The 60,948-nt window shown below is 42.6% G+C and overlaps 2 protein-coding genes across 6 annotated transcripts; one reads left to right on the top strand and one right to left on the bottom strand.

The window, feature by feature from the left end:
* Positions 1-11,102: 11,102 nt before the first annotated feature.
* NSDHL (NAD(P) dependent 3-beta-hydroxysteroid dehydrogenase NSDHL) lies at positions 11,103-38,505 on the bottom strand. Of its 5 annotated transcripts, XM_081277148.1 has the most exons (10): positions 38,369-38,455; positions 36,523-36,567; positions 33,078-33,157; positions 31,069-31,185; positions 28,996-29,154; positions 21,282-21,428; positions 18,810-18,938; positions 16,257-16,399; positions 14,237-14,339; positions 11,103-12,521 (listed from the first exon to the last, which is right to left on the bottom strand). In XM_081277148.1, exons 4-10 carry the CDS (start codon positions 31,138-31,140, stop codon positions 12,189-12,191), a joined length of 1,086 nt encoding a protein of 361 aa, XP_081133274.1. In that variant the 5' UTR covers positions 31,141-31,185; positions 33,078-33,157; positions 36,523-36,567; positions 38,369-38,455; the 3' UTR covers positions 11,103-12,188. The 5 variants fall into 5 exon arrangements, with proteins under 5 accessions (XP_081133274.1, XP_081133275.1, XP_081133272.1 ...); XM_081277149.1 differs by lacking the exon at positions 36,523-36,567 and having other exon boundaries at positions 31,069-31,210; positions 38,369-38,503; XM_081277146.1 differs by lacking the exon at positions 36,523-36,567 and having other exon boundaries at positions 38,369-38,503.
* A 111-nt stretch (positions 38,506-38,616) lies between these two features.
* CETN2 (centrin 2) lies at positions 38,617-43,400 on the top strand. The gene is made up of 5 exons (XM_081277152.1): positions 38,617-38,755; positions 39,751-39,909; positions 40,198-40,326; positions 42,557-42,694; positions 43,133-43,400. The coding sequence occupies exons 1-5, from the start codon at positions 38,654-38,656 to the stop codon at positions 43,220-43,222; spliced, it is 618 nt and encodes a 205-aa protein (XP_081133278.1). The 5' UTR covers positions 38,617-38,653; the 3' UTR covers positions 43,223-43,400.
* Positions 43,401-60,948: the final 17,548 nt, after the last annotated feature.

Here is a 60,948-nt window from a genome sequence, read left to right as displayed (position 1 = left end):
TCTTAAATCCTTCCAGCTTATTGGTTGAGGCCTACACAGATGCTTTAGGACAATGTTCTCACTTAGAGTCAATTGATGCTTGACTTTAATCACATCTACCCCCAAACCTTCTTGGCAACACTTAGATTAAGACTTGATTGAATAACTAGGGTCTGAATACTTTTTCTTTTCTTTTCTTTTTTTTCTTTCTTTTTTTTTTTTTTTTTTTTGGTACTGGGAATTTAACTCAGGGGCACTGTACCACTGAGCTATATCTCCAGCCATTTCTATTTTTTATTTTGAGACAGGGTATCACTAAGTTGCCCAGGCTGGGCTGGTGCTTGTGATCCTCCTGAGTTGCTCGGGTTACAGGTGTGCACCACTACACCTAGCCTAGCCTTGAAAGTGTTTTGACTCACACTTCTGACCCTAAATGCATAGGTGTTTTCCTCCACCCACAACTGATTTCTCCAATTCTCCAGACACCAACTGGGTGTTCTCCGATTCAGTTCTAATACCAGCTAGTCAGAAGTAGCACTGAACCTGTAGGAATGCCTCCACTTCAAATGTCAGTTGCAAGTCCCTGGTTGTCACCTGTACTTCTGACAAACTAGTTCCCAAACTACCTTCTCAGGTTCAAGAATATGGCATAATGGCTTACAGAACTCAGGAAAACAGTTTACTTATTTTCACTGTTTCTTATAAATGATATAATTCAGAAATGGCCAAAAGAAAGGGACGCACAAGGCAAGGTATAGGGAAGGGGTGCAGAGCTTCCAGGAGCTTTCTGGGCATGCTATAGTTTGGATCTTGAGTGTCCTCCCAAGGCCCACATGTTGGAAGCTTAGTACCCAGCGTGGCACTATTGAGAGGTGGTAGACTCTCTAGAAGGTGGGACCTATTTGGAGGTCTTTGGGTAATTGGGGTTTGCCCTTGAAAGGGACTGGGGTCCCTGGACTCCTCTTTTCTCTCTTTCACTTCCCAGTCATGAGGTGAGCAACTGTGCTCCACCACACATTTCCATCCCAATGTGCTTCCTCACCACAGGCCCAAAGCAATGGAGGTGCTTTTACATGACTATGTTCTCTTTGGGAGAGGCCATTGATCTGGACAGTTATATATGATTTCTTCAGTGTGTGTTGTGCTTCAGTAGAAAGTTACAAAAATATAAGAGTTTCCACCAAACTCTGAGGTTTTGGGGTTTTCTTTTTCTTTCATAATCTGAAGTGTGAAAAAGAATTGGAGGGTGACTTTCTTTTCTTTGATATTAAATAATTTTTTTAAAGAGAGAGTGAGAGAGGAGAGAGAGAGAGAGAGAGAGAGAATGAGAGAATTTTTTTAATATTTATTTTTTAGTTCTCGGCGGACACAACATCTTTGTTGGTATGTGGTGCTGAGGATCGAACCCGGGCCGCACGCGTGCCAGGCGAGCACGCTACCGCTTGAGCCACATCCCCAGCCCTGAATAATTTTTTTATATTGCTGATGATGTTCAAACCTATCTATCTGCTGGGATACACAGGTGAGGTTTTCAATAGGCAGTGCCAAGAACAGATCTGACTGGTGCACAGTGCTGACTCTGTCTGCTACCACATGCCCACTGGCTATCCACTGAAGACCCCAGAATGGTAGAGACAGTTCCAGCCCTGCCCCTCCTTACCCTGCACTATGGGTATGGTCTGAGTCTCTCCCGATTCTGACTTCTGGCTTCCAGCAGGCTGCTGCCTCCTGACCTTGCAAGCAGCTACTTGCCTAGTTCAAGAAATGCTTGCCCAATGGGGTCCTGAACATAAAGAGCAGAGGAATTGTTTTCCTTTTTTTCTACAGGATATGGGCTGCACAGGCATTTGAGGTCACAGGGACTCATTTTGAGGAATATTTGAAAGTATATGGGATTTGTGGACATTAGTTCAGAACAGCCAGGAAGACCATTTTGGTGATGTGTGGACAGTGCAAAGTATGTGGTTAACACACAGAGGCTCAATAACAAAAGCCATTTGTGATGTGCATGCTTGACTGGCCAAGTGTGCCCACAGTTGGCCATTTTCTGAGGCTTGTGGAGCTGAAGTGAGCAGAGGGCCCTCCTTGGCCATGTTCCATGGGATGGCTGGGAAAGGCACAACATGTTACCACAAGACAAGGCTCATAGACCAGCAGTCACCAGACTTTGCTTGTGGCTAGATCTGGGCACAGAATGGAGATGATGTCACTAGACCTTCAGGTTATTTCATCCAATTAACTGAGAGTTAATTAGTATTTCCAAAGTGCTTTGAAGATGAGGAACACTGGTTATTCACAGTTGGGGTGGTAGTGGCAAGGTAGAGATGCAAGGAGCACTGGTATTAGAATGAGAAGACAGAGGCAGGAGGCAATGCCTCTACCTGACTTTTGAGATTGTTAGCAGACATGTGTGAAAGAATGTATTTAGTTTGCTTGGGCTTCTGGAACAAAGTACCACAATCTGGGTGTCTTTTTTTTTATATTTATTTTTTAGTTCTCGGCAGACACAACATCTTTGTTTGTATGTGGTGCTGAGGATCGAACCCGGGCCGCACGCATGCCAGGCGAGCGCGCTACCGCTTGAGCCACATCCCCAGCCCAATCTGGGTGTCTTAAAACAATAGAAATGGATTCTGCCCTAGTTCTGGAGGCCAGAAATCTGAAATCAAGGTGTTGGGACAGCCATGAACCTTTTAAAGCCTCTGGGTATGAACCTTCTTACCTCTTCCAGCTGCTGGTAGCCCCAGATATTCCTTGGCTTGTGGCCACATTGCTCCAATCTTTGCTTCCATCTGTGTCTCCATTTCCTCTTCTTATGAGAACACCATAATATTGGATTAGGGCCAATCTTAACTTGATTATATCTTCAAAGACCCTATTTCCCAATATAGTCACATTTATTGGTACAAGGGGTTAGAACCTCAACAGATTTTTTGGGGGGAACCAAAGTAATGCATAAGAGTGCACATATGATCTCCAGTGGCCAATGAATATGTCATTCCTGGGAGATTCCCTTCCTTAATCCTTCTTTCCTCACCTGAACAGCCTGCAGTGTCCTTTGGGCCTTACGTCTTGCCCCTGCCTCTTTTCACAGTGCCTAGCCTCTGCAGAGATTCATGTTTGAAGCCCCTTTGCTTGGGCAATGAATATACGACCTGGGGCTGGGAGGCCTTAGCTTAGCCTCTGAGCTACCCCCAAATGCTAACTGCAGCCCCAAACAGGGTACTGAATTCTGCCTTTACTGGAACCTGAGGCTTAGACCCAATATCAGAGGTTCCAATCCTGATCCTGGAGGCAGTACTGGCACAAGCACTTGCTTACCTGGGCCACTGGATTCTCAGGTGGAGCCACTCATACTTCTCAGCATTATCCTATTGGTGAACTCTCTACAGGTTTTGCAATATTAGTTAGTGCCAAGATGTTCCAGTGGATGGTCTTTGATAGAAAAGACTGAAGAGATCTAAAACATTTTTCTTGAGGTCCTTGGCCTGTTGGAAGCCAAACTGGGCTCCTGTGTGATAGGTCAGGGCATTGGATAGGCAGCCCTTCAGCACTTTACCCAAGGGCTTGCCTCTCTATGCTAGCTTGATGGCTGCCCCACCCTGGATTTGTGGCAATTGAACTTGTTAGAACTTGTCTGTTCTTTGACCTCTCTTCTAACTGGAGCCTAGCCTCATAATCAGGCCCCAGTATCTTCCATGCCTCAGCAGTCTGCTCAGAACCTCCTCTGTCTCCACATAGTGACTGGGCTTCAGACTCAATTCTATCTAGCTCCACCGTCAGAGCTGGTTCTGAACTTGTGCTGAACTTCAGATAGAACCTGATGCATGACTAACTTTGCCAGACAAAAGGTAAGAGGGTCAGTATGTTCCTATCCCACTGCCCCACCAGACAAAGGAGCCCTTTTCAAGGGCTAGTCAAATAATGGCCCCTGAAAGATATCCATGTCCTAACTCCCAGAAGCTGTTACTGTTCCCTTATATGACAAAAAGGACTTTGCAGATGTGATTAAGTTAAGGATCTTGAAATGAGAAGATTATCCTGTCATCTGGGTGGCTCGGAGTATAATCACATGTGTCCTCATAAGGGAGTCAGAGGGAATTATACTTCAGAAGGAAATGTGGCTGTGGAAGCAGAGATTGGAGTGATGAGCTTTGAAGATGGAGGAAGGAACCATAAGCCAAGGAAAACAGGTGGCCATGAGAAGCTCAAAAAAGCAAAAAAAATTGATTCACCTCTCAGGGACTCCAGAAGCAACTATCCCTGATGACACATTGACTTTAGCCCAGTGAAACTGATTTTGAACTTATAACTCCAAGAACTATAAGAGAATAATTTGCATTGCTTTGAATCACTGAAATCAGTGGTATTTTGATACAGCAATCACAGGAAACAAAAGCATTCAGTGTTCCAAGCAGTGCAGAGCCAAGGGTAAAGGATAATCCTGAGAGATAAGAAGGCTGTCAGGCCAAAGATGTTGGGTTGGGGGGCACCAAACCAATGAGGTCTTGTCTGTCCATCAGCAATATTTGGGAATGAGCTGGCTAACTGAGGAGGGGCCCTCCTCCCTACAACCCTGCTTGTATCATTTTGTTCAGCATTCATCTTTGTCCTTTCCTCCAGGCCTCTCCCATTAAAACCACTCGACAAACCTGGAATGCTCACGGCATACCTTGCATTGTCTGCACTGGGACCTGAAAGGGCTTCCAAAAGGTCTAAAGAAATCTGCCCTTGAGAAAACCACCATCAAAGAAGAAAATGGAGGAAAGGAAGAAAGAAGCATATAAGTTTTATGAGCAGGACATGATGTGTCTCGGGTACAACTCAATGGCCTATTGGGGTGGTGCCGCCTCATGTTCCAGCCTATGGCTGCTCAGCACAGTTGCAATCCATTGTTATTCCTTCCCTTGCTAGATAAGGAACTTCCTGAAAACTCTTGTCTAGATTTTTCAACATTTTGCCCCCAGTCCTCAGCACAAGGCTAGTTAAAAGTTGGTGCTCAGTATGAACTAACTGTCAGCCTTCAGGAGCAACCCTTTGTTCACTATCTAGACATCTATTCCTCATCTTTAGCTTCCTCAACTTCTCTCTGCCACCTGACACTGCTGATCACCTTCTTCTTATTGACCCTGTACTCCATAGCTTTCCTTCAAACCCCAGTTTTTGGTTTACCTCTTAATTCTTTTTTATTAACTCTTTTATTCTAAAGGTCCTATCTTTTATCCTACACACCTATGGCTTCAAGTAGCAGCAATTGGCCAAAGACCTTTCAACCATCTCCTGATATCTAGACACTTCCTTCTGAAAACCCAAGGTTCCTCAAACTCATGACCAGAATGGAATTCAACCTTTTTCTTGCTGCTGCCTAAATCTTGCCCTTTTCTAGGGTCTTAGCACCAGCAAAAGGCATCACTAGCCACAGATTCCTCTAAGCGTGAATTTCTTACTTATCCTTAGCTCCTCTTTCTTCCTTAGCCCCATTTCCAATTAATTATCCAGAACCATCTCTTGAATATATATTTTCTTTACCCCCATTAGCAGTTCCCCAGGACAGATACACTTTATCATCTCTTCTCTAGACTAAGGAAGTTGATCCCTACTGGTTCCCTGCCTATGGTCCCTCTTCTTGCATTTTGCCTAGCAATCAAAACACAAATTTTACCACACCACTCTTCAGGGGGTACTCAAGTCCAAGCTCCTTGACAGGCAGCCTCATCTCCTACCATGTCTGACCACAGCCTTGTGGTGATTCCCTTAGCCTGGAAGCTGAAATGCCATCCCTCTTTTTCTTAAGCTAGCAGAATTGATCTCACTCTTTCAGGTCTGGCTCAGGGGATCACCTTATCTCTGACACCTTTCCTGCTGTGATCCCTCTTTCCTCTGTGCACTCACAGGCCTTTATTAATCATTATTTGAGAAAAATTTTTAAGTTCAGTAAAACACATGTAACATAAGTTACCATCCTAGCTATTTTTAAATGTACAATTCAGGGCTGGGGATATAGCTTGGTGGTGGAGTGATTGTCTAGCATGTGCAAGGCCCTGGGTTCCACCCCAGCACCACAAAAATTGTACAATTCATGACATTCACATTTTTGTACAACCATCATCCACCATGCATCCACAAAAGGTTTTCATCTTCACACAATTGAAACTCCATCCCCATTAAAAACTAACTCCTCCCTCCAGCCTCTGGCATGGACATTCTACCCACTGTCTCTATAGATTTGACTACTCTAGGTCCCTCATAGAAGTGGGATCATATAGGATTTGTCAGTATCATCCATGATGTAACATGTCTCAAAACCTTCTTCTCTTTTAAGTCTAGATAATATTCCACTGTATATATAAACCATTTTTGCTTTATTGTGAGTAATGCTGCTAAGAACACTGGTATAAAAATATCTCCTTAAGAGCTTGCTTTCAATTCATTTGGGTATGTACTCAGGAGTGGAATTGCTGGATCACATCAGAATTCTAAGTTTAATTCTTGGGAGGCCACACTGTTTTCCATAGCAGCCACCCCATTTTACATCCCCATCAGCAGTGCACAAAGGTTCCAATTCTCAGTGTGTGAGCTGATGTTTATTTTCACTTCCTTAATGACTCATGATGTTGAGCACCTTTCCAGTCTATAGTCATTCTTAAGTGGGAGTTGGCAAAATGTTTCTGTGAAGGGTAAGACAGTAAATATTTTAGGCTTTGTGGGCCAGATTAAATTCTGCCATTGTAGCAAAAAGGCAGCCAGAACTAGTACATAAAGTGAATGCATGTGGCTGTGTACTAAGAAAATTCTATAAAAGCAGAGGCAAGCAATATTTGAGTCCAGGCTCATAGTTTGTTCATCCCAGCTCTTAAAGCAAGGAGCATGTGGGTTATTAATGTTGGCATTCTATTTCTTCTGTGGGATTATGAAGTCTCTGAGGGCATGGGCTCTATCTTGTTCACTTCTGTAACCCTTTGAATATAACAGATGCTCAGTTTATATATATTTATCTATGTGTATATAAATTATACATATATGTACATACATGTATATACTGAGGTGTATGAGCCTATATATATATATATATATATATATATATATAGTGGGCACTTGTTATATTCAATATATATTTATATATAAATGTATATATAAACTGGCAACTGTATATTCAATATATATGTGTATATATGTGTGTGTGTGTGTGTATATATATATATATATATATATATATATATTCATTCACCAGGGATTAAACCCAGGGGTATTAAACCACTGAGCTACAACCTCAGCCTTTTTTATTTTGAAACAGGGTCTTGCTAAGTTGCTGAGGCTGGATTTGAACTTGTGATCCTCCTGCCTCAGCCTCCTGAGCTGATGGGATTATAGGTATGCACCAACGTGCCTGGTTCAGGTAATATTTTTTTAATTGATGTTACCCATTTCTCTCCATGGAGAAGAGAGCCAGTGGTGTGTGTGTCTTCTAGTACCTGCTACAGAAATCATTTCATTTCAAAAAAGTTGCTGGGAAACAGGCTGCCATTGCCCTCTTCTCTCCATTTTGCCTCTATCCAGGACACTCTAGAACATTGTCTGGTAAATTCTCAGAGCCAAAGGAGCTGATATGAAAAACCATCATGGGGCTGAGTGGGTAGGAGATAGATCTAGCAAGGGGAAAACTCCAATTTGGGTCTCCCATCATTTGGAACCTTCCATTGGAACCTTCTACAACCTTAGGCTGTAGAAGTGCATACTGGAATGGAAAATGTTAGTGTCTTCCACTATGCCTCTTTTCTTTCACAGTTCTTAACCACCTATTTGTGCTTATAGTTCCCATCACGTTAAAGCACCTCAGATTGGAATCTGGATCTGACTGCCTTCTTTTCCACAAAGGCACCTTTACTGCATTAGGCTATCTGAACCTGAATGGGCTCCCCCAGCTGGCCAATGTGGGAGTTGGTGGTTTTCTCTAAATGCTCTTCCAGTCTCAGCATACTTACTGGACCCCATCCCTGGAGCAGGTAATGAATTCAAAGGTCCTAGCTGTTGAGGAGCATGGAGGATTTTAGGAAATACAGGTAGCAAGGCTGATGGCAATGTATGATTGCAGAAGTGCTTTGATGGAGATGCAGAAAGCCAGGAGAGACACCTGTGGGGAAGGGTTTGGGAAAACTGCAAGGAGCTAATGATGCTGGAGATGGAGTTTGAAAGGGTGGCCAGATGCCCCAGTGAGGGTTATCTCTCACAGCAAGCCAAGAATCTTTGAGGGGCAGGAAGCCTAGAGTCCCTTGTTGGTGGATAGAAATGTACACCAAAGCTGGAGGGCTGTGGACCACTAGTGGCCTTCACCATTTCTGTTTTGTGTGCTGAACTCTCTTTGTGGGTTCCAATCCTTCCCCATAGTGGAACAGGTAGTTCAGGAACACACACAAACAATGAAGCCCATGCTACCTCTTGGCTTCTCTCTCTTAGACCCTCTCTCCAAAATAGGCTTCCCATAGCTGCTAGTTCCCATCCTACTGGTTCCTATTTTCTATTAGGCTAGTCCTCTTTGAAAGCTATATGTTCTCTCCCACTCAAAGACACACACTCAAAGGTGGTGTCCAGTTTATGGATTTCACAGAGCTCCCAAATCCATGCATAAATGCTGGGTCTGAGATTTGTGCTCCAACTGAGTTTGGCTGACTATTGCCTTCCCCATTCCTTGGGCTGTTTCCTCTTGTGGCTACAGCTGTTACTCTAGGATTCCAAGCCAGAGAGATGATTATCTGCATTTCCTGAGTACCCACTGTGTTGTGGGGGCACTGGTTGGTTCTTCCCTCAGGAGTCCCGGCCTAGTACAGCTGGGAGGAAGCACAAAAAGGGAACACACAAAATAAGGGAAAGTTCAAGAGCCACAGGCTAGGAATCCAGAGAGAAGAGACAGATTAGGCTGTGCTTTTGGGGGAAAGGGGACTGGCCATTCTGGACCTTGGCAAAGGGAGAAGACATTGCTAATAGTCAGGACAATCTGAGTAAAGGTATATATGACAGGGCATGAGCAGGAAACAGGCTCAGTTTGGGTAAAACACAGTAGATATGAAGTGCAGTGGAAGCTGGGAAGGTGGGGTGGGAGAAGCAGAATGTAGGTCTGTTTTAGGTTGGATGTTCTGGATATGCATAGAGGCTGGATCAGAGTAAGGATCAGGGAGGAGGCCCACAGGTGGGTCGTTGCATTATGCCTGACCTAGGGGCCAGATGCTGAACTAGGTCAGTGTCAGTGGGGAAGGAAGACGGACTGAAACAGATCACCCCAGTGGAAATGCAGAAGTTGATAATGGGATTTTACCTGTTCCTAATTGGGGAAACACTGCCTTCTTTTGGCTCTGATTGTCCAGATAGGAAGTGCCACATGGGAGAAGTCCAGGTGTGGATAAAACTCTAGAGGCCATTTTAGGCCATTGGTCATCAGAGTAGAACAGATGGGGGTGGCCTCTATGATCTATATCTGTGAGCAGGGCAAATTCTGTTTTGAAGTGGCTGAGGTGAGACTATAGTTGGGCTCAGTGACCTGGGAGAAGCTACTTCAGTGGTCTCAAATCATTCACAGGTTTATGGGCACACAGTGCCAGACCCGCCTCCAAGTCTTAGTTCAAGTAGGTCTGGAATGGGGCCTGATAGTTTCTATTTCTAAAGAGTTCCCTGTTTGTGGATTAAAGTTGAGGTTTCCTGGTAGTTGGACTTTTTCCAAATGGGTTGTGGGGGTGAGTTGGCCTGAGTGAGGACTGTGAAGAAATAATCCCTGGGTAAACAGGGTGTTGGCTTGGCCAGCTGGGAGTTCAGGGTCTGTCTGGAGGGCTCCCCCAACCTCTCCCTAATTAACCTGCCTTCATCTTTTAGATTTGAGTGGACACTGCTCCCATGTATATTCTGTCCCAATTTCTACCCGGGGCCAGGTTCACATGTAGCCCCATAACCTGCGCAAGGCATGCTCGACTTTTCCTTTTTGGAAGTTGGAACATCTTTCAGTTATGTATTGGTTTGTGTGCATTTAAACCACAGGCTGTGTCTGCTTTACTTAGTGAAGCTTAGGACAGCATCCAATGAATGTATGTGGATGGAACAAGTAGAACAATGCTGTAATTTGGATTTGAAATGTCCACCAAAGGCCAATGTGCTGAATGTTCAGTCCCCAAAGTGGTGCTATTGGGAGGTGCTGGAACCTAGTGGAAGGAAGTTAGGTCATTGGGATTGATCCCTGGAAGGGAATATTGGGAGCCCAGGCCTTCTTTTCCCTCTGCTTATAGTTGCAATGAAATGAACAGCTTGACTCCCCGACACAGTCCTGTCATGATGTTCTCCCTTGCCAAAGCCCAAAAGCAATGGAACCAACCATATACTGGAACCTCTGGAACTGTGAGCCCGTCCTTATAAGTTGTTTATCTTAGGTATTTTACCACAGTGATGGGAAACTGACAGTAGTAAGACAGGAATGGTTTGGACAATCCAGAGTTTGACAAAGGACATTTTTGGTTCACACAATTATAAGCATTTTTCTAAGGAAGCTGTGTGGACAAAGACTAGGGATACCTGGTCCTCAGTGCCTACAGCAAGTTCTGTGAGCCTCTCATCTAGCTGGGACTCTTCCCCACTAGTTCTAAGATTGACTCCAAAGCTCTGTCCTAGTCTAAACTCATTCTTACTTCTCTATTTAGCCTGGTTCTCCTCACACTTGCTCCCTGGCCCCCACCCCAAACCAGCCTACTTGTTTCTTTCGCTGAATCGAAGACACCATTATTTTATGCACTGCTAAGAAAGTCACGCTGCTAATTAAACTAGGTTGACCTGCTGACTGTGACACTGTTATCCTGAAATGCCAGAGACTTTTACCTACTGAATGTTTACCTTTCTAGGTGCAACTAAATGCATTAGTTTCCCTGCAGAAGCCATGCCACCTCCCTCTGAGCCTATAACCACTTCATCTGAAGTTTGTGTCTAATTTCATGCCTGTTATTACAGTGGCTTATGAACTCAGCTTTGCTATTCTAAATGTCTCAGGGGCAAAGATGGTGTCTTATTTATGTTTATATCCCAGTGCCCCACCCTCCCAGCATGGTTTCTCCTCAGGCAGAGGTAATACCCCAATAACACAAACTGCAGGGTTTGCACACTTTCACTTTATTGTAGTTTCCCATGTACCCCTGCCCTTTAACAAAGGGAAAACTTTAAATTACATTTCAATTAGGTGGAGAAGAAACTATATTCTACAAACAGAAAATCATCAGAAGATAGAAAAGCCTAGATTATTATATGTGCTATGCCCTTTTGAAGTTGCCTGATGGATTTTGTGAGTGTGATGTGCAGGGATGTCTCTAAATCATCTCATGATTTTCTGCCCAAACTCAAAAGAAGATTAAGGAGGCTCCCTTTTCTTTGGTTTACCATCAACCAGCCTGATGTCCCATGTTAGATAAGAGCTAAATGGCTAATATGGCATGTCACTGAGCCAGATCACCACTGTCACTATAAATGACAAGACTCTGCTGATAAAAGGAAATGTTTTATGAAACAACATTGTAGGTGGGCACTGGAAGAGTCCCTGAGAGACAACATGGAAGGAAGTAAAAAACCAGCTGTGCCTTCAAAAATGGCAGGGATCATAGTAATTTATGTCCTCGTGTTTTTTTACTCCAAACTGTGTTGATATGAAATGTACATCTGAAGTCTCATTCATGTGTTTACAACTTCTGCTTTTCTTCTAGGATATTGTCAAAGCCATGGTTCCTTGAACAGACTCTAGTGGCTTCCACTCTAGTACTGGTTTGCATGATAAATATTCTGGTCTCCCATTCTCAATCAGCAAATGGATTGTTTCTTACAGGTACCTTGATTATGTACTAGAATACTAGAATGAAATGGATGATTTCAGGGTGGTCCTTGTGATAAGGAACCTTGGGTGGGGAGAGGGGATTGTGAGTGGAGAGATACAGAGACATAGAGGGAGAACAAAGCAGTATAATATGAAGCTGCCTGTTTTAAGAAATTCAAATCCAATGCTGTGAAAAGAGGAATGTCTGCTGTTCTTGTCACCCTCACAAGCACGGAGGAAGCAGGGCATGGTCTCATTTAACTAGCAAGAAGTCTTAAGCTCAGAAGGAACTCATTTGAAGGCTAATAGTTCATCACTGCACAGGGGAAAAGGTTAGTGGCCAGAGCACACACTGAGATGGCCCAGTCTCCAGGGTACCTCACTTGACCTTCCGCAGGTGGTGAAAGCTCTGAACGGTCCTCTCCACGGCGTCATCCATGGTGACCAGTGGCTGGTACCCCATGACCTTTTTGGCTTTTTCACAGCTGTAGTAGTGGAAGGTGCCAGCCAGTGCAACCCTCATTGGTGTGAAAGTGGGCTGAAGCTGGATGATGGGACTGACCACCATTACCAGCAGGGACACCAGAAGGGCCAGGTAGTAGGCTACCCAGTACGGGATGTGGTATTTGGGGGCCTCATAATTAAGGCCTGTCAGGATGCGGGACAGGAACGTCCAGAAAGGGATAGGTTCATCGTTGGTGATGTGAAATGCCTGGCGAGGGAACAAGAAGTTAGAAACCTCTCCTCAGCTGCAGGGGTGAGAAGGCAGCTGGGACCCAGAGCCCAACCACAGCTACTGGCTCATCCACAACTCTCACTGTGGGAAACCAGAGGCTGCTCCCTGTCTACCCACCCGTCCAGCTCTTTTTCAGGGCAGCTAAACACTGAGGTGTATATTTGGCCTCCTCATGTGTCTGGCTGCTCCAGCATTTCACACAGTCTGTCCTCAATTCTGTAAATGGGCAGCATTCAGAGGTAGAGAGGAAAGGCAGTGCAAATTTTATCTATGGTCCAGGATTTTAAATGGAACTTAGCTTGCCCTAGGAAGGTACATTCATTAATTTAGTAATTGTCAATCATGGTAAAACTCATCTTCTTATCTTCATATTCAATGAATGGGTGATTCATTTCTGGAACATACTATGTTTGTTCTAAACCAAAAGCCACTCCCACTTTACTCCCAACCACTTGCAAGGTTATGAGTGGGAAAACTGGCAGAGGTGCAGAGTGAAAGAGGACCAAGCAGTGAGGAAGGATTCCAAATCTAGGTGTGAGAACCAAAGATGATGGGGGTGCCTAGGAGTGGGAGATAGGGTAAAGGGACTAATCAGGCTCTCCGATCTTTGCTTAAGAGCTGCTATTTCCTGCCATATCAACCCCACTTCAGAGAAGGCCATCATCCCAGCCCTGATCTGCCCACTGGACACCAAATGCCAGTAGATTCATCTATATTACCCTTGTGGAGGGGTGAGAGGCCTGAGTGATGTGAGCATGAGTGGGCCATGGGGAAAATGGAAACTTGAGGAACAAGTGGGAGAAATGGTAGGAAGCAAGCACACGATCAAATGGTCACGCTCCAGAGAAGGTATGGTTTGGATATGGACTGCTCCCCAGAGGTTTAGGTGTTGAAAGTTTGGTCCTTTGCTCGTTGTACTACTGAGAGGTTATGGAAACTTTAGAAGGGTGGGGCCTAGTTGAGACAAGTAGGTCACTAGGGGCATGTCCTTGAAGGGAATATCTTATCCCTGGTTACTCATTCGTTCTCTAGCTTCTATCTCCAAACTTTCTAAACTCCTTCCATAAAGCAGTTACAAAAGCTTCTGAACCACATGGTCAGAGGTAGGGTGCTATAGTTTAGATATGGAATGTCCCCCAAAGGCTCATGTGTTGAAGGCTTGGTCTCTAGAGTGGTAATATTGGGAGGTGATAGAAACTATAGGCAGTGGGGCCTACTTGGAGCAAGTGAGTCACCGGGGTATATCCTTGAAGGGTATATTTTCTCCCAGGGCCCTTCCCCTCTCTCTCTTTGCTTCCTGGATGGCATCATGTTCTGCCTCATTACAGGCCCCCAAATAATGGAGCCAACCAATTGTGAGCCCAAATGAATCTTTCCTCCTTGAAGTTGTTTTTTCTCAGACATTTTGCCATTGAATGGAAAGCTAACTAACACAATGGGGAACAAAGCTCTTAAGCTCTGCTCACTCCCACCTAATTAACTCATGCATTTTGTGATGCTCATTGACACAGCTCTCCCTACTAGAGGGCTTCAACATTGGCCCAAGGGGATACTAAAGCAGACTTGTCATGATATAGGATCACAGGGATAAGCAGTGAGCAAACCCAATGGTAGAGAGAAGAAATCTGAAAAAAGACAAACATGCAGGGGCAGGAAGCGGTGAGTCAAGCTGGAAGAAGCAGGTGCCTTACCTTCCCACCCAGTGCTGCATCTTGGGAGAGGTGCTCTGCAGCCAGGATGTGTCCATGGACTACATTCTCCACGAAGGTGAAATCTACCAAGTTCTTCCCGTTTCTGCAGGTGCACAGGGAATGGTTCAGCTGTGCTGGTAGTGCTCAGCTGTGAGCCTCATGGAGCCCCTGTAGCACAACTGCTGTCTGCCCTGGCAGTGCCCACCCCCAACATACCTGGATGTCTGTAACAGATAAGGAAGTGGAGAGGGCTAGGACTCTTGGAGCCGTTATACTAGTGGAATATTTGAGGGCCAAGCAATGAATGTGGAAGTGGGGTACCCTGCCCAAACCATCCCAGCACAGTCAGCACTGGTACTGTCTGCTCAAGCTTCAATTTGGGCAGCGACTCTTCAACAACTACTTCCCAGGACATACTGGACCAATGCACGGCTCTTGGTAATTCCTCAAAGTAATAAGTGGTAAGGAGGCTTAGCAAGATGCAGGGATAAGAGTGGGAAATGAAAGGGAGGGATTATGGGATAGGAAAGATGATAGAATGAATTGGACATTATTACCCTGTGTGCATATAGGATTACATGACCAGTGTGATTCTACATTATGTACAACCAGAAGAATGAGAAGTTATACTCCATTTATGTATGATGTGTCAAATGCATTCTACTGTCATATATAACTAGTTAGAACAAAAAAAGATAAAAAGAGGGGAAAATGAAGGAAGAAAAGGTGCATTTGGGAGATAGCCACAATTGTTGTCACCGGTGGGAGCCCTCACGACTACTTTTCTTGAGAAGGAATGTAACACCTACATCTGACTTCTAGAAACAAAAATTTGAGGCTTTAGTGTGTCACTCTGGGCCAATTGCTTCTGCTCTGAGCCTTGGTTTCCATAATTTCCAAATAGGGAAAGAGATATTTTCCCAGCCTTCCTGAGAAGGCACACCAGGTTAAATAGTGGCCTTCAAAAAAAAAAAAAAAAAATCATGTCCTTCTGGATCTTTTGAATGCAACCTTATATAGAATGGGGTCAGATTCTCCTTCCCCACCAGCAAAAGGAACAAACCTTACTAACATCTGAATTTTGGACTTCTGGATTCCACAGCCATGAGACAATCAATTTCTGTAGTTTTAGGCATTAAGGTTTGGTAATTATGGCAGCCCCAGGAAATGAATGGAGGTCACTGCTATGGTCTGAATGTTTATGTGTCCCCAATATTCATATGTTGGGACCTAATCCCCAATGTGATGCTGTTAAGAGGTGGGAAGTTTGGGAGTTGATTAGGCCACGAGAGCTCCACCCTTGTAAATGGGACTAATGTCCTTATAAAAGAGGCTTGAGGGAGCCTCTTTGTTCCTTATGCCTTGTGAGGAAAAATAGCAGGTGCCATCTTGACAAATTGGCTCTTATCAGATACCAAATTTGTTCATGCCTTGATCTCAGACTTTCCAGACTCCAGAACTTTGAACAATATACTTCTCACAGTTACTATTATGGTTTAGATGGTTTGAGGTGTCCTCAAAAGGCTCACATGTGAGACAATGCAAGGAGGTTTATAAGTGAAAAGAATGGGTTGTAAGAGGCTTGATGTAATCAGTGAATTAATTCACTGACAGGGATTTACTGGCTGGTAACTGTGTGGCTGGAGGAGGTAGGTCACTTGGTGCATGCTTTTGGGGTATACATTTTGTACCTGGTGAGGGACTCTTTCTCTGCTTTCTGGTGTCCGGTCCTGAGCTGCTTCCCTCTACCATGTCATGATGTTCTATCTCAACTTGGGCTGTGTGGAATGGAGTTAGCTGTCTATGAACTGAGACCTCTGAAACCTTGAGCCCCAAATAAATTTTTCCTCCTCAGTTTTTGTCAGATCTTTTAGTCACAGTGTCAAAAGAGCTATCTAAAACAGTTACCCAATGTAAGGTATTTCGTTGTAGCAGCCTGAACAAACTAAGACTGGCATGGAAAGCAGCTTGTGCACTGCATGGGTCAGGGAGGGGTGAAGAGCAATGGGGGCAAACTCACCCAATCATGAACTTCATCTTGCCCTTCTTGGCTGCCTCAATGAGGATGGGGACCAACTGGGGATCTCCTGGGCCAAAAATGCCATGAGGACGGATAGCTGTGGTTAAGAAATTTCTCTCAGGATCATTGGCGTCCAGAACTGCCTGAAGGAGAACAGGAGGAGTGTGTCCATTGCAAACTCTCAGCCCAAGCTAAGATGGCTCCTCACTAGCTGGGTAGCATTTACCATAGGGGACTGACAGATGATGTGTTCTGTTGGTATACAGACTACTGGGCAGTAGTCTGGTTTGGGATGACCACCCATATCAGTCACCAGTACCTCTCTATTCCATCCATCCTCCAAAATGTGACATGCAGGAGAAAACAGTAAAAACCAGTGAGCTCAAATTGAAAAGCTTGGGTTTGAGTTCAAAGGCTAAGATGCTCAAATACTGCCAGGTGGAATTGTATCTTGGCAGCAGTTTGTGGAAAAGGTTGAAGGGTTCCAGTTATTGAGCCAGCAGTGAGCCTCCAGCAAGGCTACTGCCACAAAAAGGGCTTGGGACTTAATGACATGTGCCACACTGGGCTGTTTCGTCAATGCTGAGTGTACCATCTCATAGGAAAGGACTTAGACAAATGCAACTGGGCCCAGGAGGAGGGTCAGAGTGAGTATGAAGTCAGAAGAGTATGAAGACCATGGCCTGGGGAAACAGGGTAGCAGTGATGAGAGTGAAAGATGTTGGCAAGTGCCCCAAAAAAGGCAGCCATTCTTCCTGTTACCACCTCAGGAAGAGAGAGGTGTCTTCTGTGGGGCTATGTGAACACAATAAAAACCAAGGGTTTTAAGTACAGTCATATGCCAAATAATAATGCTCCTGCAAGGCTGAAATCACCTAACAATGCAGTCCCCCAGTTAACCTGTATAGGAAAGAGGTTTTGCTTCAAAAGTAACAAAAAATCTTAAAGGAGTTGCTGCACTCTTGGTAAAACATGGATGATTATGGTACCCACCCTGACAAGACTGTAAGAAGACTAAATGTGACAACTCAAGCCAACTGCTTGAGAATTATAGTAATTGTTGGGATGTGTCACCTAGGAGTTCTATTCCATGGTGGCAAGATGCTTGTACAAGTTTCAGTCCCGTCAACTGTTATTTATTGATTAAATTTATAACAATCAGAGCTGGCCAACAATGGAGAAGCTGCCTCTTTCAACAGATTCCCAGAGTTGCTCTGCCTCTTGCTGTCAGGCCTGTGGTCCTCATGACCATAAAAGAAATGACTAACTATGGATTCCAACAATGTCTACCAAGGTTCATCTTGATTACTAAAGCATGTGACTGAAGGGGTCCTGCACTGACATCAAATTTGGTTTATTATCAGTAAGGAGATTTAAAACCCACACAGGTATTGATCTTGGCTGAAACCAGGCTCTAGGTAAGTTACTGCTAATGTCATCCTCAGGCTTTGCTGATTCCAATTGAGCACCCAAAAGTCCACACAAGCAAGACACTGATGGTCTGAGCCCAAGATGCCATTTGGAGCTCCTGAGCCTACATGGGCTCAGATGATAGTGACTAAAGTTGTCAGGGCCCAGCTGAGGCTTCAGTGTTCCTTGGGCGTAGACTGAACACAGCGTGGACATAGAACTTCAGCTTATCAAGGCCAGGCCTGTACATCCAGGTTTGGGGAAGTCACTGAGTCTCTCTACACCCAGTTCTACTGGGGCTTTCTGAGCTGAAGTAATAGAAAACAGCTGGGAGGCACCTGGCTGTCAGATCACAGAGGACTCAATGCCAGCTTGGTGGTAAGATCCAGTTCATTAAGCACTGGCATTGAGGGAAGACCTCAGTGGGTGTGGCGTGCTACAAATGCCTGGGAAAGATAAAGTCATAGCTATCCAGTTAAGGCGAGCTGTCTGGGGCTCAGGACACCCATGGCCCACAGCTTAGGACTGTCTCAGGGTGATGGTAATAGCTCATCCAGGTCCCATGCAGCCTGAAAGCTCAGTGGCTATTATTCAATCCAGTGGCTGCCTAATCTAGCCACATGAAAATTAGGTGCCCCTTGATGAGGGTTCTGGATCCCTCTCTGCATCAATAATCTGGTGATGATAACACTGCCTGCCTATGGGATCATTGTGAAGGTAAAAGGAGGCAGGTCCCAGAAAATACTCAGACTAGTATCCAGGAACATTAAGCTATACTGTTCTTATTTTTTTTTGAGAGAGAGAGAGAGAGAGAGAGAGAGAGAGAGAGAGAGAGAGAGAATGAATTTTTTAATTTTTTTTTTTTTTTTTTTTTTAGTTTTTGGCGGACACAACATCTTTGTTGGTATGTGGTGCTGAGGATCGAACCCGGGCCGCACGCATGCCAGGCGAGCGCGCTACCACTTGAGCCACATCCCCAGCCCCAATATACTGTTTTTATTTTAAAATTTAATTCACCTACACATTTTACTTCCCAAGTTTGATACTCAGGCCTCAGAATGCTAACTTTCTATGTTCCCACATTTTTCTTAAGAATATAAACCCTTCAGATGTCCACTCACTCAGTGGGTCTAAGGTACATACTCTCTCTTGTAGGATCTTAGTCTCTGTGTAGTAGTCTATGGGTTTCATGGCATAAGGAAGGTCTTCGGTTCCATTTTTGATGTCACTGCCCTCAAAGATGACACTAGCACTGCTGGTCAAAATGAGTTTCTGGCAGAGGAAGATTTAAAGAAAAATATGAGTCAGAAATTATTGCAATTCCAACAGCCTGAAAGTCGTGTATGTGTGAGAATGAAATGGCGCCTGTTCCCTAGCCTAACACGTGAGTGTCTGCACTATTTATTAGCTGCAATGCCTTTGCTTTTTGGTCCTTCTTAAGATAATCACCACCTTCTGCAGCTATGTGGATTCCAGATACTCCATGGTATTACAATCTGAAACACTGGACCTACTGTTTTTTTCTATCTTGTTACACCCGAGGGACAGAACAGATTCCCATTATTCATAGTATGTCACTATCAGATAGATTCTTCATGGGGGAAAAACAGCCCACAAACTTCCCTCCCAGCACGGGCACAGATAGAGGCCAGCACAGCAGAGGAGGGAGTATGGGAATAGGCTCAGTTCAGATACAAACACTGAAAGCATGGCTTGCTGCATGCTGTAGGTGGCGCTGAACAGTAAGAAAAGAATTATACCGTGACTGGGCTGAACTGGTCATCTGTGTGGAGAAAAAGACTTGATTTCAACCTCACTGTATATAAATATAAACATAAATCGATTCCTGGTAGATCAAAGGACTTCAATGTGGGAAGCAATGCTTTAAATCTTTAAGATAAAATACATTAAATAATCTTTTGATCATCGTGTTGGAAATATTTTCTTAAATACAACACAGAAAGTCATTTCCTACACCCCTACTCACTAAGCTATTCTTCTCTTTCAGCAAATGAACAACAGTTCTGTATTCTAAGATGGACAGAACCCCAAAAGCATAATACTGGAAAAGAGCAAGTTGCAGGAGGACATGTTCAATATAATATCATTTTATAAGGTTTTATAACATGCAGAATAAGACTTCATGCTGACTGCATATGGAATAAACAAATGATAAATCTAGATTCAGAATATTGCTACATGTGGGTAAAGAAGGGGAGCAATGTTACTGAGGAAGGGTACACAGGAGACTTAATCTCTGCCAAGATGCTAAGATCTTTAAAGACTATGATGAATGTATGGGTGTTGTACTATTCTGGAATCTTCTTTTAGGCCTGTTCCCTTCCATTTAACCATAGCAGTAGTGGACTTTGCAGAGCTTCAGTTATGTAAGACAAAGTGGAGAGTCTGGAACTTGGCATCAGAGGATATGCTTGAAATCCCACCTGTTCCATTTACTGATAGACTTCACTTAGCCCCTGGCTACCTATCAAGGAGAAAAATAGGAGGGAACCACAGAAGGGCAGGGTGTCTTTTCAAGTGCAAAGTGTAAGGGTTGCTATTATTAACACTGATGGGAGCCCACCTATTCTTACTGAGTCAGACAATCATGCCAGGGACTAGCTGATAGTACCCAGAAGGAGCACTGGGAGAAGGATTCCCAGCTCACTGAAGGCTTTTGTTCTAGTTATACATTGTCTCTTGCAAGCATCACCATGAGGGAGCTGTTATATCCACTGGCTTGAGTCCCACAAAGGTCATTCCCAGGACCAAGATTTGTAACAACAGTGCAGAAAGCTACCACATGGCACAAATTCATATCCTCTCAGATCCAGCAATCCCACTTCTGGATGCAGACATCAAAGAAATGAAAGCAGGGCCTGGGACAGATGTTTGTACAACCTTATTCATAGCAGCATTGTTCACAATAGCCCAAAGGTGATAATAACACAAATGTCCACAGGTAGATGAACAAAATGTGGTCCATTCATAAGATGGAGTATATTCAGCTTGAAAAGGTGGGAAAGCCCCAACACACACCACAACATGGATGAACCTTGAAGACATTAGATTAAGTGAAATGAGCCCATCATAAGAGGACATACATTGTATGAGGTCCCTATAGTAGTCAGGTTTCACACAGACAACACAGTAAAATGGTAGGTGCCAGAAACTGGATGGAGGGAGGAATGGAGAATTGTTCAATGGAGGCAGAGTTTCTATTGGGGAAGAAGAAAGTCCTGGAGATAGATGGTGATGATGGCTGCACAACAATGGGAACAGCCATAATGCCACTGAACATATATCTAAAATGGGTAAAAAAATGTTATGTGTATTTTGTCACAATAACAATAAAAGCAATTATCTCAATTTTGTAGCTCTTTACTCAAAGACTACTTTACTCAGATGGTCTACTGATATGTGGTTAGAATATTAAAACTCTAACAGGCCTTGGCATGATTGTAAGTGACACCCAGGGTTCAAATGCTAAGATCTTTAAATTTAAGAAACAACAGACTGTGGCTAATCCCAGGAAGACTGTAAGAGGAACTGTAGCTCCCACCCTTGCATGGAGTCACATGTTCCTGACAGCACTTTCCACTGCCTTTGCCTTACCTGAACTCCAGCCTTTTTGCAAGTTTCAATGACATTCTTGGTGCCAATGAAATTCACTCTATAAAAGAGCTCCTTGTTGTTACTGGATGGTGGGGGTGATGCACAGTGGAAAACTGTGCTTACACCTTTCAGAGCTGGGTACAGGTCCTGGAAAAGCAAACAAAGACAAAAGAATCATTCGTGCTCTGGGCAGGTCAACAGTCTTCTCCTATTCTGACTCTGTAATCTGTATCTAGTAGGCTGCTTGCCTTTTTATAATTCTACAATCAATATGGAAACACATTCTTGTAAAAGATTCAAACAATACAGAAGTGCATGCACTAGAAAGCAAGTTGTCCCTTTGACAACCCCCTTTCCATGAACTAGTCCCCAGTAAACAGAGTTTGGGGGCATTGGAAGACTATGGGATCTGGAGACAACACCCTCTACATGTTTAGGGAATCTGTGGGGGGGTGTAGAACTCCCATTAGGACAAGGTGAGTTCATATGCAAAAATTATAAGTCATATGAAAAAGTCCTACACTATCAATACAGAGACCAGATACAATGCACAACCTGAAAGAGAGTTTAAAACACTAAATTTACTACTTAAAGGAATCTCCTGAGAGAAATGAAGGGTTGCACATTTGAGGCAGGAAATACATAAGTTGAATTAGGAACACCTTGCCATTATCAGAAAGTAAGAAAGATTGCCAAGACCACGAAGGACATGTAGAAGGTACTCAAGAGCCAACACGAAGAGGCCTCAACTGGCCAAAGAAGAGGTAGTTTGATCATCAGTAAGAACAACTCTTTATGAGACGATCAAGTACAAGGGGAAGAATCAACCATTTAATATGTGCAAAGTACAAAGGTACAAGTGACCAAGGGAAGAGAAAATAAGGGTACATCACCATTTCACCAAATCTTGATGAAATAATGGGATCTAGGTATGATTACTATCAAAGAAAGAAAACTATGAATGATGTGTCAAGATTCACTAATCAATGTTTTGCCACAATTTCCTCTCTATTTATACAGACATGAATCTTGCCTCTGAAATTTTTATCATACAACTCCTAAGAACAAAGACATTCTGAATAACCTCAAAACAGTGATCACAAGGCAAATTCCAACAGATTGGTTACTCCTGTCTAACAATGAGTCTATATTCAAGTTTCCCTAATTGTGCTGATGATGTCCTTTATAGCTGTTTTTACCTGGAGTCTAGAACTCTGTTTTTTATTTATCTTTTGTAATAGTGCTATTTTTCAAAGAGTCAAGTTGGTTATTTTACTGATTGTCCCTCAATGGGCATCTGTTTGTTTCCTCAGGATTATATTCAGGCTCAATAGTTTTGGCAAAAATTTCACATTGGTGCAGGTATGTCTTTCTCAGGGTAGGCATACCTTGTGAGGCACATGTTTGTCCCATTGATTATGATGCTCAGTTGGAACGTTCACTAAAGTAGACAGCTGGCTGATTCTGGCCATCCAAAGGTAACTTTACTCCTTTGCAATCAGTAAATCATCTGTGAGGTGATCATCCCATGACTGATTTCAACATATATTGATTGATCTTGCCTGGAACACTTATCAATGGACTGGTTGCAAAATGGTGACATTCTCATGCTAAACATGTCTTTTATACTTATTAACTGTAATTCCTCTGTAAAGTAGAGTTTCCTTTCCACTCAAAACTAATTTTCTTTTCAGTATTTCTATGGTCACATAGATTCTTTTTAATTCAATATATTAAAATCCACTACTATTACCATTTTCTCAAAGTTGGTCAGTGCTGGCCTTTCAAGTTGGCTTCTTTGTCCTTTGGTCATGTCCTCATCAATTTGGTCCTAAGAAATTTGGGGTTCTGGTGATGTTGAGGAAAAGCTAACTCCAACTCAGTGTCTCCTACTCTGACAGCACAGATCATTTCTGACATTCAGTGTGTGGAAAACCCCCTAAGGGTCTCCCTTTAAAATTGGATTTAAGCAAAAATGGAAATAATATACCAATAACCACAGCACAAACAGTTGGGGGAATGTTTTGGAGAGAAGTTAAAAGTTGGCTATGGATCCTGTCTCTTTAGAGGAGATGCAACAGTGATCAAAAAAAGAGTCAAAATCTCTGTGTTTGTGGAGATGATGTTCTCTGGTGGAAAGAACAAATAAGGATACAAACAAGTGGATACTGAGTATATCAGCTCTTGCCAAGTGTTATGCAGGAAGAATGCAGAGTAAGAGGATTAGGAGGGGCAGGCTGCTTAACATACAGTGCCCACAGATCTATAGGAAGTGAGGAAGCAGGCTCTATGCTTCATAAAACATTCCTGCAGGGAATGTGTGAGGCACTGGATTCAATCCTTAGCACCACATAAAAATAAACAAATAAAATACAGACATGCTGTCCATCTATAAGTATAAAAAAATTTAAAACAAAAAACAAATCCTGCAGAAAGGACAGCAAATGCAAAGTTTCTGAGGCAGAAACTTGGTTGGTCAGTTAGAGAAGCATTAAGATGGCCAGTGTGACCGCAGCACAGCAATGAGGGGAAATGTGGGAGAGAGGAAGGCTAGGGAGGGGTTAGGGACATATTGTGCAAGTGGTGATGTTTGTTATTTGCTCTAAATGGAACTGGATGCCATTGGAGGTTGCAGGACAGAGGAGTGATAGGATCTCAGTTCTGCATTAAAAGGTTCCCTCTGACATCTAGGTGGAAGATGATGATCTATTATCCTTAGACCAGGATAGTAGCTACGAAAAGGGTGAAAAGTTACTGGATCACAGTAGAGTCAACAAGGTTTTCTGTTGAATGGGATGAGACATAAAGGAATCAAAGATGAATCTGAGGTTTTTGGCCAATGAGACTGGAAAGACAGAGTGGGCCACTTTTGGGGCTTGAGAAGACTTCAGAAGGAGTAAGTTTGCTTGGTAAGGAAGGAGCCTATGGTAGGGACAAGTATAGATATGGCAAGTGTGAATGTCCAGCAGGTAATTAGATATGTGCAAGGCTGGACATACCCAGCTGGGGGATTAGAAGCTTATAGAGAATATTAAATCCCTGAGGTGGGATGGATTCACCAGGACACAGAATGTAGTTAGAAAAGAGATTCATGGAAAGCCCTGGAGCCTGCAAAGTTTAGAAATTATAGAGCTATGGAGACTGAGAAGGGGAAATCACCAAGGTAGTAGAATGAGTGAGTGTGACATCTTAGAAGGCAAGCTAAGAAAGCACCAGATGCCACTGAAGGGCCAAGGTCTTATGAGGATGAGACTCAACCACCAGATACAGTCACCTCAAAGTCCTTTCAGAAGGATTGCAGAGGTCATGAATACAAATGACTCTTTGAGCTCTGCTATCCATGGCAGCAGCTGGGCTGGGGCATGGTGTTAAGATGGCCAACACAGGGGTCTGTGCATTGACAGCTGATCTAATGCAGGAGAAAGTGGGATGAATCCCTAGTGCACTCACTGAGTACGGAAGGGGAGGGTCATTCCAGCTGGCACCAGATGGGAGCTTTCCCAAGGATGAGGCATGTTCTGGCAGGGCAGGGGAGGCAGGATGCAGATGTAGGGCTGGGTGGCACTGGGGGAGGCTTGAGGGCCATGGCCAGAGATAGAGCAAGAAGCGACCAGCACATCTCCTCCTCTCTGGCCCAGTCCAGCTGCCCAGATACACAGGGAAGAGAGAGAACTGGATTTTACCAGGGATGGGATGACAATGTTAAGTACCACATGACAGGGATTTTTATGTGTCTGGCTCCCAGTGATCTCATCTAGCACTAGTCTAGGGTTAACATCCACAATCAGCTGATGTTAGGTAAAGGACACTATCCTGGATAATCTGAGTGGACTGCACCTAACCACACAAAGGCATTAAGAGCAAAACTGAACCCAGGGGTGCTCTACCACTGAGCTACATCCCCCCCTTTAAAAATTTTGAGACAGGGCCTCACTAAGTTGCTCAGGCTGGTCTCAAGCTTGCAATCTTTCTGCCCCAGTCTTCCAACTCTCTGATTTTTTCCCCCTGTAGGGACTCATAGTGATAAACTTCCCTCTTAGAACCACCTTTGCTGAACATGCCAAAAAAAGATTTTGGGGAAAAGATAGGTTTTTAAACAAATGTTGCTGGGAAAACTGGATATTCATATGTAGAGGAAGGAAACTAGATTCCTATCTCTTACCCTACACAAAAGTCAATCAAAGTGGATCAAAAACTTAGGAATTAGACCAGAAATTTTGAAACTTCTAGAAGAAAACACAGGGTCAGTATTCCATCATATTGATGCAGACACTGACTTCCTTAACAAGACTCCTAAAGCTCAAGAAATAAAACCAAAAATCAATAAGTGGGATGCCATCAAATTAAAAACGGTCTGTACAACAATGGAAATTATTAAGAGCATGAAGAGAGAACCTACAGAATGGGTGAAAAATCTTTGCCAGATACTTTTGTGATAGGATATTAAAATCTAAAATATGGAAAGAACTCAAAAGGCTTAATATAGAAAACCAAAACAAACAAACAAACAAAAAAACCCAAACAAATAATCCAATTAATAAAAATCAGAGAGATTTCAAATAAATAACCTAATGATGCATTTCAAGGACTTAGAAAAACAAGAACAAACCAATACCAAAGCCAGGAGAAGGAAGTAAATAATAAAGATCAGAGATGAAATAGAAAATAAAAGAACAATACAAAATGTCAATGAAACAGAGTGGGTTCTTTGAAAATATAAATAAGGTGATAAACTCTTATCCCAACTAACCAAAAGTTAGATTCTATACCAACAGAGTCAGTATGGCTATCATCATGAATAAAAATAATAATAAAATCTGGGGAGGATGCAGGGAAGAAGAAACCCTGATATATTGTTGTTGTTGGGAATATAAATTAGTATGGCCACAATGGAAAACAATATGAAAATTCCTCAAAAAGCTAAAAGTAGAACTACCGTATGACCCAGGAATACCATTTCTCAGTATTTATCTGAAAAAATTAAATTTAGCATACTTTAGAAATACATGCATACCCATTTTTATTATGGTACAACTCACAAGAGCCCAGTTATGAAATCAGCTTAGATGTTTGTCAACAGATGAATGAATAAAGAACATGTGATTTAGATGTCTATCATATATGTGTATATATATCATGTTTTTCATGTAGCAGAGTATTATTATTCAGCTACAAGGAAGAATAAACTTATGTCATTTTCAGGAAAAAGAATAGAACTGAAGATCTTTATGTTAAGAGAAATAATCTAAATACAGAAAGACAAATACTGTATGTTTTCTCTTATATGTGGAAGTTAGACGGGAAAGGATGTCATGAATGTAGAAGAGAAACCATTAGTCTAGAAGAAGGTGATCAAAGAGAGAGCAGAAGGTGAGTACTGAGAAGTGAAATTGATCAATTTATGTTACATGCATGTATGAAGAGCCACAATGAAACCCTGTATTCTGTGCAATTATTACGCATCAATAAAAAGTGAAATGTAGAGTTACCATATCACCCATCCTGTATGTGTACCTTAAAAAAATGAAAACATACATTCATGCAAAAATTCAGACACAGAATATTCATAGCAGTATAATTCATAATAGCCCCAAAGTAAAAACAACCCAAACATTCATCTATAAATGAATAGCTGAATACAATTTGATTCATCCATACCATGAAATATTATTCAGCAATAAAAATAAATGAAGTACTGATATGTGATATAATAAAATCTCAAAAAAAATTAGGTTAAAGAAGCCAGTCACAAGAGACCATATGGTATATGTTTCTATTAAAATAAAATGTCAAGAAAGATATAACTGGATCAGTGGTTGTCTAGGGCTTGAGGGGAGGGGAGGAGGGGAGCAACTACAAATGGGTATGAAGTTTTCTACTGGGTGATGAAAATGTTCTGAAGTTTGCTTTGGGTGATGACTTCATAATTTGGAACCTATCAAAAACCACTGAATTTTACACTTTATATTGTAAAGCTTAATGTATATAAATTGCATTTCAAGGTGTTTAAAATAAAGAACATACAATGGGGGGGGAGCAAAACTGAGGGTTTAGTAAGAAGAAATTCTAACTTGGGTTGCCCCATAAACTTCTGTCTGAGCTTCCTATCAGTCCTGCAAATTTCAGATGTTCCCAGCCAGCTCCCACAATTACATAAACCAATTCCTTCAATTAAATGTCAACCTCTCTCTCTCTCCTCCCTCAACAACCCTACCTTATTGGTTGCTTTTTGGGAGAACCTTGACTGATACACATAATGAGAAGAAAAAGGGGCAAAGACAAAAAAAAAAAAAAAAAGGTTATGCAGGGGAGTAAGGGCACAATGGAAGCAATGGCAGTGAGCACAGAATGGGGTGAGGGACAGTGGAAATGACTGCATGTCTGAGTGGAATCATGAGTTGTTCAGGCTAGGATATTAATTAGAGGGTCTGAACTGAAAAAAAGAGGAGATGCCTACAACTGAGATTAAGGAGAAGATGTGTTTTCTAGAGGTGACCTAGGAAATGACAATGGGAGTAGAGGATGAGATCATTCTTTAGAGAGAAGAGGCCAAGGAAGAGAGGCAAGGGTATTGGTAGGGTCATCTTCATGAATGCAGTCTTCACCAATGATAATGCTGGAAATGTGGTTGATGTAGTTGGCATCAGCCAGGAGATAAAATCATTACAGAATGATGAGGAGTCACCTGGGAAGGAGCTGTGGGTAGCTGCCACAAGGAAGGGTTTGTACTGTCTTCAATGTTGGAGAGGCTCAGGGCGCAGAGAAGGAGGAAGGAAAGCATCTACCCCATCTCTAGGCCCTGAAGAGTAATTTATATAGCATGGGAGAGAAAGCACACATGGCTTTGCAAGAGTAGGATCAAGGAAGACATGTGACTCTAAATAGCACCAAGTTACATTTCATACTCTTCAGAATGGAAACACCAAAAAGTCTAATAATTAGGCCAATATTGGCAAGGATGTAGAGCCATGGAGATCCTCCCACATTGCTGGTGGGAAATGACAAACAGAGCAAGCAGCTTTGTAGAGCAATTTGGCAACATTTGATAAAATTCAAAATATTAATATGCTTACAACATGAATGAACCTTGAAAACATGATGTTAAGGGAAAGAAGCCAGTCACAAAAAGGTCACCTATTGGATGATTCTACTGCTATGAAATTTCCAGAACAGGGAAATCCAGCAACTGAAAAGCAGAGTGGTTGTCAGGGGCTAGTGGGGAGGGAATGGGAAGTCAGTGTATAGGATTTCCTTTTGGGGTGATAAAAGTGTTTTGGTACATGACTTTGTGGATACAGTCAAAACCACTGAACTGTACACTTTAAAATATGAAGCATACAGTATGTGCATTCTACCTTAATTGAAAGGAAGATGAACTCTGAGGCCCAGCATCTGCAGTCAGCAAACTACAATCCATGACATTTTTGGTAAAACTTTTGGTTTTACCAAAAGTTTTATTGGTACACAGACACATCTGGTCATTTAAGTAGGGAGTGTTGCTGCTTTTGCTCTCATGACAGAGCTGAGCTGCTGTGATGTAGATGCCAGTTATTCATTATGAATACTAGCAATGTGGTGTGTGTTAAACTCTTTCCTATATCTTTCAAAACAAAATCATTTCTCCCAAACAATTTGGTTGGTCTCTAAGCACAGGAAGTGCTATGGTTTCCCCTGAGTGTGTGTGGGAGATTGGCAAGGGTGCAGAGACCATTACCTCTTGGTTGCAGAGGTCACCCAGAAAGAACTGCACCCGGGGATTATCAAAACCTTGCCGGATATCGAATACGTTGACGGTGTAGCCCCTTGCAAGCAACTGCTCCACCATGTGCTGCCCCAGGAATCCAGAGCCTCCAATCACTGTGCAGTTCTTAACCTACAGAAAGAGAAAGTTGTCAGAAGAACCAGCATGGTGATGACCAGAAGCTAGTGGGAGGCTAGACTTATGTGTTGTGAGCCACTGCAATGGCAGGTATGTTTGTTTGAAACTGTAAGCCCAGGGAGATGCTTTATATAATTCAAGTGTTCCATCATCGGTGCCACCTTCTCTGCTGGGACCAGCAAGAAGGAAAGACAGAGCAAATAGTACTAAAATAGACCTTGGTGGATTTGATGACAATTCTCATGCTTTGTATTTAGTGAAGGGAAATTAAACCACCTATGATCAAACCTGGATGACCTATTTATTTTTTTCCTCAGTGCTGAGAATGGAACCCAGGGCTTTGCGCTTGGTAGGCAAACACTTTACCACTGAGCTACATTCCCAGCCCCAACCTGGACAATCTAAAAGAAAAAAAAAAAAACAAAAAACAAAAAACAAAGGTGATACTTTCTTGCTCCTCATATCTGATTCCTGGGCACTTCTCTAATACAAACAAAACAAAAACAACAAACAAAAAGCCAGTCATTTAAGAGTTTGCACTTAAATCAGAAAGGAGCAGTCTCCATATTGATAGGACAAAGTGCCTTCTTGACCACAATAAGGCTTGGACTTGTCACCTAACCCCTTCCTGCTTCAGCTTAACCAATGAAGACTGTCCCAGTGAGATCTCCTGGTAGTACTGCAGATACAATCAGACAGCTGCTTGGCACCCAGGCCCATGGCTTTGCTTCCCTTCTCTGAATTCTGAAGAGCCTCCCAAGTGTGCCCAGATTCTTGGCTAAATTACAACTCTGGGAACTGGAGATAATGGAAGGACAAAGCACTACATGCAGACACATGCATATTTGAACTCCAGGCTGTCAATGCAAAGTTGTTGCTGTTGCCTGCTGAATATGTTGGCTATAAGTGTCCCCAAAGATGATGTGTGATATTCTTCTTTCCTAGGATATTGCCAAAATTATATCTGGGTTTCTTTTCAACAAAATAAACCCCCATTTTCCTTAGTTTATATAGAATATATCAAAGTTGAATGTGTGAAACTAAAGATTTTAAAGAATTTCTGTTCTGATTAAAAACCAATCAACCTCCCTACTTATTCCTTAAACATCAACACAACTGAGCTACGTGAAACTCAAGGAATGCCAGGGCCAGCCACCTTCTACAGATCTGCCTCTCTCCCAGTCTGGGTGTTCTATCTGAAATGGCACTTTTACTAGATTCCACCAAACCCACCTAGAGATAGCAGCCTAACTTAACCATCATTTGTTCTTGTATAATCCACTGACATAACTGACCTCACCATTCAAAACCCAAAAAGTAGGGCCGGGTGTGGTGTCATATGCCTATAATCCAAGTGGTTTGGAAGGCCGAGGCAGGAGGCTTGCAAATTCAAAGCCAGCCTCAGCAATGGCAAGGCACTAAGCAACTCAGTGAGACCCTGTCTCTAACTTTTCTATATACTGTTTCCTATGCTAGTCTACTAGGAAGCCCCATCTAGCCTACTGCAGGCAAACTGAACTGCCTGACCAACAGCCAACAGTTAACTGCCAATAAGTGCATAAGAGGCACCCTGGGAACACACACCTCAGGGGTCCTCTGTGTGCCTGCTGCTGCACAAGTGAGCCTGGGCAAGACTAGCAATAATCCCCTAACTGTACTCAGCTCAAACCACAGAGTTGTGAATAAAGGAACTGTTGTTCTTTCAAATCACTGTATTCTAATATTGTCTGGTACACAGCAGTAACAGATACATCTTAAATATGTGTATCTTGTTAAAAATATCTGCATTTCATTGATGTAATAAATGCATATTGCAGCCTAGAGGTAAACATCAGTGGCTTGCTGGTAAGTATGTACTCGACATTTTCCCTACCCGACTTTAGTTAACCTTTTTATGGCTGTACTTACCTTGGGAATGTCCTCTATCACATGGGTCCGTGTGACCTGTTCTCTCACTGCCTCACCAACTGCTTGTTCCATTATGGCTCAAAATATGGTCTTGTTTACACTCAACTTTTCTTCTTCCTGAAGACATATTTAGAGATAGATACTAATGTTATATAAAGCATGCCATCCCCATTTCAATTGCTGTTTTCACAAATAGTTGAACTGCAACTATAGCTGTTGGCGGAAGCAGTCAGTTCATGTTCCGGTGATGCAGGTTGCACTCTCAGGGTATGGCAGGGTTCATAACTCCATATACTTGAAACGTAGGCACAGTGGGAAGTCAGTTACATGATCTCATTTACCAGTTAGGAAAATAAGAACATTGTGTTGTAGCTTTTGCCACATGCCAAACATACTTTAATCATTTTTGCTTTCTCTTGGGGTACTTGTTAGATGGTGGCAGTGCACAGGCCTAGGGAATCCTGGGTTCTGGCCCCGGTCTTGTCATGAACTTCACAAATCTGCTCCAGTCATTCCTCTTTGCTGTGACTCTGTTTGCCCATCAATAAAAGGGATTTGTGTGCTCATGCCTATGATGTCAGGGCATGGGATGCTGGGCAGGTGATGGGCAGAGTGTAGTAAGAGAGAACTCTCTTGATGTTAGGTCAAAGCCATCTTGACTTTGGGTGAAAGAACTCAGAGTGTCTGAAACCCTCAGGAAATAATCAGTGGCAGGGACCAACCAGCTCAAAACCAGGAGAGAATAGTGACGAAGTCCAACCATGTTACCACAAGTACAACTCTTAGGGTATGCTTCCCTCTTCCTTTACACACAATATGGAATTGCCAACACAATTCATTTATGAGGTATTTGTTCTTGCATCTCTGTTTCCTTTTTACTGGCCTGTGAAAGCTTAGATTCACAGAACACTATTTGAGTGAAGAGGCAGCAGACAGGTGGCCAGCATCATATCTCAAGCATTACAATTTCTCCAATCCAATCACACACCTGGAGTTTCACCCCACCCCCCACCATGTTCAACAAGTGGGCTAACATGTGTCCCCATAGGAGCTGATTACGTGAGTGTATGGATTTTGTGGGAATATGGAAGGATGAAATGGCCTTGAAATGGATGTTTGGACTCTCAATGTCTGATGGGGCCATTTGAGGTGCACACTTCTTTGAACTCATAATAGAAGTTATTAGAAAAATGTATTTCAAAGTTTGATTATGCCTGGGCCTTAGTACAATACATCCAATGAAAAAGCAAAGTCAGTCTGCAGTTCCGTGCCTTCTATGACCCCCCCCCCTTTATCCCATAGTGCCATGCACACTGGCTGGGGCCCTGTCATCTGTTTATCCCAAATGCATATAGCTAAAATTTGACTCATTTGGCTCAATGTGTAATAGGACCAGAGTAAATGGAAATTGGATTTTGGTACCTTGTTCCAAAAAACCTCAGAGTCTGAGCTGTCTTTTTTGGTGCTGTATCACAGGCATGCAGCCCAGTACCAAGTGGGCACCTGTGTGTTTGCCAGACTCATGGCTATGTATGTGTATATGCACACACCTGCACAGAGCCCCTGCTGCTCAACATCACCTACAGAAATTCTCATCTAAACTTCCATCTAGGAGCTCTGTTAGGCATCTGGTTTTGTTTGTACTATAATCAAAATATCCACTGATTCTCAGGGAAAGACAAGCAAACAGGAAGGCATATGACATCCATGGGGTAAGGACATTCCCCCACCCCAATCCAACTTCAGACCCTGCCAAGGTCATTATTGACCTCTGTTAGGAAGAGGTCTGAGGATGAGGCCATGATGGTCTTCTGATCAGAAGCTTGCAGGATCCAATGACAGGGCTAACCAGGCTATGTTGGCCCAAGACTGGAGGCCTCGGCTCCTCAAAGTCTCTGCTCCCCTTTGCTGCCTATGAAAAGCATAAATTACCCCCCTCTTCAACACAGTTGGCAATACTTTAATGAATCCAGAGCTGCATGAGTTCAAATCCCAGCTCAGCTTCTTACCAACAGGATGCCCTCTGGGGAGTTATTTGAAGAGCTGTGCCTGCTTCCTCATCTGGAAAGTGAATAGCCTCATAAGATCACTATAAGGAGTAAATGAGAAAATGAATGCAACACCCTCAACACAGTGCCAAAGAATGTGACCACACCATTAAAGACCACCATTACTATCATCAGAAATGTTACTTCCTCTGCAGCAGTCTACTTTACCCCACCTCCTTATTGGTCATCTTTGAATTTTCCATTGCTTTATACCTCTGCTGTTTACCCACACTCATGTGGTATAAGCTTGGAAGCATGCACCCTGGAAATGGCTTCCAGGCCTCAACAAGCCCATGCTGCCTAATGGGTATACTTTGTAAAGTATATACACAGAATGTGAAAAAGGAATAACACAGGGCTGGGGTTTAGCTCAGTGGTAGAGTGTGTGTTTAACATGCTCAAGGCCTGGGTTCCATCCCTAGCACACACGAAAGAATAAGATAGATTGAGACTTACAAATTTGGGTAGAAAGAGGTATGACCCCCTTCCTTCCACCTCTTCAAAGAATAACACAATGAATGACCTAAATATGCTTTATTCAGTTCTTAATTAAAGCAAAAGATTAGATTTATCATCCCTACAGCCATGTGAAGACACTGCTGGACTATTACAGAGGGGTGAGTGGTAACCCCCCTGAAGATATGTTTCCATTCTAATCTCTGGAACCTGTGAATGTACCCTGATTCAGAGAAAGGGCCTTTGTGGAAGTATAGATGATGAGGAGGTTATTCTGGTGGGCCCTAATCCAGTGACAAGTGTTCCTGCAAGACACAAAGAGAAGAGATACAGAGAGAAGAGGAGGATGCCAGGAGAAGATGATTACAGTGACCAGAATGAAGTGGCCATAAGTCTAGGAAAGCCTGGGGCCAGCAGAAGCTCAGAGAAGCAACAAAGGTGTCTCCCACAGAGACTTTGGAGAGAGTCAGGTTAAAGAATATTAAGAGTAGCTCTGATCCAACAGACATTTATCTGAAGAAGATATACTTCTCAAGATGGCTCATGAGTACTTGAAACATTGTTCAACATCACTAATCATTAGGGAAGTAAAATCAAAACCCCAAGGAGAGACCACCTCACATCCATTAGGATGACTATTATCCAAAAGTCAGTCAGCAGAAAATAATAAGTGTTGGTGAGGATATGGAGAAACTGGAACCCTCATGGCATGCTCATAGAATTTTCCTGGTATGTAAAGTGGTATAACTGCTGTGGAAAACAGTATGGCAATTACTCAAAAATTAAACATAGAATTACCATATGAGGCAACATTTTCACTTGTGGGTATAGATCCCCCAAAATGGAAAGCTGGCACTTGGAACACATATCTGTACATCCATATTCATAGCAGCATTATTCACTATCAGACAAAAGGTAAAAGCAACCCAACCCAAATGTCTTTTGATGGATGATGAATGGTTAAACAAAAGTGGTGTATCTATACCATGGAATATTATTCAGCCATAAAAAGGAATGAAGTTCTGATGCAGGCTACAATATGGATAAACTTTGAGAACATCACACTAAGTGAAATAAATAATCCAGGCACAAAAGAACAAATGCTGCCTGGTACCATTCATGTGAGGTACCCAGAGTAGGCAAATAGAGGCTGACTGACAGTTGCCAGGGGCTGTGGGAGGGGGCATGGAATGACTGTTAATGGGTATAGGGTTTCAATTTGCAGGATAAGAAGAGTTCTGAGCTGGATGGTAGTGAGGGTTGCACTATGATGGGAATGTATTTAAGCCACTGACATGTACACCTAAAAATGGTTAATGTACATTTTCAGCTATGTCTATTTTACTACATGTTTACATTGAAAAATAGCTCTAAACTACTGAATATAGGACCCTCAAGGAGCAAAGTTCTAGGGGTTTACACATCAAAAGCTTCTATGAATCCATTAAAAACCAGGATGTGCACTCCCCATTTCCACTGGAACAGAGTCTTAAGCTAATAATGATTTAAGAAGAGAGATTCATCTTGTACTGGTGAAATCCAAGCTCCTTGCTCCACTTTTGGGCTGCTGATAGGATTTGATGAAGAGAACAAGATAGCCCTGATAGTTCCAGGTCACTGACTCCTAGAGACAAAAGGGACAGTGTGTTTCAAACCAAACAAAGAGAGATGAGTGCCTCCACCTTTTAAAGGAGTGCAGTGCAGGAAGCAAGAACTTGGCCACCAGGAGCTCATCACTGTAATCCACAGGCAGGTAGCACCCACCTGGAGGAAGAAACAAGAACAGGATTCCAGGCAAAATATACTCCCCCAAAGGACTCAATCAGTAGAGTGTGGCCCTCCAAGAAAAGCAAAGTAACATTTCTCAGACCTCTGTTTGGAATCCTGGTATGGGAACTGAGTCTCAGATTATGAAGGAGGACTCCCTGTCTCCCTTCATGCTCAGTACCCTGGTGATACTGGTTTAAGAGAGGGATTCTCCTGGTGCTGGTACATGCTTTCATTATGGATAAGTTTCTTTGAGAAAGTATTGCAAAGCAGGAGCCCTGTGCAAACAACAATAAAGAATTACAGAAGTATGTTTGAGCCTCAAGGAGGGTAAGACCAGACCACCAATATAGGATGATGGGTCAGTAAAAGTAACCCCAAAACTGAGTTTTAAGGCCCCCAAAGAATGAGTCAAACAAGATGGTGGCACAGATCCAGCATATTCTGATACCTGACAAGTTGTGTCATGGCAAGTGTGAAATAAGACTAGGAATAAAGTTGACAACATACAGGGGCTATGTGACCCTGAAGTTGTAGGCGGGGGTGTGGGTTATGATCAGATCACTCAGGCTGTACAGTGAAGAGATTTTAGCCAAGCCTAAGGGCCCCAGGCATGCCACTAGAACATGTCAGAGAAAAGAACTTAGTATTGCCTGGAGACCTGCTAAATGTCAGACTCTTTTATATATGAGTATATTATTCCATTAAGATCCAAAAAGTAAGCTGGGCATGGTGGTACATGCAATCCCAGTGGCTCAGGAGGCTGAGGCAGGAGGATTGTGAGTTCAAAGCCAGCCTCAGAAAAAGCAAGGCACTAAGCTACTCAGTGAGACCCTGTCTCTAAATAAAATATAAAACAGGGCTTTGGATGTGGTTCAGTGGTCGAGTGCCCATGAGTTCAATCCCCAGTACCAGGAAAAAAAAAGGTTCAAAAAGTATCTAGTAAAGCAGACAGCATTGGTTTTACTCAACAGATGAGAAACTGAGGCTCAGAAATCAAGGGACTTGCCCAGGGTCACACAGTTGGCACAAAGCCCAGATAAAACTTGTGTTCATCTCTTCTACTGTGTGAGGCTGCCACCCTGTGGACTGGGAAATAAGGTGTGTCAGTCAGCTTTCCATTACTCTAACAAAACATTTGAAATAATCAACTTAAAAAGAGGAATGGTTTATTTTGACTCACAGTTTTGGAAGTTTGATGTCAGTTTCTTGACCCTGTTGCTCTGGGCTTGTCGTGAGGCAGTCAGTACAGATGGCAGAAGTGTGTAGTGAAGGAGGCAGATTAGCAAAGAGATAGAGAGGAAGGGGCAGGGGCTCCATATCCTCTTCTACAGTACATCCACAATGATCTGACTTCCTTTCACTGGGCCCCACCTCCTAAAGGTTCCACTACCTCCCAACAGTGATACAGGCTGGCAACCAAGACTTCAGCACAAGGGCTATGGAGGGAAAGCTGGAAGCATTCGCAGGGATAAAAGAGCAGGAGGCTTTTATGAACTTTACTTCACAGTTATGGGAAGCTTCTGAAGGGCACTAACCTGATAAGAGCTGTTAACTGGGAGAATTAATCTGGTGGAGCAGGGTGGAATAGATAGGTGAGAGGTAGGAAACAGGAGGCTACTGGTTAGTTGTTTGACACAGGTTTACTAAGTCCCTATATGTGCTCCTCCCTATTCCAGGGACTGGAGCATCAACAGTGAACAAAACAAAGATGTCTGCCCTCATGGAGCCTGCCTTTTAGTGGCAGGGCAACAAAGAACAAAACAAATAAAACTGACAGTTGGTTACAAGGTAATAAGTACTATGGGGGAAAAAAGTAGAGTAAGGTGAGGGACTTGGGTGTACTGAGGGTTGCAGCACTAAGTAGGGTGCTCAGAGTAAGGGTGGTCTCACTGAGAAGAGAGCTGGGTGAAGACCTGGAGGAAGAAAAGATGTGGGCACAGAAGACAGAAGGGACAGTTGGGACAAAAGTTCAGTGTCTGGCATTTGACGCCCAACAACAAAACCAGCATTCTGGGTCTGGACTGAGCCAGGATAGAGAAAAAGAAGACCAACTGTGGGGATGATGGTTGGGGGCACATCATGCCAGGCTTTGCATATCATGATGAGAACTATGACTGTGACTAGTTGGGAGGCTGAACATGAAGGCTTGAAACGCAGCAGGGGCAAAAAGAGAAAGAAAGGGCATTTCAGGGGCAGTGCTGTTTGAACTTGGAGGCTCAATATGTGGTAGGGGACAGGAAAAGTGTCAAATATAACTGAAAGCTTTTAAACCTGAATCACTGCTCAAGAGGCAGAAGTTCCACTTGTGGGGTGCTAATAAGCCTCAAGCTTTTGTCAGCCAATAAATTTATATTCTGTCCTCAACTTGCCTAAATTATTGTCCCACCGCTTGGAGGGGAAGCAATGAGCTAGTTAAGGAGGCACGGGTGCAAATTCATCTCTGCCATACCCTTGCATGTGCTCTTTTTTTAAATTTCCAAGCCTGCTACATATTTCCAACACTCCTGTGACTTTGTTCATGAGGGTGTCTCGACCTATGACGCTCCCCTCTGTCTACATTGTGAGGGTGGTTGCCAAACAGGATATTTTGAAGACCTCTCAGGCTCCTCACACTTGCTATTATTTTCTTCACTCCATTAGCAGTCTGTTCCCAAGGTCCCCCGCTCACTATCCTGGGCTGGTTTTACCCAGGTCAAAACTAAAATGATTCTTCCGTGAAGGCACACTTTCAAAGAAAAAAACTTTGGCTGAATTAGATTTTTAAGTCCCAGAGGTCTGACCCTTGACAACAAAGCTCAGCACGCCTGTTACCCTTTCCTAGTCTCAGCTGCCGGGTGAATACAGTTCCTATTCCCACATGTAAGTTCACGTCTTTTCTGGCCCCTCTGATGTTGGGAGTCCCTTACTCAGTCCTAGGCAGACCAGAAAACCCCCGACCCGAACCGCCCCACTCAGCCCCTTGCCCTCCTGCTCTGTCCAGCTGCAGACACAAGATGGCCCCCCAAAGACAAGGTCATGACTCTTACCCGTCTGTCTGTAGGCGCTCTCTCAGCCTGCCTCCGTTTGTCCGTGGCCTACACCCACAGAGTTCCAGCTGCTGACCACCACTCTCTTTTCCTAGCCCGCATGAGCTGAGAATCAGCAGAGTTTCCTCCACCAACGGGATTGGTCCAATTCGGCATAGGATCAGCCAATGGACGTCTGCAGTGTGTTCTTGCCCAATGAAGATAAGTCTTAGTCGTCAGCGCACCGCCCCTTGCCCTGATCCCAGGCCTTGCCGGGTTAGCCCCACCTACTCCAGCCCTAGGCCAATGGGAACCCGGGGCGCGCGCGCGGGACGGTGGGAACAGCGGGCACCTAATCTGTGTGTACGCCGTTGCTGTAACAACCAACAGTGGAGTTCTTTTGCAATGGTGAGTACTGGCCGCGCGGCCGCTCCGCGCGTCCCCACACTGAGCCCTTCCCAGGCCCTGGTCCCGCCAAGCCGCCTCTCCTGCGCCTTGCTTGGCTTTGGCACAACCGTTCTTCCTTTGAGCTCTATCCCGGAAGAGTAGGGTAGAGACTAGAGCCTCCCGCCGCCCCTCTGGGCCTGCGCTTAGCTATTGTCCCCCAACCCCCCTCCACCCACAGCTGGCCTTTACACGGCCCTTGGGCTCCTCTGACCTTTCCCTCGGTGACCCTCCATATGCAAAGAAGCCCCAACTCCTTTCAGACCCTGGCTTCAGTTAAAGTTTTTCCATAGAACTGGCCAGGTGGTGTATTGTTCTGATTGTTAATCCGTATTTTGCAATTTAAATATGGGGCACTCAGGAGGTGCTTCCAGGTTCTTGGAAAAGGAATGAAGGTGCTGAATGGATTGGGTTTTGTGGCATGATATTGACAGAATACATATCTTAATAATATTTGGGAAAATTTAGAAGTAATTGGAAAATTCAGAGTCTTCTTGGGAACCAGTACTGTAAGTGGGTGCATCACGAAAAGCAGAGAGAGTTGAGCATTTCTATTTGTTCACAGTCAATTCCTTAGCTAGCTGTTTTTCTGGATGATTTTTAAGATCAAGGTATCTCTTTGCTTCTAACTACACTACTAAACAAAACAGAGGGGATGGGAGAAGATACAGATGAAATTATATTGTTATATTGTGTGCAAGTACAAATTTGTAACAATGAATCCCACCATTGTGTATAATATGGAGAAAAGAGGTCTCAAAAAAAAAAAAAAAACCCACGAAAGAAAGAGGGGGGTAGAGGTTCATGAATAGATTCATTGTTCTTTCCAGTAAAACTTCCTCTTTTTGTTAAGCAGAGCTTTAAAATTGGTATAAAATATTTAAAAAATATACATGGGTGTCTGTAACTACACAAAATAGGTACTGTATCATGCTCATGTGTTTGTATAATGTTTAAAGGCCTCCAATTTTAAGAAGGCAAATATGGCATCAAGTGCCCAACGAAAAAGGATGAGTCCTAAGCCAGAGCTTACTGAAGAGCAGAAGCAAGAAATTCGGGAAGCTTTTGATCTCTTTGATGCTGATGGAACTGGGACCATTGATGTTAAGGAACTAAAGGCAAGCTCTACATTTTTTCTACTCTACTGGCTTTCCTCTTCTTTGTCTTTTTCTTCTCACTACATGATCCTTTGGACCCTCTTCTCCCTGCAGAAATTAATGGGAGGATGTACTGTGTTTTTTTTCCTGCTTTTACTTACCTCAAGTGTTATTCACTAAAGGTGATTGCAAATATCAGTTAGATCTACGTTAATGTGTTCTTCAATCACTTTAATATTATTGTAGCAGTTATTTTTTCCTCTGCTTGACTTCCATGTGCTTATTGAGATAATCCTGTGTTAATTATAGGTGGCAATGAGAGCCCTGGGCTTTGAACCTAAGAAAGAAGAAATCAAGAAAATGATAAGTGAAATTGACAAAGAAGGGACGGGAAAAATGAATTTCAGTGACTTTTTGACTGTGATGACTCAGAAAATGGTAAGTTAACTAAGATAATTAGCATGTTGTCCACCATAATGGCAGATACATTTAAATGTACATTTAAACATGACTTCACTGAAGAAAAGTCAGTCAGTAAAATCTGGAGAGTTTGCCTGATAAATGATAGTATTTTCAACTGAGAAGTTGGATGCTTGAGTTTTACTTGGTTTTTTTTTTCTTTTTTTTTTAATTTAATTGATTTTATTTTTTAAAATACACGATTATGGAACACATTACAATTCTTATTACACATAAAGCACAATTTTTCATATCTTTGTATATAAATATGTTCACGCCAATTCATGTCTTTATATATAAATTTGGGGTTTTTTTTGCATTACAATTCTTATTACACTTGTATACCACAATTTTTCATATGTCTGTTTACTTGGCTTTTTTCAAGGTCACAAAGTTAAGAAATCATTTTACCCTCTGTAAAGTAGTAGAAGTTCAGCTGCTTTCATTTGTTGGCAATTATCCTTCTTTAGCTGATGGGATAATGACAAGAAGAAAACCTATAAGCCCCAACAATTTTAAATACTTATCATTTTAACGAAACAAAACCCATATACTTTAACGTTCAGAACCCTTCTCTCCAGTTTTTATTCAGGGCAATTCAGGCTAAGGGTACTTACTTCAGCACCTGTGCTTTCTGCTGCGGTGAGGATATGTTTTACCAGCACATCTAAGGTTGCACTCATCCATTCTCTAGTTTCTCAGGTGTCACCCTTTTAAATGATCCAAAGGGTCAAGAGAACATAAGCTATTCTCACTGGGCCAACATCTAAGGCCTTGTTCTTTCATTGACCACCTGGCTCCTTAATGTGGCTCATCTTCTCTCTGTTTGCCTGTATATAGGTTACCCCCTATTATCCTAGTGTGTTTCCAAGGGCGCAGGTCTTACCTGTTTCTCTGCCAATTTTGTTTCTTTGAAATAATCTAGTCATGCCTACATTTTTCTTTGTGGACTAATATAGGAGATCAGAAGACTCAACATTTTGTAGCCACCTAGTAAAGTTCTCCCACATTCAAAGTGGGTTCCCAGATTGCTCTTATTAGGGGCTCTCTCCATTTATAGCTGTTGGCAGGTACCTTTTGAAATATTTGGGCTTTAATAACTCTGCAATATAATGAGTAGAATAACCTCTCTTTCTTCCCTGCCTGTTCCCTCCACCAAGAGGATTCTTCTTCTTCTACCTCAGCAGTGTATTTTCCCTGATTTTAACTCTACCCACTGCTCCTTTAATTTAAAAATGAATCCTGTATCTCCTTAGTTTATACAAATAACCTTTTAGGTATAATCTTTTATATTTTTAATAATTTTTTATTGTCAATGGATCTTTATTTTATTTATTTATATGCAGTGCTGAGAATCAAACCCAGTGCCTCACACATGCTAGGCAAGTGCTCTACTACTGAGCCACATCCCCAGCCCTATATTTTCTTTTTTTAAAAAAAATATTTTTAGTTGTAGATGGACACAATATCTTTATTTTAATGTGGTGCTTAGGATTGAACCCAGTGCCTCATATGTGCAAGATAAATGTTCCACCACCGAGCTACAGCCTCTGCCCCTATATTTCCTTTTTAACCTCTAGGTTTTTTAATAATTTTATTAAATTTGTCCTCTTTTTCTATCCTGGCTTATATTTGATCTCCTGCAACCTAGGACCTATGTCATGAAGGCTATCATTGAGACCATGGGGTAAAGTGGGGAGAGGAGGGTGGAGGGGTTAAGGAATGAATCCAACAAGCTAGTTCTCTTATAAGTTCCTCCTTGGCTTCAGAATTGGGGAAAGTTCTGAACAAGAGACAATTAGTGGCAGCTGGTGTAGATTTCTAGTGTTACTTGGTGCTGCACATTAAAAAGCCTGGCCTTGGTTTGCTGCAGAAGCCTACAGCTTCTACCTATGGTAACAGTACTTTAGGCCCCCAAAACAAGTCCTCATGTCTATTCCTCAAAGACTCTTGGCTTATTGCATCAAGCAGACAGCTCTTTCCACTGAATTCTGAAGCACTTATGAACTAGATATGGGATAGGGCAATAGATTAGGAGGCAATGTCACCTCAGATTGGAGAACATGGCTTGCCTAGCTTCCTATTGCCCCATATCTAGACTCATGTTATGCTGTTGAAAAAGACAGGGTGAGTGGGCAGCAGTGGAGCTGCAGGACATGACCAGATGTGGTAATTTCTTACTCATGCATTTTCTGTTCTACTTGTTAAGTCTGAGAAAGATACCAAAGAAGAAATCCTGAAAGCTTTCAAGCTCTTCGATGATGATGAAACTGGAAAGATATCATTCAAGAATCTGAAGCGCGTGGCCAAAGAGTTGGGTGAGAACCTGACTGATGAGGAGCTACAGGTCTGTAATACCTGAGTGTAGAACTAAGAATTCCTCCCTTTGAGCCCTCTAGCTTTTCTGAGTTGCATTTTCTCTGGTGGGAGCACATCTTTGAAGGAAAGCTAGTGTCTTCTTGTCCCTCTACTGACAACTTAATTCTCCTTTGTGAATGCAACACACCTTATGAACCCTGCTTCCAGAAAAACACATATGTGCAATTGAATTTACTTTTTTAGGTCTAGTTAAGGTGTTCTTCAAGGTCCCCTCCAATTGATATGTATGACAATGTGTGACTTGATTTTCAAATAATTTATTAGGAATAATTTTAAGTATTTATCATCTATCATATCTGCTTAGGTAAACTACAGTCATGCTTTCACATAACATTTTTAAAAGCCCATTACTTAATCACCTTTTAGTTTATTAATTAATCTAACCTGAATCCTTACTGTCATGCAGGAAATGATTGATGAAGCTGATCGAGATGGAGATGGAGAGGTCAATGAGCAGGAGTTCCTGCGCATCATGAAAAAGACCAGCCTCTATTAACTTCAGTGTCTTCTGTTCTACTGCAAGCACACGTGACTAGATTTAGTGCCTGCCATTGTGTGAAATCTGGCTTTTGAGAACACAATCCCCCACTGTCCTGTATAACTTTCCTTATGACCTTGAGTCTATTTTAGATTTTTGGAAGAAGTCTTTGATATTAAAGTTCTTTGTAAAATGACCTACCAATTACTTTAATTCTCAAAAGCAGAATGAGAGCACATTAGAGTGGAGAAAAGGGGCTTAAAGTTTGACTACCTGCCATTTCACATTGCATTGCTTCACTTTTGTCATGCATTTCCACATAGATACAAACACAAAACAACTTCTTAGACAAGCACATGTTGTACTTATGTCACCACAAGCAGTGGTCATTCTGCAGTGGTTCTGATTGCTAGTTGAAACCTGTGTGTGGTTTTCTCTTTTATAAAATCCAGTGAACTCTTTCTCTGGCATTTGTATGTGTGTTGATGCTATTTATTTTGTCAGGAAAAATAAAACCTTTCTTAATTTGAGCTTTTTTTCTCTAAGGATGAGTTCTTTAGCCTTGATTTGCGAATTCGTCTAGACACATGAGTTGAAGGTAGCATGGTACAGAGAAAACTCCTTACCAGCCTATGGACAGGAAATGAAATAATGTTTTGCTGCTTTTCTGACTTGAAGTGTTTCTTGCTTTGAGAATCTGTGGGTTTGCAAAAATAGTAAAATTTCCATTTCATCTAAGTCTTATGATGCCCTAAAATAGTTTTAGCAAAATATAAAGCCAAAAAGGAGTCTCATGGGTAATTTGTGCTTTGATAAAATGGGGAGAGCCAGGCTATACCAACAATAGGTCACACTGGTGAATTCCTTTGCTCACAGTGTCTCATAGACTCTTGGAGTTGTGTTGGAAAGGAAAAGGACTTTGTCTAGCTGCTCTCCTGGTCCTATGTAGGATTATTTGCAAGAGAAGCATCCTGGTCCCCTGGAAATAGGTTTTGTCTGATTGAGCTACAAGAGAACAGCTATGTAAATTTGGATTTCAGATCAACAGTAAGTTACACATATTAAATATTTTTTTGGTGTGGTGCTAGGGATTGAACCCAGGGCCTTGTGCATGTGAGGCAAGCACTGTACCAACTGAGCCATATCCCCAGCTCCATTTTTTTTAGATTTTTAAAAATAGTTTTTTTAGTTGTCACTGGACTTTATTTATATGTGGTGCTGAAAAATCAAACCCAGTGCCTCACACATGCTAGGCAAGTGCTCTACCACTGAGCCACAACCCCAGCCCCCATTAAATATTTTTATTTAATGATTTTCACATATCCCATTTGGACTTAATACTGTCGATCTGAAATTCAAATTTATCTGGGCATCCTGTATTTCAACTGGCAACCCCACACGGGAAATGGGTTAAAGAGGTGTAGTCCTGTGCCTCATCCTTGGACTTAGTGGCACAAAAATGTGGACTTTGCCATGCCTCCCAGCTGAGCCTTACACAGAGTGTCCTTAGGTACTTTGTGTATGCAATGAAGAAAAGAGCTGTGTTTAATCAGAGTAGCTGGGGTTGAATCAAAACATACATAAAAGATCTGACTTTATAGTTGTTCAAAGAATTGGGTATTTCAGAAATGGCCAGTCATACTCTCATTCTTTTGTTATAGTTATCACATAAATTTTATTGTTAAATGTAGGTCCATGAAACTTACATGTTTATTGGCCCCAAAGTCAGTTGACAGCATTTGCTAGGAGGATTTGGCCTTTGTCACATTGCTTTTCTCTTATAAGGGTCATGTGATCTCATAATAGACACAATATTAGAAAGAAATGAACAAACAGGATTCCATTTCCCATTTGTTTTTACAAAATTATGTCTTGAAATGCATACATTGCAGGATGGCTAATCAATTGAATTACCCTCTATCACACTTAACATTTTTATTTTGAGGTCTTTCAATTTTTAAAATTCTACCTTGACTGGGATAATAAGAAAGAACACACATTTTACCATTTTCTTAGGCAGCCTAAAAGATTGTGAGATTAGATTCAAGACTTTCAGGGGACATAGGGCTTGCAGCCATGGGCTTCTCCAGAAGCCACTGAGGGTAATTTCCCTAAAGTTAAGTGGCTTCTGAGAGTGCTGACATTCCAAATGCCACCAAAATAACAGGATCTCTGGCTCTTCTTTGGCCACCCTTAAAACTCAGCCTCAAAAGAGGAGCTGGCTCCTGCTCAGGGAGCTCCTGCATTCAGCTACAACCATGTGCCAGGGCTGCTCGACTTTATGTTTTGTCACACTTTCAAATACTAGAGTTTTGGCAGCACAGTCAGTGGGAGTAATATACTCAAAATAACAGTTTAACAGCAATCACAACTTTATCACCACTCCACAGAAATGGCCTAGATGCTTCCACACCCTTGGGTTTCACTGGAACTCCTTATTTCCTAGATAGTACTCACTCATGAAGTCAAGTTCCCCCACAGCCCATGAACTACCTTTTTAAAAAAAAAATTGATAGTTGTAGATGGATTGAGTGCCTTTATTTTATTTGTTGATTTTTATGTGGTGCTGAGGATCGAACCCAGTGTCTCATGCATGCTAGGCAAGTGCTCTGCCACTGAGCTACAGTCCCAGCCCTGAATTACCATTTTTGAGCCTGCTATCATCATTGTGATTAGTGCCCTACTGCAAATTGCTATGTTTTCCACTTGGTCTTATAACCTGCTTATTGCACATACTGGAAGGGGCTAGAATAGTCTGCACTATTAATTGTAGCAAAAATAATCTATACGCATCAACTGCAGTTGTGGAGCAGTATCACCATCCTGGTGTGCCATGCTGGGACATATTGTATATATTCCGTGATCTAAATCTCCATCAGCAGTCCCCTGAACTTACGAGTGTTCTGAGCCCATTGCTAAGAATATCAGTCGGCACTTGATGTGTCTGGTGCTCAAGTCTCCCTCTCCTCTGACTGTTCACTGGCTCCTTAATCACTGCCTTTTGCTTTTATCTCTCTGATTGCTTTGGTTCAGAGGCTTGGTGTCATTTTTATTTCTTTTCTCCTCTTCGCCCTGAATATCCAGTATGTCACTAAGACTTTCCCTCTAGTAGTCGTTCTGATCCACTCTTCTTTTTTCATTTCTAACGCCACCACCTCAAGCCAAATTTGCATTTCTTCAGTGTCCCTGTAGCTGACTTTTCAATGTCTTCCCAAGATAATCCATCTAAGCATTAGATAAGCATCTAAGCATTTTGTGTCATTATTTTACCCAGCGAAGGAGTATGGCCTTTAGATTCAATCACACCTGGTTCAAATCCCAACTCTTCTACTCAACAGCTGTGGCCTTAGAGGATAGAAATTATGCCTTTTGAGCCTCAGTTTGCTCATCTATAAAATATGGGTGCTATGAGGTCAAAGGAAGTGGACAAGTTACTGGGTACCTCACATAGAGTCTGATGCACCATAGGTACACAGTTGAGTAATGGCCTATCTGCAGATTTGAGCACAGCCAACCTACTCCTCCTCACCACTAATGATCACTGTCCATTAGCCTGTTTTTCTTTTTTATTTTTTTTCCTAAATTGGATGCTTTTTCTTAGTAAGTGCTGATGTGTATTGCCCTTGATATAAAGTTCATTTCTCTATATATATTTGGCGTCTTTCAATGTCCCAGTTGGCTTCTCCATTGTCTCAATTGAAATATCCCCCATCTTTTCCCTAGGACTGTGTTTTTCTTATATGTGTAAACTCCTCCGCAGTGCTTCCTCCTTCCTGAAAACATTTACGCATAGAGAGGACTTCTCTGGCTGTAATTCTGGAATACAGCAGTCTTGCAAATATGTCCTTAGCCACTAGATGGGGTGCCAGGACAAAGAGGTCTTGCAACAGTGCCACCAAATCCTTTAGAGCTCTTGAGTGGTTTAAACTGGATCTTCCTAGTGTTCAAACAGCCTTGGAGCATGATGGAGAGTATTCCCATTGGTAAGAATCCTGGTGGGGCTGGGAGTCCCTTGGAAATGGCTAATAGGCGTGGACACTGTTGGAATGATAGCTCTTTGGATGGATGCCCCACTGAGTCTAATTAAAAGAGAATACAGTGACATGTTTGCATTTCTGAGTGTGTGCAATCAAAATTGTTTACCTGCTACGCAGGCTTATTGAGATTCCACAGCTATATCCAACACTTCTCACGGGAAGGATACAGCTGTGCCTCAGGTTCCTTCAGGGCTGTGCTCTGTGCTTGGTACAAGGCTCCATCCTTGATCAGGTTTACCCAGTTTGTTCTTCCTATACCAAGGATTTACTGTCATTAAAATTTTCTAGACTTCTGTAGCTCTTTTTCTCAACCATGATCCCTTGTTTCAGATTAAACTGTGCCTCCCAAATTCTTATGTTGGAACACCTAACCCCCAGTACCTTAGAATGCAACCATATTTGGAAATACAGACATAATCGAATAAAGATGAGATCATTAGGGTGGCCCTAATCCAAGGGGACTGGTGTTTTTATAAAAAGGGGAAGTTTGAATACAGAGATACAGAAATGGGGAACATATTGTGAAGATACACAGAGGAAAGCAGCCATCAAGTCAAGGAGAGAGGCCTGGAGCGGACCTTTCCCTCACCACCTCAGAAAGAACCAGCCCTGTCCACACCTTGGTCTTGGATTTCCAGCCTCTGGAACTGGGAGACAATGCATTTCTGTGGTTGAGGCCCTAAGTCTGTGGTACTTTGTTATAACAGCCCCAGGACACTCATATGTTCCTTTCTCAGACAAAAAATCTTCTTCTTGTACCCCAAGTGTCTTGACCAGAAGTGCATACAGTAATGCTGAGGGCACTTGTGAGGATTAAATAAACAAATAATCTGAAGAGCAAAGAACAGGGCCTGTCACATGATTGTCATTCAGTAAATGTTTGTTGAATAATTAAATTCAGAATTTAGCTGCAATCTTCAACTATAGTGTCACATAATTAATCCCAGCATTGTAATTTAAGTGTGTCCCTTTAACAGTTCTTTTTAAAAATATTTTTTAGTTGGAGATAGAAGGTACCTTTATTTTATTTATTTATTTTTATGTGGTGCTGAGAATAGAATCCAGTACCTTGCACATGCTAGGCATCCTCCACCACTGAGCCACAACCCCAGCCCCAGTCTGTTCCTTTAAAACAGAGCTTCCTAACCTGGTACATAGAGACTCCAAGAGCCCATGAATTGCTCTGAGGAGGTTCTTAAGTCTCTTGAAATAATGTGCATGATTTGTGGGTATATGCAGGTGGGAAATTTGTTATTTATTTATTTATTTATTTATTTATTTATTTTATTCATTGTTCAAAACATTACAAAGCTCAGGTGGGAAATTTGTATCACATTTGTTCAAAGAGTTTTTGAACCAAAAAGATTCAGGCTACTGCCCTGAAAAGAGGTGTGGAGAGAAATGTAAAAACCCATAGCACTGTGCCATAGTGGTGTGTGTGTGTGTGTGTGTGTGTGTGTGTGTGTGTGTGTGTTTGGGGAGAGCATCTGGTTTTGAGTTCTGCTGGTTTCCTGGCCCTGCTTGAATTTTTCTCCTGAGGCAGCTCTAGCACCATTTCCACACTGTGCCCGAGGCAAGAGACTACTGCTTCCTTGCTGCTCAGGGGCCTGGGGATCTCTATGACACTCTGTCTGTCCCTATCTTGACATTTCCTGCAATCATTCAGTCCTGGGACTCTCTGAGATCCAGCAACCTCACCACTCCCCTGGATTTCCCACTATCCTTCTCTCTTCTCCAACGTTTTTAGCTTGAAGATCAATCTTCTTGAAGGAAAAGCGCCAAAGAAAGAGGATTTATTTTCTTTCAAGAAATTGCTCTTTCCATTTCTTACACTAAGAAGCATTTTACTTATCTGTTTTTAGACTTTTTGAAAGCCTCAATTCATTTTCAGCTTTAGCCTTCTTGAAATTAATTATTTTCTACTACTCATACCATTTTGTGATCCATTCATTTGGTCATTTGCTCAGCAAATACTTAGCACCTATTCTAACCCAGGCCTTGCAATGAAAAAATAAATCCTCATGGAAAAAGAAGAAGGCAAAGCAAGCTCAAGAAAATAAAGGAGGGTAAGAAGGTAGAAAAGGATGGAGGGGTTGCTATTTGGCTCAGGGTAGTCATGGAAGGCCTGGCTGTGGAGATGACATTTAAACAAGGACCTGAAGTCCTATGGAGACCTGCAGAAAGAGAGGCCAGGCAGAGGATTCAGCAAGTGCAAAGGCCCTGAGACACCAGCAGCAGCAGCCTTGGCACAGTGAGGAACAATGACGAAGCTCAAGTGGTTGTAGCAGAAGGAGATAGGGGTCGGGGTTAATATTCATAAATTCCATATGCAAAAGTTGTTAGGTGCAGGACAAGCTGAATAAGTTGTCTGCAGGGCATGCCAAACAATGTTAGCTGCAGGATGACCTGGCCACTCAAACCCTCTGTCTGGTTCTTTATCACCTGTTTGCTTCAAGCCCAAATGCCCAAGCTCCCACTCAAGGCTGAGCACTTCGCCCCCCTGCTCAAGGCTGGACACTCAACCTGCCGTTCAAGGCCGAGTGCTTAACCCCCTTGTGTGCCAACAAGGCAGCTTGCAAACCCAGAGACCCTGTTAGATTTAGGCAGCACAGCAGAAGGGCTATAAAAGCCTTCCCCAGCTGCCCCATCCCCACTTCTCTTTCTCTCTTTTCTCTTTGTTGCACTGCTGCAATAAAGATCTCTTGGTCACTCCAAGTGTTGTGGTCACTTTCCTTTCAAAAATGACGTTCTGTGGGTGATGGGGAGTAATCATGGGATTCTGAGCAGGAAAGTAAAATGCCAGATTTATTTGCCAAAACTTTTTCTTTCTTAGGATTCTCACAAAATGGTGTGATTGCCTACAACTGGGCATGAGCTTTTTATTGCTTCTAGACTTCAACTGTAGCATTGGCTCTTCTTGAGTCTTAAGTTTGCTGAGCTTCAGACTGGAACTCCATATCCAATTTCCTGAGTCTCCATATTGCTGACTCACCCTGCAGGTTTTGAGACTTGCCAGTCTCCATGATTGTGTAAGCCAATTCCTTATAATAAATCTCTCTACGTATATTTGTATAACATATATTATGTATATTTATATATTATATAGAATATATATTATGTAAATATATTTACATGTTGTATTAGTCCTTGTATGATTTATTCTATTGGTTCTGTGTCTCTGGAGAACCTTGACTAATCCAGCCAGAAGAGGGCGCACTCTTATCAAACATTGCCTATTTCCCTTGTTGTTCTTGGACAGTTGTTTTCTTCAGAGGGGAAGAAAACCTTTCTAATTCTTTTTTTTTTTAAATTATCCAGCAAAATAACGTAATTTCAGAGAAAGAAAGTAGCATAAAGAGTTGTTAGGAGGGCTGGGGATGTGGCTCAAGCGGTAGCGCGCTCGCCTGGCATGCGCGGGGAGCTGGGTTCCATCCTCAGCACCACATACCAACAAAGATGTTGTGTCCGCCAATAACTGAAAAATAAATATTAAAATTCTCTCTCTCTCTCTTTCTCCCCTCTCTCACTCTTTAAAGTTGTTAGTATATGTGATAAGAGAAGGTCAGCCTGGAACAGGTCCACCTAGGCAATGAATTCTGCAAGAGGCAGACACCAAAATTCTGCTGCTGGTGACAACATCACCCAACACATTTTATTCTTCCTGCAAATCAAAGTCCACATTAGAACCAGTGGGCTAAGCTGTGAGGATGGTTTCAGATGTGAAATTTCCTTAACATACAGAACGATGAAATGGATGGAAAGAGGGAGGGAAACTGACAATATTTATAGAATGAACATGTATACACTGTGCATTATCTTACATCCATCCATATGTAGAATCCAAATGCAGAGAACAAGGTCTGGAAGTATGTACATCAAACTTAACTGGTTTTCTCTGAACAGGGGAGGAGCTTGGAGGTGGCTATAGTAAAATGGACTTTCTCTGTGACTCTATTCTTGGATTGAATTTCATGGAAGATTATATTCATGTTCAAATTTTATACTCTAAAAATATTTTTAGATACAACTTCACATGTGTTAGGATGGCCCTAATTTTAAAAAAGGAAGATTACAAGTACTGGTGAGGGTGTGGAGGGAATTCATTGCTGGTGGGAATGTAAAATGGTATAGTTTCTTTGGGAAATAGTGTGGTGGCCCATGAGAAGATTAAACATAGCTTTATTTTATGGTCCAGCAACTACACTTCCAGGTACATAGCCAAAAGAATTGAAATCAGGGTCTCAAAGAGATGTTTGTACAGCCATGTTTATAGCAGTATTGTAATAGCCAAAATGTGAAAACAACCCAAGGATTCATTGATGGATAAATGAACAAAATGCGATCTCTTCATACACTGAAGTAATTCTCATCCATAAAGGGATGAAGTTCTAATATATGCTACAGCATGGATGGACCATAAAAACATTATAGTTAGTGAATAAAACTAGACAAAGAGGACACATCTTGTATGAATTAACTCATACATGGTACCTACAATAGGCAAATGCATAAAGACAGAGAGTAGATGAGAGGTTATCAGAGACTGAGAGAAGGGGAATTGATATTTAATGGGTACAGAGTTTTGTCGGAGAGAACAAAGAAGTTTTGGGTGCAGATAGTGGTGATGCCTGCACAACACTGTGAATATATTTGATGCCACTGAATTCTATACTAAAATGATGAAGATTATGTTTTATCTATTTTCCAATAATAAAAATACCTGAAAATATTCTTAAGAAAAAAGGTATTATACTATTAGAGCCAGTTGTATCTTTTCACAAAGGGGAAAGAGTAGGTTCCAGGAACTACAAAGGGGCAGCCTTTCATTTATTAATTGAATGCTTGTGTGAAACAGCAAATACTTCATAAGTTTCTAACAGCAGAAACATGATAGGGACATGTGACTCCTCTGTCATCCAGTTCATAGCAAATGCTGTGAGCACAGGGACTGAATCCATTTTACTCATCTGGTACATTGTGGGCACCAGGTAAATATAAGTTGGATGAATGACTGAATGGATAAATAAATAGATAAATCTTGGTGATTTTCTAATAATCCACTTAAATAAATTCTTCTCCATCCTATCATTTTGGGCACCATCATCAATTATTTGATGCACAATTAGAAGCACAAAACTGGACTTCAAATATTTGGTTGTCATTAGCATAAAGACAGGGTATTATTTGGACCAGGCTAATTGCTGCATCAAATGATTTCTGCATTTTAGTGAGCTGATTCAATAAAGGATTATTTTTTAGTCATGTTATACTTCATGGGTTGGGGTGGGAGTTGGGTTTGGCTCTACGCAGGCTACTAGGTACCCAGCTTCCTCTTGGCCCTCTAGGCACCCAGGTACCTTGTTTTGCACCTGGCTGGCAGATGAATAAAAGGAGAGAATGTGGGGGGATCGTGTGTGAAGTTTGAGTGGCCAGACCTGCAAGTGTCATAAATTACTTCTTCCCACATTCCATTGGTCAGAACTCTCACAGAGCTATACAGAAGAATCCTAATCACAAGGAATACAGGGGGACTGTAAATGTGAAGAAGAGCTCCTATGGAAACTGTATCGGGAGCATGTTAAGACATGTAACCCAGAACTGAGATCCTTGCAGCTTCAGTGTTTAAGACAATGGAAAGACAGAAGCAAGGGATGAGTGTGTCCAAGTGTGAAAGTGGTCTGATGTGTCAGATTAGTGAAGGCTGGAATTTCCTCTTTAGATTTAGCAACATGGAATTCATTGGTGACCTTAGCAAGAGCAATTTCTGTGACATGATAGGGGCTGAAATATGGGTAAGGAAACAGAAGAACATATGCTGAAACTTTCTGAGAAATTTGATAGGAAAAAGGTGAAAAGATATAGGATAGCTCTCAGTGGCCATGAGAGGTGGCATCGAGGTGGATTTTTTTTTTTTTTAAATCAGAGAGACTTGAGAAGGTTTAAATAATTCAGGGAAGGAACCACGATAAAAAATCTGGTAAAACCAAGCGCAGTTGTGCACATGTATAATCCCAGTTTCTTGGGTGACTAAGGCAGGGGGATCTCAAGTTTGGGGCCTCAGCAACTTAGCAAGACCTTGCCTCAAAATTAAAAAATAAATAAATATAAAGGGTTAGGGATGAGGCTCAGTGGTATAGCAGCCCTGAGTTCTGTCCCCACTATTGCAATGATTAAATGAATAAATACATAGGCCACATCTTAAAAAATACTGCAAGTCCAGGAACAAGTAAAAAGATTATGGAACAGAAGAAACAGACTCAAGTATATCTGGCAATTTGGTTTATTGTAGGGTTGGTGTTCAAATTGGTGTGAAATTATTGGGTGTTTCTGAGGCAGACAGGTGTGCATCTATATATGGGGTCATCTATGGATATATGCATACCTTTGTTTTCTTTTTTAAAAATATTTATTTTTAGTTGTAGTTGGACACAATACGTTTGTTTTATTTATTTATTTGTATGTGGTGCTGAGATTGAACCCAGGGCCTCATATGTGCTAGGCAAGTGCTCTACCATTGAGCCACAACCCCAGCCCATACCATTGTTTTTCTAAAAAGGATTTTGAATAGCTTCAAAAGATATGTTCTTGGAGACAGAATAAAACAACTGTTTAAAGAAGGAGAAAATGACATAATGGGAAGACAAAGTGAAACATGTATTTTGAATTTATAACTTTAAATGTTTCTTTGATAGTGACTGCTTTAAATGTCAGTGCTTATTTTAGATACTTGATCAATTAGTGCTGTGATCTGTTATCTAGATAGTTTATGTAACTTGCTTTACAGTGTCACCTTTCCAGCAGACATTCCCATTGATTCTGGCTGTTGCTCTGAGAAGTCACACAGTCCCTGCTCTTTGCTCTGGGTATTGTGCAATAGCCTTTGACCAAAGCAATAAAACCTGACATGACCATTAGACAGGCACTGACTGTTCTGGCCTTGGAAATAGCTTCTAAGTCACACAACAAGCTTGGTTTCATTCTTCTATAATCATATCATGTTCCTGACCCCAAATGGCACGTTCTGAGCCATCCTTTGATGGATTTACACTGAACTCTTTCTCCTGAGGCCTTTGTACATCTGTATGTCCCTTCATTTCTCCTTTCTTAGCAGACTCCTTGTTCTCAGACACAATTTGCTGATCATGTGCTCTAAGGGAGTGTTTCAGGATTCCTGCAGGGTTGATCTGGGATCCTTTCCCAGTCCCTGTCTTCTCCACTATAGATCTTTGTGGCTGTGTTAGAACTGTCGTGTACTGCACTGATCTTGTGCTTCAACTCTGTGTCCTTGAGGCCGAAGACCTGGTGTGGCCAGGGTTGGCACACTCTGCATGGAGACCTTGCAGCAGAGAGATAAAGATTTCTATTTAAAAACACAGCCACCATCTCAACAAGAATGCTGCTAGGATGGGAATGTACATTTGTTAAATTTCTCATCAAGCTGGACACCCAGGGAAACGGCTGCAGATGTTCTGAATTGGGTGGCCTGGAGTGCAACCCCACATAGGCTGGCCAAGTTATAAACACAGACTGTTGGGCTAGACCAAGCTGGGTTCAAGTTCTGTTGTGGCTTCCTAGTAGCTTGTATAATTCTGAGTGACATGCTTCACCACTCAAAATCCTAGGTCCTTCCTTGCCTGAAGTATTCTTAGTCCTAACTTCTGAGGAGTGGGAGGTATGGAGGATATTTGATTAGTTTGCTTGGGTCACCATAACAAAGCACCACAGAATGGAGGCTGGAAGTCTGAGATCAAGATGTGAGCAAGGTTTAGGTCCTTCTGAGGCCTCTCTCCTTGGTCTTCTCCGTGTGTCCTCACATGGTCATCCTCTGTGTATGTTTGTACTCTAATTCTTCTCTCCTCCTAAGAACATCAGTCTCACTGCATTAGGGCCCACCCTAAAGACTTCAGCTTTCCTTAGTTACCCCTTTAAATGCTCTATCTCTAAATACACTTAACATTGTATTCCCAGTACCTTCTCCCAGGTTTAGTCTCTAACAGGTATCACTCTAGGGTCTCACATGAAGGACCTCACCAAATATGTACAGAATGTTGCACGGAGCTTTCCCTGTTTCCCTAGAATTAATGACTGGGGAACAAAAAGATGTGAAGTGTCCACTTTGGACAAGAGCCAAAGAAATAGGAAGCAGACAGGGCAGATAAGACATGGGAGGAACCCACGCCACACCGCCTGCCATGGCCTCTTCACATCTTGTTCTAATTGTCTTTTCTTTTTCTTCCAGTGCTGGGAATGGCATCCAAGGCCCCAAGCATGCTAGGTAAGTGCTCTACCACTGAGTGACAATCCCAGATAATTGTGTTTTCTTAATGCTGTCCATCTTTCCTATGAGACTGGGAGCTCCCTGAAGCCTCGTTTTCTCCAGTTCTGAGTTCAACTCCTAGAACAAGTAAAGGGACCATGAGTCTGGTCATCCCTACATTTTCACCATGGAAACCCCAGGAGGGTCTACCTCACTGAAGGTCTGTTTGGAGCAAGCCCTTCTGGCTGCTGATACTGAAAGTAGCTAAGGCAAATTCAGTGGCATCAAGGGTGTGCTTTCTGACATGTGAACTTCGTTTCATCATACCTGCTCCCTACACGTCCATATTTCCTCTGTAAAGTGGGGGGTCTAAGTAGCACTGTCTATATAATTTGTGAACCCCAGTGCAAAGTAAAAATTCAGGCCACCTTGTTAAAAATTATTAAGCATATCATTTAGTTTTAGCAGAGCATTAAACCAAGCACGTAGAGCCCTTCCAAGTGTGAGAACTTGTGAGACTACCTAGGTTGCATATTGATGAGACCAGCCTTGTTTCTAGTGTTCTCTTGAAACTGAGCAATATATGCTATGTGATAATTGTGATGAAAGTGTTGATAAACAGCCAAATACTGCACTTAAAGATTGAGGAGCTTCCCAGACTCTAGTGTCTTCCACTTCTTGGCATCTATTAGGCTCATTTGAACTTTTTTTCTTTTTTGGTACCAGAGATTAAACCAAGGGATGCTTAACCACTAAGCCACATCCCCAGCATTTTTATTTATTTATTTTTTATTTAGAAACAGGGTCTTGTGAAGTTGCTTAGGGCCTCACTAAGTTGCTGAGGTTGGCTTTGAACTTGTGATCCTCCTATCTCTGCCTCCTGAGCCACTGGGATTATAGGCGTGCACCACAGCATCTGGCTCATTTGCACTTTCAAAATGAGTTTGCTTACCCACAGCACTCCCTTTTCAGATGCCCTCACACATCCCCTCACCCAGTGTGCAGCCTCCTTTCAATTTGCTTTGACTTTGAGTACCCCCAAAAGGATCATAGTCAAGAGGAACTATCTATCCCTTAAGGCCCAGACTCATAGCTAAGCTCCTGTCTCTGCCCTGGAGCTAGAGCACTCTTGCTCATCTGGAAGCCTGGGAAATCCCAGCGTTCCCTAGCAACAAGACCCATCTGGAGCTGTTGCTAGGGAAACCCTGGGATTTCCATAGTTACCAAGAGCACACAAGCATCTCTGCTGTCACAGCTGAATATATCTAGTGTCAGCAGAAGAGGAAGAAGAGAGCTGATCTGCTGCCAGGGGGGGTGGGCAGAGCTGGTTTTTCTGTATCTCATTACTCTGCACAGAGGGGCAAACAGGTCATGAAGAGCAGGTCCATGCCTCAAGGCATGGAGTCAGTGGATACTCCCCCCTCACACAGAAACCTCAAAGAAATGGCTGGTCAATTTGGAGTTGTGTAATCAGCTAGGTTCCCATAGTACCAAGTGCCCCCACATAGAAATCACCAGACTATGTTATATCTATTTATCTGTTGTGCCCACACATCCTTAGAGGATGAGATCTTTCCAAGGCTACTGACAGAGCCCACATGTTGGGCTGCTATGACCCCAGAAACCAGTGCAAGCATTGAACCTCTCCTTGGTTGTCTGGGGAAACCTGTGGCACCCTCTTCAGAGCAATGTTTTTGAATGCATGTATTAAAATAGATAAGAGTACAAAGGAAATAAATTCTTATTGAAATACAGTTATCAAAATATTTTTTTAAAATCACAATTATGAGAAAACATGTGCTTCTTCGCTAATGCATTAAATAATAAAATGGACTGACAGCTATTATAATTATTATAATTTGGAATTAGTGACAAGTGTAAAGAATATTTGGAGAGAGTTGCTGCCATAGTCAATGTGATACAAAAATACCAGGAATTTTTCATTTTCTTTTTCCTTTTTTTGGGGGGGTGGGTGGGCACCGGGGATTGAACTCAGGAATGCTTTACCACTGAACCACATTCTCAGCCCTATTTTGTATTTTTATTTAGAGACAGGGTCTCACTGAGTTGCTTAGTGCCTCGCTGTTGCTGAGGCTGGCTTTGAACTTGGTTCCTCAAGTGAGTGACTCAGCAAGAGGAGGGGAGGGAATTGTCACTCTGCTTCTTATCACTTCTTTTTAGAGCTGAAATTACTTACAATTAATGTATCTAATAAGGGTTATTACACAAGATATATAAAGAACTTTTTACAACTGAACAACAAAAATAAAAACAATTCTATTAAAAATAGACAAATGACTTGAGTAGATACTTCTCCAAAGAAAATATACAAATAATCAATAAACATATAAAAATATTTTAACATCACCAGTTATTACGGAAAGGAAAATCAAAACTACTATCTTATACCTATAAGGATGGCTACTATTCAAGAATTAGAAAATAATAAGTGTTGGTGAGGATGAGTAGAATTTGGTCCCCTTGTGTACTGTTGCTGGGATTGTGAAACAGAGTTACCACTATTCTGGACAAATATGAAGTTTCCTCAAAAGATTAAAAAATAGCCAGGTACAATGGTACATGCCTATAATCCCAGTGGCTCAGGAAGCTGAGGCCAGAGGATTGTGAGTGCAAAGCCAGCCTTAGCAACTTAGCAAGGCTCCAGCACTGTAAGCCCAAACTGTCTCTAAATTTTTTTAAAAAAAATATGTATATATAAAGGGCTGGGGATGTGGTTTAGTGGTTAAGCACCTCTGGGTTCAATACTCAGTACCCTCTAAAAAGAATTAAAAAATAGAAATACCATATGATTCAGCAATACTATTTCTGCGTATGTATCCCAAATAATTGAATATAGATTTAAGTGGCATTTTGAAAGGGTAAAGTTTCTAAGCTGGAAAGCTTGAATTAAAATGTAAAAGATTAGGTATTATTAAGTTCCTCTGTTACATCCAGATTCCTGAGATAGTTAAGACAACGCCCTACTGGCCATTCAGCCTAGGGCCCTGTGCAGTTCGTCACAGGGCCCAAACCAATCAGTTTGAATGTGTACCCAGTTTAGAAGTGACCAATCACCCCTGCCCAGCCTGTTCCCGCCAATGAATGGACTAATCATGTATCAGAGTTGTTGTTCAATTTTCCCGCGCCTCATGATGATTTGTTCTGATGTATGCAAAGCCCCTCACCCTCTCCAAAAAGTGTACTTAAGCTCTGCTTGACCTCTGCTCTGGGCTCTGGGCTGCTCTCCCTTCTTGAGTGAGCACGGAGCCCCAGCGCGCTGGAACGGATCCCTAATAAATCCCCCTTGCCATTGCATGGAGCTAGTCTCGTGTGGTCTCTCCTTCTCCGACGTTTCGCCAGACCCTTACATTTGGTGCATTGGCCGGGAACTGCGCATCGCCGGACAGGGAGACCCAACGAACAGCTTCGGGGGTAAGTAAGGCGCCTTTCTCTCTCTCTTTCTCTCTCTCTCTCCCCTCCTTCTTCTCTCAGGTGCGATCGCTCAGGTTTGGTCTCTGGTGGCTCAATGGTGGGCGTAAGTCCCCAGAGGGCATAAGCTCTCAGAGCCTCGGGTGGGGTTGGCAGTGTGTGTGTGTGGCTGTCAGTGGAGAGCATAAGCTCCCCCTGGCCGTGGTAAGCAGACGTGTCTAGGGAGCCACAGGCCACCCCCCAAGGGACGCTTTGGGGGACTCGGGGGGACGGAGGTGCCCCCCATCAGGTAGAGGGGCGGATGAACCCTTGTCGGTGTATTTTGGTGCCAACCCGTCTGGTTTTGCCGGCAACTCTTTCTGTTGAATTCACTGTCTGTCTTTAATTTTTGCTTCTGAATTTGTTTTTTTTTTTTAAATAGAGAGTGAAAGGAGAGAGAGAGAGAGAGAGAGAGAGAGAGAGAGAGAGAGAGAGAGAATTTTTAATATTTATTTTTTAGTTCTCGGCGGACACAACATCTTTGTTGGTATGTGGTGCTGAGGATCGAACCCCGGGCCGCACGCATGCCAGGCGAGCGCGCTACCGCTTGAGCCACATCCCCAGCCCCCTGAATTTGTGTTAAACGTTTACTGTGTGTCCGTGTTTGCGTCACGTTTGTATTGTCTCTCTGCGCTTCAGAATGGCCCACCCTCGGAGTTGAATGGCCCCCAGGAGAGTCCCTCCATCTCTCTCTCTAATCTGCAAAGTCAGAGATATTGTCTTTCAGCCGGGGCCGCATGGCCATCCAGATCATGGCTTCTAACCTTTCAGGACCTCTTCGAATCTCTTCCTGCATGGGTGGGGTCTGCGCAGTCTGCTGGGAGGATTCCGCCCTGCGGTATGGCGGATCTGTCCTGTCCCTGTTCCTCCCGGCCCCTCCACCCACCTGTCCTCTCTGCCCCTGGCCGTCTCCCCTCCCGGGAGTGAGGGGGAATGCTCCCGCAGGTTTGGGGGACGGGCGGATGGAATCGGGGGTGAGGTCCGGCAAACGGTTGCCACCGGGCGCATTTGCACCACAACAGAGTGGGCGGGGTTGGCGGGGGACTGCCCCCCCCCCCGTCTGCCCGGCGAGCAAAAAAAAAAGAGTGGCTCGGGGGCACCTGGCCCTCTCCCTCCCTCATGGGGGTAAAAGGGACCAGGTCCCCAAACCCCCCCGAGTGTTACAGCCCTCCCCAGCTGCAGTGATCACCAAATCCCGGGGCCAAAGAAGCGAACTGGTCTTCCTCGAATTGGGCTGCTTGGGAATGCAGCCCGAGGCGGATGATAAATTCCATCTAAGGCTAAATACTGAGACAAGGAAAGCAATGTTTTCTTTCCCTCCCGTAATCAGCTTGAGTGCAAATAGAGATGCCTGCTGGGGATTTAACAACTTTGACATCTTGCTTTGACTTTTCTCAAAGCCCTGTCCTCGTTATTAAATTGGTGTTAATTGGCTTTAGAGATGGGAACCAAATTTTCAGTCACAAATTTTAACACTCCCGAGGAGACTTCTAAGGAGTCTCCACTCGAAACAACTGCAAGCAGAGGATGAGCATTTTGGGAGCTGGCTACTAAAAAGTGAGGAAAAAAAAATGCCTAGTGCCTAAGGTCAAACCAAACTGGAGGAGCTAATCTTGCAAGTGAAAGGGAAACTGAGGAATTCCCAGCAGCTGCCAGAGCCATTTTCGCTTTGGGGAAATTTCCTCATAATTTCCCTGCACTTAAGGATTACTCCACCTTTGTTTACTTAAAAAGAAGGGACACTGAATGCAGTAAAGCCAGTCACACTGAGACCCTTGATTTTATACCTATAGTTGCCCCTACGTGAAAACATCTGGTCCACTTGGGGGAAAGTCTATGGTGCCACTGATGGGAGTCATAATTAAATGAGAGTTCAAAACCTGGAGAGATATTTTCTTATCTGGTCTGTTTTAAAGGTTATTATAGATTGTTTCTTGGGGATAATCTAGGCTAAATGTGTGTCTAAAAGATGTTTCATTGTA

This window comes from Spermophilus citellus, assembly GCF_964194105.1.
Source record: "Spermophilus citellus genome assembly, chromosome: X".
In the NCBI taxonomy this organism is placed as follows: Eukaryota; Metazoa; Chordata; class Mammalia; order Rodentia; family Sciuridae; genus Spermophilus; species Spermophilus citellus.
Note: the sequence above shows the minus strand (reverse complement) of the source record. Positions and strands in the feature narration are given on the sequence as shown.

Excerpts from the sequence above, each read along its gene's own strand:
- NSDHL (XM_081277147.1), bottom strand. The coding sequence starts at position 31,140 with ATGGAACAAGCAGTTGGTGAGGCAGTGAGAGAACAGGTCACACGGACC. Across the intron at positions 29,155-31,068 it reads TGATAGAGGACATTCCCAAG|GTTAAGAACTGCACAGTGAT; the intron begins GTAAGTACAGCC and ends CTCTTTCTGTAG. Across the intron at positions 16,400-18,809 it reads CTAAGATCCTACAAGAGAGA|GCAGTTCTGGACGCCAATGA; the intron begins GTATGTACCTTA and ends GTTCTCCTTCAG.
- CETN2 (XM_081277152.1), top strand. The coding sequence starts at position 38,654 with ATGGGAACCCGGGGCGCGCGCGCGGGACGGTGGGAACAGCGGGCACCT. Across the intron at positions 38,756-39,750 it reads AGTGGAGTTCTTTTGCAATG|GCCTCCAATTTTAAGAAGGC; the intron begins GTGAGTACTGGC and ends TAATGTTTAAAG. Across the intron at positions 39,910-40,197 it reads TTGATGTTAAGGAACTAAAG|GTGGCAATGAGAGCCCTGGG; the intron begins GCAAGCTCTACA and ends TGTTAATTATAG.